This window comes from Aphelocoma coerulescens, chromosome 9 (assembly GCF_041296385.1).
Source record: "Aphelocoma coerulescens isolate FSJ_1873_10779 chromosome 9, UR_Acoe_1.0, whole genome shotgun sequence".
In the NCBI taxonomy this organism is placed as follows: Eukaryota; Metazoa; Chordata; class Aves; order Passeriformes; family Corvidae; genus Aphelocoma; species Aphelocoma coerulescens.
The window spans coordinates 24,012,650-24,084,738 of record NC_091023.1 but is presented as its reverse complement, the minus strand read 5'-3'; the positions used below and the strand labels follow the sequence as shown (position 1 = coordinate 24,084,738).

The 72,089-nt window shown below is 42.4% G+C and overlaps 1 protein-coding gene across 2 annotated transcripts; it reads right to left on the bottom strand.

Moving 5' to 3' along the window:
* Positions 1-12,419: 12,419 nt before the first annotated feature.
* Positions 12,420-64,863, bottom strand: BCHE (butyrylcholinesterase). 2 transcript variants are annotated; one of them, XM_069024130.1, is made up of 4 exons: positions 59,700-64,863; positions 36,283-37,804; positions 19,350-19,516; positions 12,420-12,665 (listed from the first exon to the last, which is right to left on the bottom strand). In XM_069024130.1, the coding sequence occupies exons 1-4, from the start codon at positions 59,719-59,721 to the stop codon at positions 12,544-12,546; spliced, it is 1,833 nt and encodes a 610-aa protein (XP_068880231.1). In that variant the 5' UTR covers positions 59,722-64,863; the 3' UTR covers positions 12,420-12,543. The 2 variants fall into 2 exon arrangements, with proteins under 2 accessions (XP_068880231.1, XP_068880232.1); XM_069024131.1 differs by lacking the exon at positions 59,700-64,863 and adding an exon at positions 40,879-41,058.
* Positions 64,864-72,089: the final 7,226 nt, after the last annotated feature.

The window sequence follows — 72,089 nt, the reverse complement described above, 5'->3', positions numbered from 1 at the left end:
CTCAAGAGTGCTAAATCCAGATTATCCACGCCAGGTGAGGACTGGAGGCAGCTGATGGCAAAAGATTTTGGTCTCTAACTTCTCAGCTGGAATACCCTGGCTGAATTGGTGGCTGTATTAGAACACCATTTACAGACACTGTATGCAACCACAGGCATAACAAATCCAGGGAAAGAGCTCCCGAGATCGAGAGGGAAATTCGCACTTCATTGAATTCGGTGTCAGCTTCCATTAAATTCAAAGGGACAGGAGAGTCTTCGCAGGGTTACTGAGCATCTGTAAACACTTCCAAGCATGCCCCAAGTTACAGGTTTATTTTTCAGCTCAAAAAAATTGGCCAGGCAAAGAAATGTTTATTTCCTATTACAGAAATCGGAGAGCAAAGAAGAACGAGGCAAGAGGCTTCATAAGTGAGCAAAGACATGCAAAAAATTGACCTAAATATTATGATATTTGGGGTGCTACACAGATTAAGAACCTTACTGGATGTGGGGAACCCAATCTAATATGGCTTCTGCCTCTTTTTTACTGCTCTTGGCAGCACATTTGCATTCCAGGGTAGCCTCAGAGGCACTTGACATCCTCAGATTTAAGGTTTGATGTGCTTCACATTCTGGGCTAATGGACATGTTCACAGAATCTCAAGATGGTTCAGGGTGGAAGGAAACTCCAGAGATCACTTGGTCCAACCTTTCTGCTCAAGCAGGACCACCCAGAGCCTGTTGCCAAGGTCAGCTTGGATGGGACTTTAGGAAACTGGCTCGAGTGAGTGACACACCTGCCCATGGCAGTGGGGTTGGCCAGATGATCTTTAAGGTCCCTTCCAACCCAAAATATTCCATAATTCTATGACTACGTCCAAACAGCTTTTGAATAACTTCAAGAACGACGACTCCACAACCTCCCTGGGCAGCTGGTTCCAGGGTTTGGTCACCCTCACAGTAAATGTGTGTTCCCACCCTCACAGTAAATGTGTGTTCCCTGATGTTCCTGTGTTTCAGGTTTCACTCTCCTCCTGTCCTGGAGCACTGCTGGATCGAGCCTGGCTCTGTCACCTTTGCACCCTCCCTTCAGTGATTTACGAACATGAATAACATCACACCTCAGTCTTCCCTTCTCCAGGATGAGCAGCCCCAGCTCTGTTGGGAGACTGCTTCCTCCTCATCAAAAGGCAAACTGTCAGCTCCTCTGCAGGCAGGGGCAGCAGGATCACTGGGGTTTGTATTAATTAACCACAACTTTGAAATGAGGAAAAAAACCCTCACTATGATGAGGTTAAAGAGCTCTTTTTCTAATAAAGCTTCTAGCTTATATAGCACAGGGAGAAAAGAGGAGAGGAAAGGTAGGTAAATTCTTCAGTGATAAACCAGGCTTAAAGGCTGTGCCTCTCCCAGCAGAAATAGGAGAGGCAACTGCTGCAAATGTGAAGTTGGCACCTCACTCCTTTCTAAATCTTCCTGGGGAAGGTTATGGTCAACGAAGCATTGCAATCCCCGAGCGTGGGTGACTTACTCATACATTCAGCTTCAGTTATAAATAAATGTTTAATTGTTCTGGAGTCTGTGTGTGCCTCGGTCCAAGAACAACCCGTGGATCCACTGTTGAAAGGTTTGGGGCTGGCTCAGCTGGTAAATTAGGGTTCACTTTAAAGCCCACAAACCCCAGCTGAAAGGCTTTCAGACTTCAATTACCTTTAGATGAGGTTTTTAGTGCAAAATATTGAAGCAACTGGCAGCAAAAAAAAAAAAAAAAATCTTAGTGAATGAAATCAGAAGATGACTGGAAATAAAACCATAAAGTTTTCTTAAATGTTGAGGTTTAATTGCTATTGAGAGCTTAAAGGGAAAATGCAAGACCTGGGGAAAGGGAAAGCTCTTCTAGGCTGAAGCTTTAATAGTTTTAAACTACTTAGAGTGGTAGGAAAGGCAGAATGAAGAAAGAATGAAGAAATTAATTGCAGCTGAATCCTGTGTATGGGAACACCCTGGCTGGCAACCTGTACAGAAAATCGCCTTGTCTTTTTTTCATCATAAAGCAAAACAAAAAAGAATTGATTTTTCAAAATTCCGTAACACTGAATGAGAGTCCAGGCAACGTGGAGAGGAAAAGCAAGAAACAGAAAGGAAAGGGTAAAAACCACCTGAGTAACTGAAGCCTACCTGATGTAATTTGCTGTAGAGATTCAAAAGGAAAATAGAGAGATTACTTAGTTGTTAGTGAGAGATATTAATTAATGGCAAAGGAATATTACGTGTTTTTCCTATGTTAATTTGGATTGAAACTGGAGATTAAAAGGCATTACAGTCAGCTGAACTCTGGATTCTGATGCTGAAAAAATTGTATGTGTTCATATTGTGTGGCTTGCTGGATAATAATCTAAATATTGATCAGGATAACTATTACACACACACACACACACTAAAGAGAGGCTCCTTGATTCGAGGGAATGGTCCTGCTCTCTGAAGATTTTCTCTATAAATGAGTCTTTTCCTATTGCACATTTCAGGTTAGTCACAAATGCAGGTCTGGAGTTCAGGAGGTGTTCAATGTGGTTGTGGGAGATGGGGCAGCTCAGGCTGGAATATTTGACGGAACCACTGAAGGAAGCAGCAAAAAGTTTTCCTCCATAAAGGAGGTGGAAGAGAAGGAAAACTGCGGTGTCAGCAGCTCTGCACCTCTGTGGTTGTGTCTGGCAGGTCTGAGCTCTGCCATCAATCAGGTCTGAGCTTCTCCTGTGGCTTTGAATCACTCCAGGTCCCAGAAGCAGCTGAGATACCTGGCTGGGGGGCTATAAAGTGTAGCCAAGCAGACCAGTCCTGATTCCCAAACAGCACCTGAGAAGTTCCATAACTCAAAGAGAAACACCCTTGGAGCAGCACATGTATTTACTGCCAACCACAATTCATTTCTCTGTGTTTTATTTTACAAATTCTCCATTACTTGCTTCAGTTACACTGAAATGGCCTCCTGTATTTCAAAGTATTTCAGGCTGATCCTGTACTTCGCTTTTCTGTGTCGAGAAATCTTCAGACAATTGAACAATCAGATTACTGAGAAGCTGTTAAGTGCCTCGTGATGCAAGGAAGTGTGAGCTATTTAAGAACTAATGTGAAAAATGGCAAATTATATGCTACCAGCTAGGTCTGAAAGGGAAAAAAGGAGGAATAAGTCAATATGATTAGACAGGACTATATTCAATAAGCACAATTTTGGTTTGAAATTGAGCAAGAAGAATTTTATTCCTTAGCAGATTTTTCCTTTGGATTATAGAAGATACCTCTGCTCTGCAAGACATATTTTGCTTTTGCAATCCTCATATTTATAAGAATAATCTGATTGAAAAGAATTGGATGCACAGAAAGGAGAATTTCTTGGTTTTTACAATGTAGATATTAAAATGGATTCTCTATATTAAAAACTGCAAAGATTATTTATGCAAGAAGTGCCCAATCAATCATTTTCCAAGCAGAAAAGCTGTCAAAAAGAAAAATGTTGCATTAATGATCCTTCTTTGGCAGCCCTGCACAGGTTTCTTTGGAATGAGAAGTTGTTTGAGTTCATTTGAGTGGACACAGCACCAAGCCATTCCTTTAAGCATCTGGTAACTTTGGCCAAGGACTAAGGCAGCATTACAGAAAAACTGAATAAAATTAACTGCAATGCCTGTGTTTTGCTGGGTTTTATTGATGGAGATTTACCAAGCCCTCAGTTCTGAACTAAATCTGAGGTTAAAAAGGTAAATATTAACAGAAGAATTCCCACAGCACCAGCTGAGACACAGGAGGTTTAAATGAGAGTGTCCTTCTTTTGCACGAACTCTGCAGAAACCTGACAGTGTCAGAGACCTCCTGGTAGAACAAGAGACTGTTTGGAATTCATATGGGATATCCTGGCCACAATAAATTCATTAAATCCAGCTTTCAAACACCGAGGTTCTGTTCCAGCTGCCAGACTTTCGCTCCCCAGACCCAAAAGTGCTCCCCTTCCACAGCACCATCATTTCTGGATTGTACAACTAAAGAGCTTGAGTTTATCTTCCTAAAATTCTTCCTCTCTAGAACATATTTAGTTCTGAAAGTCTGAGTCTGGCTTAGAAGGGAGTGGAAAACTGGCAATGCAGAGTATTCAGTAATTCATGGGTCACGTGCTCATAAAGTGAGAAAAGCTTTACATAAGAAAATGTTTTTATAATACTTACAAAAATTATAGCAGAAACTGTGTTTTTCATGGAGTGTCCAGGATGGAAGCACAATCAATGTTTATTAATATTAGGAAAAAATCTAAGTGTTTATGGTGTTAAAGATGGAGTCAAAAGAATTTACCAGACTGCCCATTTCCATCGAAGTTTAAGTCAATGACAAACTATTAAGACATTTTTCATGAAGCCCAAAGGATTGCAAGGAAAATGTAAAAATACTTTTAATTACAGCATTTTGTACCATTATCTATATATTTACAGAAGTAGCTATACTCTAGAGAAAGATGGCAAGTGTTTGTATGAAGGAAGGTGAAAAAGGTCACAAAAATTGCACATTCTGTGGAAAATGGGGAATATGGGCACTGTAATTAACAGATCAAATTGCCAGGGAGTTGTAGAGAGGATCAGAGGGTAAAAAGATAATTAGCAGATCAAAGGGTAAGAAGGCAAGTGTTGAAATAAAGTGGTGGTAATAGAGACAGCTAAAGAGGAATTATTGACCAATAATTGTATTGCTTTGGGCAATGTCTGCTTTGATGGAGCCCTTACCAAAGAGGCTTTTAATGCACTAATCTGTTTTTATAAAAGTGGAGTTATGAGTGTCAAATGCCATGAATTCACTGGAGAGCTCTGCCTGCCACCTGGTTTTTAGGGGTTTGTAACCAGTGCCAATGGGAAAGAAAAGGAATTCAGGCTGCAGGGGTTGGACCCGTGGTAAAAGAGATCTTCTCTTAAGTGGAAAAATAACACTGAGTGGGATTTTCGGGGATTTTGGCATTTTGTTCTTGAATCAACAGAAATTGCAGAGGTTATTCTGCAGTGGGGGAAATCCTGGGCTAAAGCCTCCACTGCTCTGAATTTTATTCCCTTTCCTGCAGGCTGAGTTTTGTCTGAGATCCCTCTTTGGACTAACAAGTCCCAGGCTTGGGACCTCCTGGAGAGGTTTGTTGTCAAGACCCCTCTCTAGAAAGGAATTTTTGGATATGCTGGTCTATAATATTTGAAATAATACCTACTCTGAGTGTGGATAAGGGTGGGAAATGCCACAGCGGATCAGATTTTTGGGACAGTGACACAAATCTGCTGAGAGCCTTGGTGAGGGAGCAGGCGATCCTCAGGTGGGCTGAAGACACTGCCAGTTTTACCAGGGATTGGCAGAGGATAATTTTAGTTTCTGCTTCCATTTTTTCAGAGTCCATTTACTCACAAATAACAGAAATGTGGAATATGTAAAGGAAATGGCATTTGTAGCTCGCACCTAATGGATTTTCTTCTGCAAAGAGGAGCAGATAAATACGATTTGTTCCCATCTTTGTTCTCCCATTTAGCTCATCATTAAGAGAAATCTGTGGGAAAAAAGTGGGTTCTGAGGTGTGGAATTTTTATTCTTAAATAGTAAATACCTCCCTGATTCTTAAGTGATAGGGAAGATTGAAAATGTCACTCAGAGGAGCTCTTGTGCTTCTGCTGAAGGCAATGACAAAATTTTAATTAACTGAAAGTCACCCAATGATCCAAAAGTGGGAGTGCTGTGTCATTCCCAGAGACAGACGGACATAGAGGTTTTATGGAATGGAGGCAATGGTGAGTGCTTGTATATAAAATTGTGATTTTGGTTTGCAGTAATCGTTTTTGCAACCAGAATTCTAACTGCAGTGAGAACTCCAGCGTCAAACTCTTTCTAAGAGCAGAGAGGGGAAAATTCTAACTGTGCTCATCTCTGTAGCACTGAAAATGAGACATGAAATGGGATGAAAGTCGAGATAAAAAATATGCTGAAGGATTAAAAAGAAGCATTTTTTCCCCCGCAGTTATTACTCTTAATTAAAAAAATAAAATAATTTAAATATATTTGCTTTAGGTCATGAAAAATGAGGCATGGTTAAGGTTATTTAATGACTGATGTAACTTCTGCTAGCAGTACCTATAAAATTTATATCTCTGCAATTAGTGAGTGAAAAAAGTTTAATATTTCAGAAGTGTCACTTTGGATGTGTAATTTGAGCTGGTTCTCACAGTCCTGAATAAGATCCTTTGAATTACTTTCTAAACAATTCTTGATAAATGATCAGTCACATCTTTTGTTGCATTTTCTGGGTTAAAGCCTCAATTTTCTCACATGTGAGATGATAAAATCAGATCAGTGTTAAAATGCAGTTGAAATGTAACTATTTTGTAAGAAATGGTGCTGCACAGGCTGTGCAGGAGAGAGGTTGATGAGGTGATTAAACATCCTGCAAGGAGGAATTTCATTTGGGAGATTGAGAGGTGTGGTGAGAACTCCTCTCTGCCTACACACTTTTACCACTTCTCACTCGAACTGAGGACTTATAAATACTTTATAAATTAAAGAAATTAACCCCAGCACTCCCAGACTGTGGACCACTTACACCTTTAATACATAGTTCTATTAATAGTGGATAAAACGTTAACTCCTGCAACCAGGGCAGATGTTAAAATGGAACAGAGTTGGAAAGATCAAAAGCTGGTGCTCTTTTCTAGGCAAACATATGGATTTGGAAGGAATAGATGGATAATTTGCAATACAACAATGATTTAGGACAATGATAATTTTCTGGCTAGCTCCAGATGCCTGAAAGGAATGCCAGGGTTTTTATAAAAGTGATACATGTGGTGACCAAATTCAGTAAATCCCAAAAGACAGAGCTCACAGCCTCTGGAAGTGTCCTCAAGCTGTCAGAGCGGGAATATTTTCATTGTTCAGTTTTGTGTAGCAGACCCTGTGCAGGAATTAAACTTCATTTTTTCTCCTGCTTCTCCCCGAACCACCCAAAACCATCACGTGGCTAAACCCTCCCTCGCCCAGCACTGCTTAGAGCGTGCCTGGGAGCCTCAGTTAATCTCACCTGCAATCCAATTAAAAGCCTCTCAAAACTTTGCACCTGCACTAATTGTAGATTCACATCAGTGCTTTGCAGTCATTAAGTCCACGAGTTAAAGTTTTGATGAGTGCAGCTAATCTGGTTTATCAACAAAGTGCTGCAAGGTTCCCGTGCTGAACCAGGATCATCAGCGCTCACGCTTCAGCGTTTCAGCAGGGGTCAGGCAGGAATTATCTTGTCTCACCAAGCATTTCAAAAGGGCTAATTATGTTTGTTCATAAAACTTGGGCCTAAACCAACCGAAATCTGGGGGAAAAGCTTTGGAACTTTTAATGGTGAATAACTCGTTTGGCTGAAGTGTCGATTTATATCAGAAAGTTCTGTGAGCGTTTTATTCTTCAGCTGAAAGCAAGGTACTGGGGCTGTGTTCTCCAAGTGCAGCAGATAAAATTCTGTCCCCACGCTGCTGACAAAGGCTGGGAGGCAGCTGCTGCTGGACCTACATCTCTATGGATATCTGTGTGCATGGATGCATATTCCCTAAGAGACACACGATGTGGTCTCCCACCTCACAGAGTCAAAGTTGTGAAATATCAACCCTGTGCACAGTTGCCAGATTCCTGTTGTAGACCCCAAAGCTGCAGTATCCAGCCTAAAATTGTATATTTTACTAGAAATTTTATCTTTAAGTTCCTTTATGCTCATCCAGCAGCAATGGAAAACCCACCTAGAGCTGCAGATGAGGATAAATAAAAACAGAGCATGGAGAAAGAGAGAAATACTTTTAATTCTGCCAGGAACTGTTTTTTCCTAATGGATTCTTGCTCCCAATCCACCTGGAGTAAATCAGCACACCTGTGGCATGTAGAACAGATGGAGCAGGCATGGCAAACACCTCCAGCTGCACAGATCTGTTACACAGGTGTTGGGTTTAGGCTCTGTCTGGCCAAGGGCACTGGGGCTTTGGCAAATGCCCAGAATTCCAGGGGCTGGAAGAGAAAAGACAGGGAGAAAGGAGTCAGCTGGCAGCAGCACCTTCCAGAGCAGCCCCCAAGCCTGAGCCAAACCTGCCCATCTCATTCCTCACCCCGTGCTCTGAATCACTGTCAAATTCCTAAACTTATTTGGCAGTTCAGGGGGAGGAATTTTTGGCTGGAGTTATTGGAACTGAGACCTTGGGATGTTTAGTGCCTCTGTGGATGGTGTCAAACCCTTCCACTGCTGATCATTCTGGGGCAGATGTGCTTGTGTGGGGTCTTTTTAAAATTCCTTGCACCCTTGTTTGGGGTTTTTTGCACTTTATTTTTTACCACTCCCTCACTTTTCCCCCCACATCGGTCCTTCCTTCCTTCCTTCCTTCCTTCCTTCCTTCCTTCCTTCCTTCCTTCCTTCCTTCCTTCCTTCCTTCCTTCCTTCCTTCCTTCCTTCCTTCCTTCCTTCCTTCCTTCCTTCCTTCCTTCCTTCCTTCCTTCCTTCCTTCCTTCCTTCCCTCCCTCCCTCCCTCCCTCCCTTTTGTTTTTTTTGTGCATGTATTCATGTATTTTTTCTTTCCCCCTTGTTTGTTTCTTGCTTTTTTTAATTTGTTTTTCTTTTTTTGATTCCCCTCCTTGGTGCTTTTGCCTTTTTTAGGGGGGGTGTTTGTGTTCATTTTGTTGGTTTTTTGAGGGGCTTCTTTTTTGGTTGATTTGGTGTGGTTCTTGTTCGGTTTTCTAATTTTTATTTTTCCTTTCTTCTTTTTTTTTTCCTTTTCCCCCTCCATATTTATTTTCTCTCCTTGTTTTTTGGGGGGTGCTTATTTCCTCACTTGTGAAATTTTCCCCCCTTTAGCTGAGGAGGACAGTGACAGTGTCAGGGGGCAGTGACAGCCCAGGCTGCTCCCCACTCTCTGGACACACTGCAGGTGTAACTCAAGCACGGTGACATTTGTTATGTCCCTCTAAATAGCTCTGCTGATGGTGCAGAACTGGTGCTGAGCCAGGAGAAATGATAAAACATAATCAACCCCAGAAGACGACGTTATGATGTTGATAGAGACAAATTTCCATCCCTCCTCCCTCCGTGTTACGTTCAGATAAACCTAAGTGGAATCTCTGGGTGATAGAAGCCAAACCACTCGGTGATGATCTGGGACAGGAACATCAGAAGGGCCTATTCTATTTTATAAACTAATTTTCTCTCCAAAACTCTAATTCAAATAACAATTTTTCTGTTTTAAAAGCCACTTAGATTCCTTCTGTTGAAAAAAAACCACCTTTCCAGCTCTGAGCGGGTGGGGATGAGCTGTCTCTTCCTGAAGATTTAACTGGGTATGTATATCCATGTGTTTATAGAGCAGAAATATCTGCTGTATAAATAGCCTGAGCTTCCAGTGACCAAAGAAGGCCAAAACCCAGGCTTCCACTTCTGAAATTTGCCTTTTTTAGTGTGATAACATTGGAGTGATGGCCAGGGCTTGGGACAGCAAGGCCTGAGCACTCATTCCAAAAATCCAAGCTAACAGCAGGAAAAAGCTACAAGGGGGGTACAAGTTAGGAGGGTAAAATCTGCAGTTGGGAGCAAGCCTGGAAATTCTGGGAGGGTCTAAGTCATAACAGAGACAATTTTGGCTGCCACTGAAAGCCAGAAATCTTCAGCATTGGTTGGGCCATCTTTGCAGACCAGCCCTGGATCAGGTACCACGAACATCCCAACTCCTTCTGAGTTTTATACTCCAGCAGGAGAACAGATTGGACTTCACACAAATAATGCTTAACTTTACTGAAAGCTTATCTAACAGAAATTTCTTCAGGCAAAACATTTAAAATGCAAAAAAAATGGCGAGTTTAATTGCTGGGAAATATCTGACTTCAGTCCTCCTATGCCAATATCTAAAATAAGTGTGAAATAGCTGTCATTAAACCTGGGAGATTATAAACCCAGTGACAACTGGTTTAATGCCAACATTTTTGTTGGCACTGCAGATCATTTTGTTCTAATCTTTCATGAACTCTGTGACTAAATTCAGAATTCTTGCTTTGGGTGTCAAGAATGTTAAGAAAGAATCAACACATTTTCTTAGGTTTCACAGAGAAACCTGTGTTTCTTGGCTCTCAGGAGTGAAAATAAAACATCAATTAACAACATTCCGTCTTCAGGAAGGTCTGGGTGAGATATCCCTCTAATATATAATCATCATTTTCAGCAATCACAGTCTTTTTTTCACTCTCCATTACTGTAACCATTTACACCCAAGTACTTCAGGCTTTCCTTTTTTTTATTTTTTTTGCAGACATGAGCCATGAATGACTACATGATTTATTGATTTCATTTGAATGATAAATGGAGATATTATTTCCCAGCAGGTGACTAAATGCAAAGCTAGCAAGTCACACCAAGAAAATTAGTAAAACCACACTTCAAAAGATGGTTTAACCTTTGTTTTATTCAAACAAAAACCACCTTTGCAGCCAAATATTTTATAAACTCCTTCACCACCTCTCCTTTCCAAAGGTTATTTTACATTCTAATTGGCTCAGATATTTTTCCCCCCATTGATTGGGCTGATCAGACAGATGGAAAGGGAAATATTGCTGGGAAGAGGATGGCTAAAGGAACAAGTGCTGCTTGGATGGTGCTGTCAAGGCTCACTGTGGCAGAGCAGCACTCAACACACCTGTGAAGAACAGCACAGAAATAAAATGGGGAGAGAACTGCTCAGGGATGGGCAGAAAGTTCATCCTTCTGCGTTTATTTTCAGTATCCTATCGTTAGCATGGAGAATATTTGATAAATACTATGCTAATGTATGTAGTGAATTAATTGGCTGTGGTATAAACAAGCAGTGGTACCTAAAGAGGGATTCTGTATCCCAGATACTTTCAAGTTTTGATCAGCATGTTCAAAAATGATCAGATTTTTTTTACTCTGGGCAGGTTTGACTGCAGCCTTTAAAAATCCTGTGCTAAAAGGTGATTTTCCATAATGTAGTCAGGGAAATAACTGTGTTCTCTTAGAAATAACCGAAGAGATGATAAGCCATCCTCTCTTGCAGAATTTGGCCTTCCTGTATAAATAAATCCTTTCAGAGCAGGGATCCTGTGTGGTCAAACTGATTGCCAGGAAGTGAACACTCTCAGTTCATTATCTGGAGTTCTTCAGCTCAATCCAAGGAGGCATTTTGCAATCACTAGCACAGAAAATAGATGCACTGAAATGCTCTTGCATTTACAGAAAGCTACAGGATAATTTATTTATGAGATGGCTTGTTGCTCTTACATACTACTTACATTCATCAAATTCTTGGCGTTTATTCTTCCCAGTTGGGCCAGTGAAAAGCAACCAATTAAGGTGGTGTTCAGGCAGAAAAATTCCAGCTCCATCCAGAAGCAGGGAAGTGGGAAGAATTATCCATGGGTTTCTTTAGAAGCTTTTAATAGCTTCAGCTCAAGCAGGTGGAAAGGAGTGTGGGAGGTGCCAGCTCACAGGGCAGAGAGCTCACCTGGCCATGGCAGAGTCCTTTGGGTCCTTCCCACCAAGGTCACAACGTCCCTCTGCAGGGATCCCCTTCCCAGCCTTGCTCCCAGGAGATTTCTGGCCAGGCCCCATTCTCCTGGCAGTTTTTGGGGGCTGAGAAGCTGCTGACACAGAGATTGAGGCTCTTCTGCAGGTGTAAAAACCTGCCCCTCGTGTTCCAGTAAATGTGGGGGGGTCCCTCAACCAGGGGGCAACTCAGTGGGCAAAAAAAAATCATAATTGGAGCTTGTCTCCATAGGAGGGACATTTCCCAGGGTGCCTGAGCTGGAAAGCTGTGAATTCATTATTTGTGAATCTATAATGCTTTACTCCCTGAAAAATGAGGATTGTGGAAAAGGCATCGGGTTTTCCAGCTTGTTTCACTCTAGCACTTGATTTAGGCATTCAAGGCAAAGCCCAAATCCTCTCCTACCATGGCTTAGTCCTACAGATTTGGCCAGAAAGAAGCAGTGATTCACACTTTTATAGCAGTTCTTAGAACTTTTTGGTCTAACAAGCAAATATTGCCTGGTGTGCCCAGCAAAGTTATTGTATCTTTGTGTTTATGTCGATGAAATTATGTCTGAAACAAGGTTTGAGTGCGGTGGCGTTGCAGTTAAAGATTAAATCTGATTGTGTTCTGCATGGCAGTGCTGTAAAACTGCCATTTCTGCTTTAAAAAGTTCCATTTTCCTCCAACAGTTTGCATTGTTCCTTTGAAGGGTGAATTTCAGCATCAGTATTTATAACAATATGTACATCATTAATCTCCAGCCTTTAATCTCTGTGGTCCTACTTAACCCAGGGAAGCTTCAAAGGGTGTGGGTGCCTTATGTTTTTTTATTGGGAGAGGAGGTGAAATAGAAATGAAAGATCTGGAATCAGAGTTGTATCTCTAACAGTTCTTTTTAATCTGCATAACATATTTAATGCTCGACATGTTGGGAAGCTACCTGGATATTTGCCTGATGAACAGTTCTAGGGACAAACTGGAAAGAGTAAACATATTAATTAGAGACTGCACAGCTCCTTCTTGCTGGTATAATCATTAAATTGATTTTTCCAGTCTGACATGTAATTGTTCCAGCGATGGAATCCTGCTTTCCACTCTCGTTCTGCTTCATCAATATTTCCTGTAAAACATGAAATGGGTTACATTAATCTAAATTTGAATCTCTTTGTATGCTAATTGAAAAATAATTTTGATTATCAGTGTCATCTGCTCCAAATACGTTATGGGGTGGTTTTTGCTTCTTTTCTTAAACCTGGGATGACTGAAAATTCAGTGATTAGCATTTTGTCTTTCCATCAGAAAGGAAGGAGTGCAAAGATAGCATTCTGGCAGGGTAATAAATTTACTTTGGATTTTTAAAAATATATATGTATATATTTAATAATTTTGGATAATTCTTCTGTCCATCAAATCCATCATTTTAAAGCCACTTTTTTTTTTATCCTCAAAATATTCCTTTGGTTCAATATACCCTGAAGTGAAACCTACATACCCTGAAGACTAAATAACACAAAATGGGAGAGATGCTTGCAAAGATAAGGTGAAATCACAGCTTTGTTCGAGACAACAACAGGATTGCCATTGCTTTAATGGATTTCAATGGATGTCCAGATTTCATCCTCCCATGGAATAAATCCCCAAGTTTAAAGCATAAAGGGCACAGGTTTGGAGCAGGATGCTGCCAAATGTGCACTATGTCAACATGAAGCTGTTTTTTCTTTTTCATCCCCACCTTTAAATCATTTTCTAAGTAATCCTGTGTCCCAAGAAAATATTTATTGCCAAACTTGTTATAAGCATGGGAGCAGAGGGTGAGGATGAGAAGAGTCATAAAAATACAGCATTTCACAGGGCTCCCAGAGGATTTTATGGACAGGGATCCCCTCCTGCAGCCCCAAAAGGTGGTTAGCACCATGGAGAAAGGCAGGGGCCTTGCCAGAACATCCCATGCACCACCAGAAAGGGGGATAATGCCTGCAGGCTCTATCAGTCACTGAGGTTCAGTTTTGTATCAGCTGTAGACTTCAGGATAAAGTTCAGAAGCCACTGATGGTCTATGATCTTTATTCATTCTGGTCCTAACTCTCATGGTGTCCCACCCTGGCACAGCTCACTTCCAGAAAAACTTGGTAATTGTGTTCCTGAGGTAACAGTGCCGTGGTTTCTTTATGCTCCTTTGGCTTTATGTTCTCCTGCTGCAGCAGAGCCTCGGCCCTTTCCCTCCATAAATACACCCCTTCCCCCTTTTTTATGATCTGCCAGCACTGCAAGTATAACTGGTGATGTGAAAATGAAGTACTTCTGTGTTTTACACATCACTAGAGAAAATATTTGGGAGAGAGAGTTCACTGATTCCGAGATTTAGCTTGGAGAAGCATCCAGTAATTTGGTCGCTTATCTGCAGTTTAGCTCAACATTTCCAAACCTTTTTGGTCTGGAAATCCAGATGGCAATTTAATGAGACTTTGAAATGAGATTTACTTCTTGGTTCCAGTGAGACCAGAAATAAAACCAAGATACTTTTTCTCCGGGAAGTCCTGTACTTTTACATGCAGTCAAAAGGGAAAGTGTGAAGAACAAATATGAGAAAAAATGTCAATAAATTAACCACATCCTTCTCCCTCAGCTCAAAGTTGTAAATAAGCTTGGTTACAACAGAGATCAAAGGAAAGTTCAGATATTTTGAAATTTCTTTTTTCTGCAGGCCACAACCACCGTTAACTCGGAGATGATTTGGAAATGCTGGTAACAATAAAACCTCATTTTCACTGCTAAGCTATGCAGATAGAACTCATAACTAAAGGGACAAAACACGCACAACATTCTGCTTTCCTGACTCTAAGAACTCTCCTTTGCACATATTTAATTTAAAGATGTAGTCAGGGTCTCAGGCAAAGCCAAATTTTCCACATTAAGTCAAACAGATTGGTAATTCAGTGTATGAAGCAGCAGCAGCATTATTTGGAGAAAACTGCCTGAACTGTGTTTCTTGTTTTATTCTTGATTTTGGGTATCCAGTTTTATTTATTCAGGCAAAACCTCCACTAATGAATTAAAAAGGAAACCTAAAAACATCCCTTCTTTAATTATTCAGGTGTAGAGGTGTTTGAAGTCTGCCCAAAGATGCTGGAATATCTCTATCATAGACACATCCTGAATTAAAAGTCACTGTTTTGGAGTATGAATTATGGGGCTTTTCAGTGCTTCTTAAAGATTATGGTAAAGAAGTGCACCAGCTAGAGAAAGGAGACATCAAAAAGTTCAGAGGAGCCACCACTATGAATCAAAAAGACAAAAGGGGGACGGAAAACACTGAAATAAGAACCTGAATTCCCATTTGTTTGCTTTTTTCCCCCCAGTGATAAGATCCAAATTGAAGTCACAAGTCAATGCATCCCATTATCACCAACATCATCAATCTCTGGGAAGCAACCACCCATGACTTAGATGAGCTGACAGCTGGGAGGCAGAAAAGAAAAAGATGAGAGAGTCCAAGCTGACCAATAATTACAGCTGAGAGCAGGGGGTGCCTGCAGAGCCACGGAGGCAGCCAACAGGGCACACAGGGAATTTGCTGTATGCCACTGGGGCAATCCCAAACTTTACCTTAATTCCCATTAGCCCCGTGCAAAGTCCAGTGAGGCGGACAAGGAGAAAAGGGGAGATTCTGTAGGCAGTGAATCAGCGCTCTGAAAGGTTTAACAGACCAAAAAAACAAAACAAAACAAAAAAAAGGGGGTTTTTTAATTCTTCAGCAGAGCCAGTGCAATCAGCTGGAATTTCTTATCATTCCATCCATCCCTTTACTTTAATGGTGTTGCAGCAAAGTTAAATTTATCACCATCCCATCCTTTGAACTGCTGGATGTGCCAATAAAGTGCTAATCTTAATGTTCACACACAAAAATACATTTAGGATTGGGATAAAGACCGTATAGCTGTTAATTAATAAGGGATGACACGTTAGAATTAATTTTTCTGTCCTCAACAGCTGATGTTTGGAAGTACCTGCAAGTTTCTGGGTTCATTAGTATGATAAAGGCCACAGGTTTATGCTGTAGATTGTCGTGGTGAGAGTTTCTTCACAAAGGTGCAGAAAGGAGAAACAAATAATATCTATATTCAATATTCTTTAATCACACTCTGTGGATATCAGAACTTTGCTAGGCACAGCAGTATATGCATTTTCACATGTTTTCAAGGACTTCAGATTCCTTTATTTTTTTGGTTCTCCCAGAAGCCAGCAGAGCTCTCTGGGAGATGAATTATTCTAAGGGCTGTTCTCCTTCCAATGACATGTTGGAAATTTTGGAAAGAAATCAGATTGTTTAGGTACAGAAACTTATTGTTCATAGGTGCAATGAATGAAGTCTCTGTTGGTAGGTGTAGTAGTACTGGTGAGGATACTTGTGGTTAATTCACATTTCTTCACATATCCAGCTCTGTGGAAGTTTAATTTAATTCTGATGGTGAATTTTCTATTTAGTCAAATTTTTAATATTCCTACCACCCTGAGTATTTAGCTCTGTAGAATCCAGACACTGGCTGGAGGATCACAGCAAACACAACAATCACTGTTACTCATTGGTCAAGAGGTTGAACTTTTCTCTGCCTCCACATAAAAAAATCTTTTTAGGGTTGGTTTTAAAAAGTAATGCATTTGTATTACCTAGTTTGATTTCTTCATAGATGATACATGACGCAGTAATATCAAATAAAATAGGAAAATATGTATTAGGCACACTAAAATAGGAATGGAAGAGTAAATGGAAAGTTTGGCTGCCTGCAGCGTTCTACAATCAAGAGGAAACGGGCACATATAAATAGGAAAGGCTTTAGATGCATTAAAGGCTGTGTTGAGGAGGTAAAGTCTAACATTGATGCTTTTATAATTAACATATGATTGCTCTAAAAGCTACTTAAAAGTCACTTACTGTTTACTGCCCCTCCTGTGTGATTCTTTTAGCTGCAGCCAGCAGAAACCCTTCTGGTTTCAAAGTGAAATCAAAAATGCTGAGTGCTCCCAGCTTGCTTTGGGGTGAGTGAGGTGCAGGGTGTGCTCAGGGCCTTGGAAATTGGGTTAAAATATGGGTAGGAATTGTGTCTGGTTGGAGTTGAGAGCCCGTGTCTATATCCAAGTTATTTGTTCAGTGATTATTATCAAGCTGGTTCAGAACTGCAGGTTCTGACTCATGTCTTCAATTATGGATTTATGTATTGAAATTGGAGGACAAGACACTGAGAAATCTTCCAAAATCATACCAAAATCATTCCAAAATAGTCTAGAGATAACAAGGCTGTATTTTACATATGGCTGTTACTCTTGTGTTACTGTGAAAGCCTTATTTTTCCTTATTATTTTCCCACCCCACAACCATAAGAATTAAAAAAAAAAAAAAATCTGATAGGATTGCTTGAGGAAAATGTGAATTATCTAACAATAAAGATATATATTTCTCATCTATTTAACTGCCTCAGGGAACTTGTCTTTCCCAGCCTGTGATGGGAACAGGCTGGTTCAGATCCAGGACACATTTGGAGCTGGACTTTAAAGGCTTTAAAATCCCTCAGTAGGTGGCAAGGCTTGGGCTAGGAGTGGGTCAGGAATTGAGCAAGGGGTTACCAAGCACATCCATGGCAAATCCTGATCACTTGAGGCTGAAAAATCATAATCTCTGCAAAATAAGTTGTTTTGATTATCCTCTTTGTGTTCTACCTGATAGAATTCTACTTTGCCTATCTGAACCCTTTTTGAACTTGTAATAATGAGAACATAAAAATTCCTTACTTTTTCCCTGTCATCTTATATCACCTCACGTTAAGGCAACCTTCTTTTTCTAACAATATTTCAATGAAAGGAGTCATAGAAATGAGAGGCCCCTAGAACATGAAGAGATCTCTCTATTAATGGTGTGCACTGTCCTTTGGGCATAAAAGGAGTGAGGAAGTGCAAAATAATATTTCAGTGAAGAGAATTATTGCAATATAAGCTATTATATCATGTTTGTACATAGGATTTTAAAGGGTTTTCTGTCAGAATTGTATAATATTGTATAGGGAACATAATGGAAATACCCTGCTTTTATATTTGCAATGTTTCAGGGACTGACAGATGATACATGACAAGGCAGTGCCACTTGTTGACAACATTCTTGCCTCAGTTCTATATTAGGATCCAGACACGACGATTCTTCTCTTTTTGCTAAGAATACGCTCGTGAATTTCTTTTAATTAAATTATGTAAATTTATGTTGTGAATTACTGAGTGTGGCACAGTGATGCATTTATGTCTGCTGGCAGATCCTGAGTGTTGCTTCATCATCCCTCACCCCACAGGACCAGGCAGAGCAGCTCTGATCTCCTCCACGACGTGTTGAACTCTGGTGATCTGCTCCCTCCTGCTCCACATGGACTTCGTTAAGCTCAGCCCATTTGTAGGATCCACGTTTTTCCCTAGGGTTTCCCAGCCAGGTTAAAGGAATATGTAAAAGAGTTCAGTTCTTCTGGCTCAGCACAAACTTGTCGGAATCTTTGAAACCTCCCCGAAATCCATCAGTAACTGGGAACGCTGTGATTTTAAAATCACAGAGTAGGCCTCATAAATTATTCATTTTACCTACTGATTTCGCGTCTCTTGATTTAATTGAAAAACATCTGTTGAATTGAGAGGGGATAAAAGTTGAGCCATAATACAGTCACAGACTCAAATGAGGAAGGAATAAATTATTTCAGAAGGAATCATCTGTGCACCATGACAGTTTACATATTTTTAATGCTTACGTGGTTTTTAAGACGAGCATTCAAACTCCAGTCTTAGAGAAAGATTTTAAATTACTAATTAACATCTTTAAAGTGTATCTCGTTTTTGAAATGAGAATTTCCCCCAGTCAATCTGCAGAATGTGATTCAGAGCTGCAAAACCACTTTATAAAATCAATTCCTTTTGAAATCCAAAGCACAGAGGCTTCATCTGTTCCTGGGCTTTGGGAAAACAGTGCCATCGGTCTTCGAAAAATTTGAGTCTTCTGTGTTTAACTGACCTTAAAGTTCCAAACAATTATACTTTTCTTGGCAGTGAGTCTCATAAATCCATTGTATACATGGCACAAATCAGTTTGGTTCCATCAGCAAGTCCTGCAGCCTCGGGGTTGTCAGCAGTGACACTCCAGAAATAAAACACAGGGCTCTCACGTGAGCTGGAAACCACAATCCCCTCTTGGCAGTGGCAGTGTACTTCATATCCTCAGGGGATTAGTTACATAAAATAGAATCCCATAAATAATAGATAATATAATCCAAATAAAACATCCCATAAGGTCCCACAGTTTATACAGAACATCTAAAGCCTCCGGAATTCCCAGTGCAAGCACTCCTTTAGCACTGATTTTCCTGCTCTCTCCAGCATCTGGGAATCCAGAGCCTGGTGGCACCAAGACTCTTGCAGGGGGTACCAAAGAACAGAGGTTTCAGCACTCAGTGTCTCACTTTGTGGCTGCATCTGCATTTTGGGAGAGAGAAAATCCATATTGCAAAGTCCTGGCCCTGGGTGTGTGTCCAGGTTTTGTCCTGGTACAAAACAGGGTGGTGCCCCCACAGCCAGAAGCACAGGGCACGTTCTGGGGTCCACCCTCACCACCCCACAGACACTTTTCTCCAACACCAATTCAGTTTTGTCCAACTGAACATCTCAGTCACAAACAGGAACACAAAGATCTGAACTCAAGTATCACATTAACGCCCAGCAAATGATCCTTGCACAAAAATTTTGTATTACAGCATCTTATATTAAAGAGAAGAATTGTTACCTGTCATTTCCACGACTTTGGGGAAAAAGTATTTCCAGAATCGGCACTGCTGAGCTCGTAATTTTGTCAGTACCTCGGAAGTGTTGGTGTTCAGTGTCAAATATTTCTGGTCAGTACTAGTGAAGACTGGCCATTTTATTCCATTAGTCAGAGTCCCATTTGGAGCTCTAAATGAGAAAAGAAACAATTCATTTAGAATGAGAAGTCACCTCAGCACACAATAAAGCATGATTTGGGGTTATTTAACAGTTGTTCAGCCTAAATGTGCTAGTTTGGAATGACTGATGTGTCCTTTTGTAAGTAACGGGAAAAAAGGCAGATAAATTTCATTTACCCTCATTTGAAGAAAAAAAGAAATCCCCTTTTGAGGTGTTCTGGTTTCATCAAAGGGAAAAACTTAATAAATAATCATATTCAAACAACTTTCTGAATCTGGAGGTTCTCACAGACGTTGTGAATTATTAGGGATGACTTAAGAACAAACCAGCCTGCCTGTCTGAGAGGTTGAGTGGGTTGTGTTTTAGTTTTAATGCCTCTGATCCCTTTAGATGGACAAATAGATTGGGATAAACAACAGGGATAATCATGCAAGTAAAGGTAGAAACAATGCCTAAACTTGGATAAGATCTGTCCTGGGAGAGAGAACAATTACTCCTCATGACGAAGGAACCGCCATCCTTGAGGCATGTTGAGTCCTGTTAGTGGAGGGCCAGATGGGAACAGTCTGAAATCTTGTGGAAACTGGGAAGAGGTACAGAGTGCTTGACCCTTTATAAAACCAGCTCTGCATGGGAAATGAGCACAGCTGCTGGTACTACAAGAGTTGGGATAAATATTTATAATACAACAGAATTCATACGGCTCTAAGGACAGGCATCCAGCTATTCACCTCCAAAAATGTCAGTATCTGTATGAGGGGGAAAAATGGTTTAAATGTGTAGGAGAACAACAAAATGGGCAGCACCACATTAGACAACAAACAAAACAGAATATGATTTACAGGAATAGAAGTAGATTTGTATTTCAGACAGTCAAAGATCACCATTAACTCAGAAGAGGTTAAGAATAGAAATGAAATATTTTATTTCAGGGCAAGCACAGGAGCCATTTTCTTTCCTAGAAGCTGATATCAAGTAATCTGGGATTTAAGGCAGAGCAACAGTAATTGATGATTCTTGGTGGGATAAATTAACTCTGAGCTGAGTAAATTTGGTTCTCTCTACTTTTCACCAGGACACTTCCCAGAAGGCAGAAGGCAAAGAGGAGTCCAGGGAGTGGAGCCCATTTGGGTTCTGCTTCCCAAAAGTGGGAACAAGGCATGAGGTGTGGGAGCAGTCAGAGCACAAGATGCTGAAGCAATATCAGTATCTCTCAGTTAATTCCGAATTAATCAAGTTTTCAGCCCATGTTTTTTCCATTCTGGGATCTTTGGCATTGGCTGCTGCAAGAACCAGCGTTGCAATAAGAGCTTCAGGCTGTCATTTCCTGAACTGCACCCTTCCTCATGGATTTTTCTTGACTAATTCAGCTCTGATTAACCTATGGCACCTTTCTAAAGTGCACATTTATTTGTGGCTCCTGAGAATGATGACTTAAGCAGAGCTGACTTGCACTTGAGTTCAAGATCAGGACGCTAATGGTGCTGTCAGTATTCATTTAACAGCTTTTATGCTATGAAATAAATCATGACATCCCACATTATAATTTACAGGTGTGTGGGGGGATTACACAATGCCTCGATGGCTACAGATGTATTTTACTAAAAAATGATTGAAAGAACTGTCAGGTGAACAGAGCACTTTGAAGCCCATGAACCTGCTGATTACGACAATCTCTGCATTTCTAGGAAGTTTACTGCTCAAAGAAATGCCCAGTAATTTCCTTCTTAGCTTCATTAGTGAAAATTTCCCAAGTTAAAAAGCAGCTCCCGGTCGGAGCAAAAGGGAGATCACAGGAGTATAATTTGGAACAAGTTATGATTATAACCTTGTTGTTCCCTCACAATTACTGTTCGTTCTTTCTTGCTAATAACTTCATGATGAGAATTGCAGTGCCCAGAATAGGCTCTAAAATTCCCTGTTCTTTGCACCAAATTCAAAGTCGAATAATATTAGAAAAGAACAGTGGAAGTATGGTGGGAATACCTTCAGTGAGCAGACAGGAATCCAATACCCTGCACAAACTTGTCTCTGCCCATTTAGGTTTGGATGGACAATCTTTGCTGACAGATTACAGAAACTTGTTTTTACCAAAAAAAAAAAAGTTCAGTTTGCATGGAAACCTCCATTCTATCATCTTTTATCAAGTCCTCAAACCTCTGCTCTTTCATCTTCTGGTACTGCTTAATCACCTCTGCTTCAGTAATTACAGTTTTGCCACTTCAGTGCTGTTGCTGGGGTCTGATGGTGTGTCCTGAAAGGCTTTGGGCTGTGCATCTTCAGGCCAGGCCTGAATTTTGTGGTTTTATCTTGTCAAATCGCCTTCCTTGGACAAGCTTTATTCAGGGAAGACCTTAATTTTGTTTGAACAAAGTCATCAAATGATATGGCTTGGAAGGGACCTTGGAAGATCCAACTCCCTGCAATGACCAGGGACATCTTCAAAGAGAGCAGCAGTATGAGCTTCAGTGAATATCTTAGAAAGAATCTGGTTCCTTTTCTACCCCTTTTATTGTTTGCAGGAGCACCTCTTAAGTCAGTGAAGAAATACAATTCTTTGAATGGCTCCCAGAAAAGAAACGCAAGAGAGAAAAACAAAACAAAACAAAATAAACTCAAACCACCTGTGTTTAAACTTTGGTGTAAACAGAATTTGTCTCATTCCTTCAGCTACATTTTTTCTTTGCATATGCCCTGAAATTACAGGCTGGATTCTCTCTACTCTGGTAGTGGCACAGCAGCTCATTTATAGCGAATTATTTTGTTAAGATATGTCCTTATGTGGAAGTTTCTTTGTTGCACTTGTTGTTACTCAGATCAGGTTCTTTCCCTCATGGGTTTTTCCATCCACAATTGCCAATAACTTTTAGTTTTCAAGATTAATTTATAGCAAGTGTACGAGATTTGATATGGGCGTGAAGAGGGTTTTGGAAGAGCTTATTCACCAATCATTTCTCTGTATTTAATATTCATCTTCAGCAACTTTAGAAAAAGTTAATTTCATTCAAATGGAAAATGCAACATGAACAGAGTTCTGTTAATCATAATAAACATACATACATTACCGTTCTCATTAATATGATCAATATAGCCTGAGATACAACACCAGCTCACTGCATTTTTATTAATATTCACACAGCATTACCTTTACAAATGCTTTATCATACACAAAAAAATGTCATTCATCATCTGACTGGTTTTGGTAAACATTCAGGATATAAAGTACCAGGAAAATATTCCCTTTATTTTTGTGAGTGAGCTCTGAACAGCAGAGTGAAGACTCATAAAGTGAATTCCATCATTTAGCACATTCTTTTGTACTGCTCAGTTGTATTTTGAAGAAGGCCAGAATGGAAAATATTCTCTGCTAACTCTCCTGCAAACATTTTTAGGCTGCTTTAGGATTTACCTTTGTAAAACCACTGTCCCACACTCCAGCTTAGACTGTCCCAAGCTTTCTCCACATTCCTATTTAGCTGCTCCATTTTTGACTTTTGTTGTGTGTTTCTCCAGAGGACAAGAAAAACAATCCCACATCTCAGTGCCCACTAAGATGAATGAAAATTAATGATAATTCCTGCACCCTGTGCAGGAAGAACTGAAATCCAACAGAGACCTGTCCCTCCCAGAGTGACTGCATTGGCTTCACCCTGGTTGGACCTGCTGATGCTCATTTCCAATTTGGCCCCTTTTCTTTTTAAAAGCTGGTTTAAAGGCAGGAGAGAGGGAATGTGAACCCTTTTTATTGGCTTTTGTGATTCCTGGTGGCTGTTGGGCAGCACTGGCAATCAGCTGGTTCCCATGGGATGACGTTTTATGGAATCTTACCATGAGCACAAGACAACCGGCAGGGGGAATGGCCTTGGAGGGAATGCAACAGCAAAAACAACCCCAACTCTTGCAGATTTCCTGCAGCTGCAGTGCAAAACCTCGGAGAATCACACAACAGTCAGCTCAGCATCAAATAAGAAGCACAGTGTAGAAGTTTCTCCCCAAGGGCAGCTCTGGGAGTAAGGGGTGGTTCTGCACATGTCTGAGGTTGGATGACTTTAAGGTCTAAACCACACAGATGATATTTATTTCCCACATACACATTCTGGAAGAAAACATTTTGTTGTTTTGCCTCTTTCCCACTCGGCCAGGAGGACACTCCTAATTAGCAGGAATGCTAATGAGGAGCACCAGGCCCCCCTGTGCTGCTCCAGGCCCCCGCCCTGGAGGGACGGGAAGTGTTTGTGGCATTAGTCAGGCCAAGCAGCCAGATGTCTCACATGATTTCCAAAGGCCAGGACGTGTGATATTTATACCTATGCTCATTTTCCCATTGCAGCACACTGGCTGCCAGGCTAATCTCAGTTTGGGGTGGTGGTGTGGTCCCCGGGGGGTGATTGGGTAGGGACAGCAGAAGGTTGTGTAAGGTGCTTGGATGGCACCACTGGGAGCTTAACAGACACTTCCCAGCCCAGTGCCATTAAAAAGCAAAGCAGATTTTACTGTTAACTCCTGGCTGAGTCTTCTCAAACCCTCAAACAATTTGGCTCGATCCCAGTTTTTCATACCAGGCCATTCGTTTCAGATGACTCACTGCTAAGTAGGCACCAGAGAGGTCCATGAGTTTGAAAACCCTAAGTCCTTAACCTGAGGAGCAGTTCCAGCTCTTGGAACAAAGAAAATGAACCTGCTCTGGAAAGTTGCCTTAGAAAAGTTAGAAAGGGAAAGGATGAAGAAATATCTGTGACTGGTAAAAAAAAAAAGGTAACTATAAAATATCCCCTGAAGCTGTAACTAATGCACAAAATTTTCATTCAGAGACTGAAGCCCCTACAAATCAGAAATTCTCTGCATGAATGGGTAGATTGAATCTGATGCAATATCACCACTAATTGGGTCACTATTTCTGTGATTCAGTACAATGAACTTATCCTTAGATTTTTTTTTAAATTCGGGCAGTTACCCAGGATGTTTTCCCAAATCAGCTACTCTTCTACCACCTACAGAAGTGGCTGGATGGGTAAAATCCTTACATTATGCCAAAATATTTTGCACTAAAGTGTAGACTCTGAGGCTGTTTGCTATGAGAAATTGCAAAAGCAAAAATGGGAGGGGCACTTTTGTGTCCATTATTCAAAGTTTATGAGTTGGCCTATCTGGAATAACAAGCAAGGGGAAGTTACATTCCTTATCCTCCTAGACTAATGGGACAGACAGCAGCTATACAATCTATAGCTGAAATTAAAAAAAAAAAAAATATTATTATTGTTGTTGTTATTATTATTATTATTATTATTATTATCATCCAAGCTTTAAAAACTATCACAATGAAAGATAACAGCTCAGGCAGGGGGATTGTCAGCATGTGGAATACTGGGTGATTGGAAACCATGATTTTCAGTTTCATGAGCTTCCTTGGAGTTTTGCTCTTCCCAAAATATCACTACCTGTAGTACTATGAAGAACTGGGGAACCTGGGGAAAAAAAATCATATTTAAAATCACTTTATTTATTAGAATTTAATTATTGTGAGAAAATAGCGACCGGTTTCTGAAATTATAAGTAATTAAACATTTATCATAGAATTGATTTAAATTCTCATGGAATTGAAACAAAAAAAATCTCACGTAATTCTCCTTAATGAGGCACAAAAATCCTGATTTTGTGGCATTTGAGCCTTACTGAGATTCCCACAGCAAGGAATGAAAGGGCTCCTCTGGTGAGCACTACGAGTCTGAGGGATGCGCAGACTTGAATCCTTCAAACTCCCTTTTTAATCAGCTGGGTGGGGGAAGTTCATTATGCCCTGCTGTGCTCAGTTCTCACTCCCAGATCACACACGAGTCCATAATCCAGTGACTACAGAGTGTGCCTGAGCCAGAGCGAAGGGAAACTGCTTTGCAAGTTCTAGCCTGGGTAAATATTATTCCTTCTGCTGATCCCTGAAGAAAGCAGCAGGATCCAGCTGGCAAAGCCTTTAACCGACAGAAACTGGAGAAGAACCTTTGCAGCTAGGCTTTCTTACACCTTCACAGGCTAAATAAAGCTCAGGATATTCCTTCCAGATTCCAGCCTGCTGACAGCAGCTGCCTGTTTAAATGCCTTAAACTATAAATTATCATGGTATGTGCTATTATGACCAATATCAGTTTCAGGAAATGAACCAACAAGCTGTTACTCCTGGTTTTTTGGGGTGTTATTTGTGTTGTTTTGTGCTATTTGTTATGTTTTTTTGTCTCGTGTTGTGCTCCAAAGAGCCTCATGGAGCACCCATCGAGCTGAAACAATTCTTGCTCATGCAGGTCATGAATTCCTGCTATATATAAGGTAGGCCTCAAGACATGGGTCATAAATGATGGAGTATTTGAGACATTTAGATGCAGGAGGTTCTGCCTGAGCTGTTTGCTGTGCATTTAGGAGCTGGGTGCTTCCAACCCCTGGCTCCTGGATGGGAGCCTGCTCTGGTGTCAGGAGAAACAAAGAGCTTGAGCCAGAGCTAACGAGCCCTTCAACCCCTGCCTGCATTTCTGACCCCCTGGGCCATGCTGCACATGAGTCTCCTTCACTCTGAAATGTTCCAGCCAAGTTTGGGGCTGTTTCAGGAACCCCCAAACTCCACGCAGAGCATGGATGAGACGGGATTTTATCATACGAGGTCTGGAACTGTCCCGCTGTTCTGTGTAAGGGCCACAGAGATGATTTCACACCTTCTCCAGGACTCAGGTCCTGGTGGTGAAATTCACATGTCATATTTACATCACTTTTGGATAGACATGAGAGAGGCAGCACTGCACCTTAGTCCTTTTTCGTGCTGGAGGAACAGTTTTGCCTTTTTTTTTCCAATATTCCTGTAAAGCATTTTGTAAGACCCTTCGGCCCTTTTGTGTGGTATCAATTTCCACTTTCAAGGGCCGCTTTTCAAAGCTGCTATTTCTTAACACTCCTGGCTGCAGCAAGAAATCAAATGGAACTTTAGTTAGTCTTATCTTGTAGAGGTTGAAGAGGGATATTTGGAAATGGAAGAAGGTCCTGAACCCCACTGAGACCTTGGAGGAAGTACCTTCCATAATAGGTAAGTAAAAGAAAAAGTAGGTAGGCAGGCACCTGGCACTTGCCCTTTTAGTCATTCTCTCAGGCTGTTTTATCTCCTCTGCAACCTCTCTTCCTCTTCATGACCTGGAAAAACACAAACCTACGCAATATCTGAACCAGAATTGCTCCCTGGAACAAACCAGGGCTTCATCAGAAACAACAAAGAGGGCGTGAAGAGAGAGAAGAATGTTTTTATAGCCATAAAGCCATTAATACCGGGTTTTAAATTCCCAGTGCCTTTGGTAAAATTTGTCAGCCCAGCTGGTTCTGAGAAAGACTAAATACTGTGCTCATGGATATTATTGCTTGTTCCCTTCCTTCCTTTCCTTCCCATTAATAAAGTTCATCCCAGGCACTCAGAAATTGTTGGATAAATGTGTTCAATGCTTTTCTTATCGCTAGAGACTAAATTTGCAATTGAGAGTGTGTAGTTGATACTACACCAGGATATGATAGTTCAAATTTGTTTTCAATAGAAATTGCCCTAATCATGATTTATTTTCAGGATGGATGCTCCACAGAGCCCTGCACCAACCAAAATCCTCTGGATTCGTTGTGTCCTGATGGATTTCATCACAGTGGCATTTTTCTTTATATTTTCTACTACTGCTGTATTTCTGTGAGTGGGAGGAAGTGCATGAGTCACAAACTTTCACGACCATGTAATCTAGGCCAAATTGAGCAGTCCTAAAAATGAAACTATTGGGTAGCTGTCAGCAGGGCGAATTTGTGTTACTGCTTCATCAGAAACAGAACCACTGCAGCTTCATGCTGGGAAATGTAGACGAGAAGACTGAGTGCTCTCTACACCCCAAAAACTGTTTTAAAATATTAATAATATCAATATTAATATTAATTAATAATAATAATGATAATCTAATATTTTCTTATGGCATAAATTCATTGTAGGCCTGACATTTACAGGTGGAAGTTAGATGTGACACTTCCTTCGGTAAACAAATTCAAATTATGTCCCATTCTTGTAACATCTTCTAAGTCTGTTTTGAACTGCAGCAAGAGGGAGACCTCCAAATACCAACACATGGACCAGGAGCCATGGAAGGGGTGCTCTCAAGTAGAAACAATATGAAAAGAGAGAAAGAACCTGTTTAAAGTTCTTCACTTTCAAAATCGAGGGGGGTTTTGTGGAAATCATGGTATGCAGATTACTTTGTAACTAGGAAAAAACCAGCTGTTAAACCTCTGAGCATTTCCAGTTGTACAGAAAACTCACTTGGGGGTTTCACCATGAATAAGATGCATGAGAGGCAGATATTTAAAACTTCATTAAAACAAAAAAACTTTGCTAGAATTAAAAAAATCACAGTATTTGAACAGCTGTTCCATCAGGAAAAGGATCTGTCAGGTGTAAATTACAGGTAATGCTCTTCAGGGTTTGTATGTTACGAAGAAGTTCTCTTATGTTCCTGCAAGGAAAGGTAGAGGACACAGATGGTGGCCAGAGGCGTTTGGGAAAGCAGAGAATGGCAGCTTTTAATTTTATGTTCTTACAGAATTGTGCAACATCCCCAACTGTGAGCACAAAATGCCCAATTTCTACCAACACGGCTTCAGATTTCTGGGGACAGACTCTCCCAAATCCCAGCACCGAATTTCTGACTACATTTCCCCACCACTGCCTTCCCCTGCAGCTGATTGAAAACAGAATTAAACACCATATTGAGCTCCCTTAAAAGACGTGGTGCTAGGTAACCTCTGCTGCTCCTCATTTCCTCTCCTCTCCCCTTTGCCACTTCCCTGGAACAGCCAATCTCTGGCACTTCCCTGGAACAGCCAATCTCTGGCTCCTCATTTCCTCTCCTCTCCCCTTTGCCACTTCCCTGGAACAGCCAATCTCTGGCATTGGGGAGTAAATTAAAATGTGCGCTGAAAGGTTTCCATTCCTCCCGTGAAACTTCTCAGCATCACCTCAGATTAGTGTTCCAGAACCACCTGGAAAAATGGGGTTTGCAGACCTTTCAAACTTCCATTTCTGCCTTCTGATGATGGAACAAGGGCTAAGCTGCAGGAAAGCAGCACGGAAGAAGAGTGGCCCTTCAAAAGGGGATTAACCGTGGGTGAACGTTAATTAGAATTTCACGGTGCCTTTTGAAGCCATGTGTTTACGTGCCTGTAAAATACTCTCTGAAGTGTCTGGCTTTATGTGTGAATCTGCCTTAGACTTACCCCATAAGTTCATGTGTGCCCTTCCTTCGTCTCTCTGTTCACAGACTTGTTCTGCCCCCAAAATGGTTTGAGAGTCTTTCAGACATTTTCTGCTTTCATATTTCCATCTCTTTTTTGTTCTGTCTCCTTTGTGCATTTCTTGGTCACCCGATGTCTTGCAGCAGTTGCATTTCCCTCTCTTGCTTTTCCATTTTCCTTACTTCCCTTCAAACACTAAATTATTTCCACCCAGGTTTGTTACTCTCACTCCCAAATTTGAGGTGGCAATCACACCATGCTTTTATTTCACTCTTGAAACACTTGTTTCCCTTCATCCCTCTCCTTTGCCCGGAATGTGTCTGTGCAGACTCCGCCAGGCCCTTGGGACAGCAGGGAACGCTGTCCAGTGCAGGCTGTTCAACCTATCTCAGTTATGAGGCCTTATCCAAGATTTGGATCCAGAGAATCACTGAATCAGTTAGGCTGGAAAGGACCTCCAGGATGTTTAAGTTGAGCTGCTGACCCAGCACTGCCAAGGCCACCACTGTGCCATGTCCCCAAGTGCCACATCCACACGGATTTTCAATCCTTCAAGGGACAGGGATTCCACCATGGTCCTGGGCAGGTTTCACCAGGGCAGAACAACCCTTTCCATGAGGAATTTTTCCTAATATCCAACTTAAACCTCCCTTGGTGCCACTTGAGGCCGTTCCCTCTCCTCCTGTCCCTGTTCCCTGGCAGCAGAGCCCGACCCCCCCGGCTGCCCCCTCCTGTCAGGGACTTGTGCAGAGCCACAAGGTCCCCCCTGAGCCTCCTTTGCTCCAGGCTCAGCCCCTTTCCCAGCTCCCTCAGCCGCTCCTGGGGCTCCAGCCCCTTCCCCAGCTCCATTTCTTTCTCCAGACACCCTCCAGCTCCTCAGATCTCCCTCTCTTCCAGGGCTAGGAGCTCACCTTGCTCAGCCCCAGGTCTGTGAATCACCATTGATGGTTTTGATCCCACAGCCTTTGACAATTGAATTTGGGCTTACCCTGCTCCATAAAGCATTGTCGCTGTTCTCTTCCAGGCAAACCTCTGCATTTTAGCTCTAGGTTTAATTTTATTCTCACTCAATGACTCCTACAATATTTGGACAATATTTCCTTAATAGATGTTCTCATCTCCTGTTTGAAAATAATGGTTTGACTCATCTGTTGGAGGGAGGAAAATCCGCGTGGACAGAATTGTGTTTGCTGCACATATGGAAAGGAACGAGACAGCTTCTTGTAATTTGCAATATTTGTAATAAAATTAAACCAGTCTCAACAATTTGTATCCCAGACTTATTTTCAAAAGATATCTGAATCAAATACTCCTGTTTTCAGTTTTGAAATTCAATGACAGCTTGTCAGCTTGCAAGCCAGAGAGAGAGAGAGATGCCTGCCAAGGTGAGTCTCTGGTTACTGATATTTTCCATGATCCACTGTTTCCTAATAGTTTGCTAAAAAGGTGTTTCCATTACTGTTTCTGAATATAACAATGGATGTAAACTCTGGTAAAAATGATGAGTCACTTTTAAGAACTCAAAACTGAAGGTGGAACAATAGGAGGAAATTTTCTTAAAAATTAAACTTTTTTTTTCCCCTTTTTGTTCAAGGCTATAATATCTGCAATTTTTTTTCATGGCTCAGAAATTACTCACAAGAAAGACAGCAAATGTGAGAATAAATGTGTCCTTTTGGGTCAAAATGAAAGCTGTGATTTTCCCTAACATGGGGAAGAAAGACTTTCCATACACATTTTTGTAATTTTGGGAACCTCTCTCTTGCTTTGTTCATATTCCTTTTTTTTTTTTTTTTAAACCAGAAATCTTTTCTTCTGGATTCTTGACCTGATCAAGAAAAATCACTTGTTAAGATGAAAAATTCATTTTTCTGGATGAGTGTGAGATCTCAGGAGCAGCAGCCTCAGGGAAAGGCTCCTCTTGGTCCCCCCGAGCTGTGGCTTTGCAATGTTTGAAGACCCTGTGAGGATCAGAACGCCTGCAACCCAAAAACTTTCCTCTATCCCTGTGAAGACGAGCGAATCTCTGGCAGAAATACAGCCCACAGTAAATTTCTTCCCTTGAAATGGCTCAGTGGGACATAAAACTTCCAACTTCCTGAAGTATGGGGAAATTAAAAGTGCTTGGAGTTTTTTATTTTTATTTTTTCCCAGTATATTCAGTCCTTCCCACAGCCAGAGTATATAGGTCCCCAGTTCAAGTGCTGCCTGGACTCTATATGAGGCTGTTGGTTTTGTTCTCACTGCTCTGAAACTGCTCTCTATAAACAGGGTGGGAGAAGTTGGTAACAAAAGCTCTGAAATTTATTATGTGCCTACCAGTGGAACATCAGGGAAAGGCAATAATAACCAGACAAAGTGCTTCAAAGCTTTAGTGGGACAATCAAAGCCTCACAAATTCCCCTAAAACATAGGAGGAAATATTTCAAAGGCTTCACTTTATAGAAAAAGCTGCAAAGATTTGTTTCAGCAGTTGTAAAACTGGCAGGGAGACAAGTTTTGCCCGTTTCCTTTTATCCGAAACATTTTTCACAAAGCCTTAAAAAATATTATCTTTGTGAGCTCTGTTATATTCTTGCTTGAGTTTTCAGCTCATCTGATTTGTCTGGCTCTTGTCACTTTGCATCTCTCACGACTAAAGAGTTACCAAATCTAATGGATAAAGGAACAGAAAAGGCACCCATGGGTTTGGGATGTCCTCCAGTTTTTCAGGATAAATAGAATTTCCTCTTCCCAGAGCTGGCAGAGCATCCTGCTGCTTGGGATTGGTAGGACCTGGTAGTGTCCTCTGCCTGCTTTCAAAAGCTTCCTGAAGAATAACAAAGGCATGGCAGAAAAATGAACTTTAAAAATGTTTAAAAAGAGAAATTTAAATTCTTTCACCGTGGGTGTAGCTTAAAATCAAGTGTGCTGGAAAGAATTCAGGAGAAGGCCACTGAAAATTAACAGTGTTGTTAAAATAAAGGTTATTTCCACACAAACAGAATTGTACTTGGGCCTGATCCATCACTTTTCATATGACACCACACTATGGTTTCCTGCTGGATCCAATCTGCCCAATCCAGTTTGTCTAGCTGTGATGATATCTGGTGTTCTAGCAAATGATTTTGGGGCTATGGATTGATATTCAACAGCCAATACTCTTAAATGCAGGAACAAGCTGAGGAGACCCCAGGTCAAGGTGAAGGGAAGAATTTAACCTCAAAGTGTAAACCAAGAACTTCCATTTTGGAATCTGTTCTTTCTTGTAACCCAAATATTTCCTTAGGCTTGATTTATTCAGGCAGCAGGAGTAATAAGTCTCTTTCTTCTCTTGCAGATAAAGAGGCATTTTTCAGGGTATGATGAAAATGTTGCTCTTTCAAGGCTCAAATGTATGAAAAATAGGTTTTATCAAATACCTTAAGAGCACTAGGAATGGCTGGGATACTTGGTCGGACTTATTTGATACCCAAACTCAGCCATGAAAAAGACTTTTTAAGCAGGATCTTCACAGCTCCATATATGTAAACACATGGCAGATTCCTGAAAATGACACTATTCCCTGGGATCCAGAAGAGAGAGATTGGAGTCCAGCACCAGCTCCAAGGCTCACGGGAGAAATATCTGTTCCTGTCTCCTGCTGAATCCTCTACATCTCCATTCCCTGCTTAAATTCAAAGATAGAAATTCTTTGTGCCTGTAATTTTCCAGGAAAAAATGGTCAGTAATCACTGATGGTTATTCTTAGCCAGGATGTGAAATAGGAAGTACCCAGAGATCTGGAAAATTGCATCCAGTACTGCTGGGGGTGGTGGTGGACTGGGAAACCCCTGGGCTGGCTGACAGTGTCCTTTTAGTTACTGAGAAATGCAGAAATTGAGGATTGCACCCTCTTGGGATGCTTTGAAGGAGTCACTTTCTGTCCCTAGCATCTTTTCTTTTGTCCTTACATGACATTAGGGATTTCTCACAAGTTTTCTTGCTTTGACCCTTCTGATTCTCTCTCCCACCCCACAGAGGGGGGAGAGGGCAGCAGTTTTGTGGGGTTTAGCTGCTGGCTGGGGTTAAACCATGACAGAAACAGAAAATGCTCCTAAGTGCACATTTTAAACTTTCCCTATCAGCATTTTTATTCCTCACATGAGAATAAAACCCAGAAATCATTAAGGTCAAAGTCTGGGCTTGAAGACCCCTCATGAGAAGCAGCTCTGGCACCTTTCAGTCCCTCCCAGCCAGAAAACACCAGGAAAAACATGATTTCTTCCAGTTTTGTTGACTCTCCTTCATCTCCTTTCCTCTGCAGGCTGCTCTCCCCTCCCTTGTGCTTTTGTACTCCAGCACATTAGAATATTAGGTCAAACACCCTCACTAAAAATTGTGCTGTTCAATACTCCTCATTTTTGCTTGATTTTCTCTTCCTCTGCTGGAGACACCAGTGGTAATTTTCCCCTCAGAGGTTTGCCCTTTGATCATGCCAGAGTTTCCTATAAACATTATGTCAAAACAGGGCTTCCCCAGTTCCTTATAAATGTTTGCTGTGCTCAAATGTGCCAGGAAAAAAAGGATGGCCTATTAATCTTGGAATTATCAGGAATTTTTGTTACTTCCCCACTCCTTGCACACTCTGAGTAGTGGGATACAGAGCTTTAGGGGTCTGTGTTCTGGATAATGAGTAAAGGGTCACACCGAGGGTTAATCCTGACCAGATCTTTTACTAATACACAAATTGCAGGACTGTACTGTTTTTCCCAATAGTGATGGTTTGGATCCTCGTGGTGGAAGCAGAGGGAAGGATTATTTGCTGTTTGCTGTGGAAACCACTTGCAATTCAATCTGTGGGGTAATCTAATTATAGTGTGAATGATGATCAGAGTAGGTGACAGGACTGTCTTCCACAAACTTAAAGCTGAATGTACCTTATGTTGTCTAATTTTAGGAGCTGCAGTGACAGGAACAGTGTTTTGCAGAGCAGGTTACTGAGATTTATCTAAATATATACATAAAAGTTATATAGATGAAAATTAAATCTATACACAATCCAGCAGAAACCAGTAGTTCAAAGAAATGTAAATATCACCCTGCAAAATCAGATGTAGAGCTGAATTTCTCTTTTTCCACTAAGAACTAGTTCTGTTTAATGGCAGGATGTGCTGTGTCTGGTGGAAGATCCTGCCTGCAAGCTCCTGTAGGGCGGGATGGGAAGCTGCAGGGTGGGATAAGGAACTTTCACTCAGTTTGCTCTCCACCAAGGCCCTAATGCCACCAGCACCAAAGGAATGGTGTCACTGCACATCTTCACGATGCAGGAAGTGCTCCCAAGCCTTTCCCAGCCTCAGACTTCATCTTGGGAATCTATCAGATGCATGTTTGGCATTGATAGAGCAGCCTCACAGCTCAGTTCCAGAGCGTGCACCTCACTGAAAGCTTTGCTCTGCACCACAGCCTTCCCTGCCAAACTCACATGGAGGGGTGTGCTCAGGCTCTGAGAGGAGAGGGAGGCAGGAAGAGCTCGTGGATTACATTTTAGATTAAATTTTACCATAATTAAACCTGGATTAAAGCATTAGTCAGTGATGAGTAAAGCTATTGGTACAGTTGCTTTCTGAGTTTTAATATGCTCATCTCTTCTGGTAAGAGAAATACTACAAGCTCCAGAACATACAGGGGACAGGAGTTGTTAAGGTAATTAATCCTCCTGAAAATCAATCAATAAATCAATCAATCAAACCTACTGATAAGTAAATCTGTTAAAAAAGGGATGCACATAAAAATAAACTGTGAGCTCACTGTGGAGGGTGAGGTGAAGGGAGAACACAGGGCTGGGGGTTGGCAGCCACCAAGTTTGGGGTGTCCTGGAGCTGGGGAGAACCCAAGCAGTGGAGGAACATGGATTTGGGGTGGATGGTGGAGCCCTTGGCACCTGGCAGCTCCCTGGATAACACCACAAAGCACAAACAGCACTTTCCTTGGATGGACAAACAGGGAATATCAGCTTGAACAGGAAGGGAGAGATGACACCTGGAATTACAAATCCGTGGGGATGACAGTGTTTAATTCTGGCAGGGAAAGTTCCAACAAGGTGTGGATGAATCACAGGTTTAAAGGTGGAGAGTTGTTATTTGAGAAACAACATGTTAGTGAAAGTCTGAAGGGTATGACCTGGCTTGTTTAATGAAGAATTAGAAAAAAAAAAAAGGAACCAAAAGTCATAAAATAAATCTTACAAATTGTCAAACAAAATAGAATGCCTGGAAAATGTAGAGGTACAATAGGCAAATTCAGTCTAGAAACAACACTTTTATAATTGTAACCATTTTAAGTGGAATTAACATTTAAACAACCTAACCATGTTTGTTCTGGAATTTTAATCAATGGAAGCATTTTTAATCAGTGGAAACATTTCAGTCCTACCTGTGTTTTGTGTTATGTACGAGGTTGGGTGGACTAAATGAGCACAGTGGTCTCCTCTGGTTTCTAATCTATTAAAAAAATTAATTAGATCCTGTTCCAATGTTGATTTCAGCCTTTACAAATCTATATATCCTTGACAACTCAAAGAAAGGGTCCACCTTAGAAAGAGAATTAATGCAGGATTTAAACATTTCAGGTAAAGAAATGTTTTTAGAGTGTGAATTAACTGTTTGGTTGTGTGTTCTCAGAGGCACAGACTTTTGTATATATAATTTTCTCAGGAGAGACCACAAACCAAACTTCTGGATAAAGATACCTCCCCTTCCCACCAGGCTAACCCCACAGGACTGGGGTGGGGGCTGGCTTTGTTACTGCTCTGAAACGTTTTCATTTCAAACTGAGCATCACATGGAGAGCCCCCAGCCCTGCCCAGAGGAGCAAGGGCTGCCTCACTTCTCCTGGACTCCAGCTGGAGAGGGGATTTAACCCATTCCAAACACCCACATGAAATATTCTTATTTGCTCCTTGTGCAGGCTGGGCCATATTTCACTTCAAGATGAGTGACCTGGAACTGCAGGATGATTTGTCATGGGCTTGCACTCACAGCACACAGGGGAGGAGAGGCTTTCTGAAATCCCAATCTCTTCATCATGTGAACATAACACACCTCCCTGTTAAACACCTGAATGTTCTGAGTAAATTACATCCTCAAGGGAATCGGGCTTTTTGCCACTACTTGTACTGCTGGAAGTATTTTCCAGCATTTGAAATATTTTGTTTCTAACACTCAAAGCCATTACCTGCCTTTGCAACAACCGCTGCCACGGCAAAGAAATGTTTTGCATTTGCTTTTATGGGTGGATAAACATTGTTTCCTTAAGCTTGTCCAATACAGGCAGCAACACGTCCACAGCTTATTTTTTTATAACAGTGCTTTTGTCAGAACTAAAATAGGAATTCTGGATAACTGAACCATTAATCTGCTCCCATCGTTCCAGTCAGGCTCCAAAGCAGCACTGAAACCATCAAGCTTTTTCCCCTGGTGAAACAACAAACATCTGACCAACCAACCGAACTTCCAGAGTAAACTTACCCAGTTTTGGCAAAAGTTGCCCAGTATCTCATCATGGAGCGGCTCAGGAGCTCCTCAGCTTTGGTGTAATTCACTCTCCTCTCCAGGGGCAGCCCGAACACAAACTCGATCTCGTAGCCGTGCATGACCCCCATCCACTCTGGCCAGGGCAGCTTGGAGGAGCGATGCTCAAAGAAATAAAAGAACACATGGTGCCCCAGCTGGGCGAAGCTGGTGGTGAATTCCACCACGGGACAGATGATGTTGTAGTCCCCGATCACGTCATCGATGGCATCCCGGTAGTGCTCCGGCTGCTCCACGTTTTCCCAGTCCGTGTAGTGAAAGATGATCGATTCTATCGCAAGTTTGCTCACTCCTGGGAAGGCCAGATTTAAAGCTGCTTCAAACTGGGTTTTGTTGATCAAGCCATCGCTACCCTTGTCGAGGCCAGGGACTCCATATGCCAGAAATGATGACCCTTCATCCTTATTAACACCCACCAAGATCTGGGTCTGTTTGAAAAGACCATTCTTGATCAACATTTCTGGCATGTCCGCCAGAAAATCCCCATCCACACTTGGGCAGAAATATACTTGTAAAAGAGAGCCATATGGAACCACAAAAATTTCATTTTCCAGTATTTCCTTTGGGTCCTTGTCTTGGAGGCAGAGGATGAGCTCGGACTCGTTGCTGGTGGGACATTGGAGCTGTTTGGCCAAAGCCACTGTTCTGTTCCTGGCCTCAGAAGCTGTGATTGCAGCCCAGGGGGCGTTTGCAGACCCACTCTGCAGGATGGCCCTGGTGAATAAAGGGTGGCTTTTAGGAGAGAGGAGGTGATAGGTGACAGAGGCCGAGCCAGCGCTCTCTCCAAACAGAGTCACGCTTTTGGGATTGCCTCCAAAGGCTGCTATGTTCTCCTGGACCCACTGAAGTGCCAACCTTTGATCAAATAAACCTGCATTTCCAGGAGCTTTCTGGTTCCCTGGCAAGGACAGAAATCCCAAAGCAGCAGTCCTGTAGTTCATGGAAACCACGACCACTCTTTCCACCCTGGCCAGAAACTTCCCATCGTAGACAGGCAGGGAAGTGGACCCAGACTCAAAGCCACCACCATAAATCCACACCATGACAGTGGCATTCTTGGGCTTGGGAGAAGGAATCCATACATTCAGGTATAAGCAGTCCTCACTCAGGTTGGTTTTTGGGTTCCACATCTCTGACCCAGCAAACCCTGGGTAAGTTGTGTCTATGGGCTGGTAACAGGAGTTTGCGTGCTTGGTGGCATCCCAAACATCTGCCCACTTCTCCCGAGGTTCTGGCTTTTGGAATCGCAGCCTCCCGATGGGGGGCTGCCCATAAGGGATCCCAAGGAAAGCTGTCACGGTTCCCCCCAGCACCTGCAGGCTGGTACCTCTGACTTTGCCCTTCTGGGTTGCAATGATGTTCTCCTCAGGTGCCACCTTCCTGACGAACACGGACAGGAGAAGGAACCCCATCAGAAATCTGGTAGAGAGACTTAAACCATTTGTCCAAATCATGATGCCTGAAAAACAGGACAAAAAATAAATTCAGAATTAGTGTTGCAATACATCAGTACCACAATGGTTTGTTAAATAAGGGTGTGGGTCATCCCAGGGGCGGTGAAAATGAGACGGTGCTGCTGCACACAGCACAGCAGTGTTTAACTGTAAGTTCTTGTTGGTTATTTGTGTTGCAAAGACTTTGCCCATTTGTTTAGTATTTGGCCAGTACTTCAGAAAAATTCTCTTGCTAAAAGCTACAGAACTGAGGAAGACAAACCAGGAGAGATGAAGTCATACAAGCAGGCTCTGACCCTTGCAGATGATCTACCCACCAACCAAAACCTACATGAATAATTTCTTCTAAGACCTTGTTTTTCTAAAGCACCTTAACCAAGCTTACAACCAGCAGAGTCATATGAAGCACGAATGTCATATTTGGAATGAATACTAAAATGCTAAAACATCAAGGATTTTTGAATATATGACAATGGTGCCTAATAATTTGGGTATGGTTTGCTCTTTCCTTCCTGAGAACTTTTCCAAGTGCTAATCAGTATTACCTTAAAGCTAAGGCTATAAACATTGATTATATATCAAATTTAAGCACACTAATAATCTTATTTACCCCACCTTTCCAAATAACACCTCAGCACCATCCCCTTGAATCTAAAAATTCAGGAAAATCCTATTTGCATAAATCCATTTCTGTGGTTTACATATGTGAAAATGCTCAACAAAGCTCCTTTCTTTTTTTTTTTGCTCGTTGCCCTGTCACATATCACGTGCTCTGTCCTGTCCCTTTAAACAGGCCACTCTTTGTTAATGAGGAGCACTCATGTCCTTAAAAGGAATGAGGATAATTTCTCTGGAAAATACAGCTGTGGCCTAATTTGAGCTGCTCCTGCTTGTATGCCTGTTCTTGGAAAGAAAATGCAGTGGAGGGGGGAACTGGAAGGTTTTGTGCAAAGGGGTTCCTAGCTTTGAGACAGCATCAAAGGAGCAGGGAGGAATCCTCAGGAACAACATTCTTAGCATTCATCTAGACAGAAAATAGATAAATTTTAGAAAACATAAACATTTATGCTCTGGTTGTTTTGTTAAAGTAAAATAGATGAGGTGGTGAATGGGGGTGATAGACTTGGGAGGTGGTCTCACACTCCACCCCGTCTTCAGCTTGACTGACAGAAACCTGCAACTGCCCCCCTTTTTTGTTAAATATTCGAGATGTGAGTTGTCAGCTCACGGGGTCCAGCAGCTCCCAAGGAGTTTGGGTCAGCACAGGCAGGAGGCTCGCTCACAGCATTCAGTGGCTTTTGTCTCCCCCTCCCTATGTGCCAGGCATAGAAAAATGGAATATCCTGAGTTGGAAGGGATCCACAGGGATCATCCAGTCCAAGCCCTGGCCCTGCCCAGACACCCCAACAATCCCACCCTGGGCATCCCTGGGAGCGGTGCCCAAACACTCCTGCAGCTCTGGCAGCCTCGGGGCCGTGCCCATTCCCTGGGGAGCCTGGGCAGTGCCCAGCACCCTCTGGGGGAAAAACCTTTTCTGGTACTCAACCCAAATCTCCCCAGAGACCAAAACAAGAGCCTGTACTTGCAGTTACCCCAGTTTGCTAAAACACTGAAGCCTAAATCCCACTGTCTTTGAGAGAATTGGCCATCTCTCACCCAGTTTGCTGAATATTTCCATCCTGCTAAACCAACACAGACTTGGGATTATGTTTTTAACTCAGAACGTTTCATTGTAAAACTTTCTCGAGAAGATTTAAGAGCGGCCATGGAAGCAGAGGTGAGAAGAGTAATTTGCTTTGCTCTGTAAATCTGCACTTAAAAATTCATTAGTGTTGAACATCCCAGGGCTTCTCTCAGCCCCTCTGCAAAGCCAAACCCAAAATCCTGAACAGCCACCTGAGCTGGGAGAAGGATGACAATGGAGGTGGGATGGAGGAAGGATCCAGTTGGGTTTTGGAGCAGCCAGTACCATGAGATGGGAGAAGTAATTTCTCTAAGTCTGTTGTTGTGACACTGTTACTTCACTGAATTTGTGAAGAAAGATCATGACCAAACCACAACAAGCTGGAAATAATAAGATATTTCAAATATTGTCATTATGAAGATAAAATGGTGCTAAGAAAAGCAAGAGACTTTAAAGTTCTTCAAGATTAATCTATCTAAATAGTAATGAAAATTAATTCTCCCCCTGCTCTTTCCTGTTAATTAAAAAGGGATGGGAGGAAAACAATGTAACCTTGCAAAACATAGAGGCAGAAGTTTTAGACAATAATATTAGTGAGAAAAGAATTTAAAAAATTCAGTTCTGTACCTTTTAAATTAGCTGTCATTTCAAAGAAAAAGTTGGATCAAGCTTGAAAAACACAGAAGTTTTGTGCTGCTGAATGAGAGGACTCATCTACTCTCAGGTCACTCTGCTAATATTAAAAAAAAGTAGCAAGTGACAGGGGATTATTATTACACCTTGAATGCCTGGCAAATATTACATTTAATAAGGATTTTAATGCTGCTTTAAACCAAACTCAGCAACGTGAAGCACACCGAGCAAAACAAACATTACCTGATTATTACAATGAGAGTAAAAGGGTCAGAAGATTGCTTTAGCTCATCAGCACCAACCCAGCAGAGCTCTACCGTGCAATGAATCTGCATATTTTAGAAAGCTGCTGCTGTAGTAGTTTCCCCCAGCAAAAGTTAAACAGACTCCACTGTTGCATTCTTATTCAGCGGGGGAACACTATTTATTTCAATGCCTATTTCCTCCCCCTTGCAAATCTTTTACCCAGCCAAAAAATCTATACACCCGACTACATAATCGCTATTTAAATAGGAGAGATGGTTGAATTAATGAGTGATTTCTAGCTCAGCTTAATTTACTTAGCCCAGGATCCCTTGAATAATGCCAAGGTCTGCTACACACGCTGCTCACTCGTTCCATGTGCAGAGCAGAGGCAGCTTCCCCCGGAGAGCAACAAATGGGCAGAGCAGAGCCTTTTCAAAGATCCCAATCCCCGTGCAAATCAAGCTGAACCGTAAATTATCCTGGCAGGCAGAGACGTGCAAACAGAGAATCACTTACCCCACTCCTGTTACAAGAAGCACAAAGTTTTTAAGAGTCGGGATCTTGGGATCCCTCGGGGGAGATGCAGCGGTGCAGCTGCTGCTCTAAGCCCGTAAATTGGCCAGTGCTGACATTATAATCAACTCTTTCTGACATGGAGCTCGCGAGAGTTGGCAGCAGCCACTCGGTCTGCAGGCAGCCTCTGCCTCCCATCCCACATCTGCTCCAGGGACAAAACCAGGCTGGGCAAAAACCAGGCACAGGGCTGGGGGAACACATGGATTTGTTCCTTGCGTGGGGCATCTGTTTTATAAGAATAAATAGAAATGCCAGTGTAATAAATCTAGCCTCTCTGTCATCTTCCTTAGAGCGCTCTCTCACCTGTATTATTTTTTTTTTGGTTTTTTGCTGTATTCAAACCTCAGATTTTCACTGTAAATAAGTATTTGTTTTGGGTTTTAGCAACTGTGGCAGATAAAGCAGGAATGTGCCCTGCCTGGACATGTCAGCAACTGGCAAGCACCAGCTGCATCACTTGGCTCCTGCCCACCCAGGCCACGGCACAGATCTGCGTTGTCCCCTTCTGATGGTAGGGTTAAAAATGGGACCCATGTGCTGTCACATGCTGGCTGCTCTCTTTTCTTAGGCTGCAAGCAGGAAATCACCCATGGTGCTGAGCACACCTGATATCCTCCTTTTTCCTGAGCCTCCTGAGCATTGCTCCCACCAGAATTCCTCCACACTGCAGGTGCAAAGCCAGCCTGAACCCCTGCTCAGGGCTGCAGCACGGCTGGGGACATGTCCTGCAACACGACATTGAAATGCAAATATTCTGCAAGGTGCAGATGAAAACAGAGGGGTGGAGAAGAGAAAAAAATTCCATACAGCACCCTTACAAACTTTCTTGTCAAACCCCCTTCCCTGAGCCACCCCACGGAACCAGAAGGCCACCCCTTGGTGCTGGGGCTGCTGTCCTCCAGCAGCATCTGCTCTCTAGCTCTGCCCTGAAGAAAAAGCAATTTTTCCACAATTTAAGTTTTTTTCCTGCTGTCCATATTTGCTTCCCCCTTTAGAGCTGAACACAATTACTTTGCCTGTTTAATAATCAAATTACAGCTCTGTTTCAATTACACAAAAGCAATATTTGGCAATGCGTAGAACAGGAATAAAGCCGAAATAAAAAGTTAAGGATGAAGTTTATAGACCTTAATATGGAGATTACAAGTGGAGTTTTTTAAAGCCAGCATGGGAGTTAGGGTTTTAACAGAGGAAAGTTCAAGAAAGCAGGGTCATTTCATTCCTCCTGGTAATTTTACAGCATCCTTTAGGAAACTCCACAGGTATTTTGTGTGGATACATTCACTGGAGAGAATATGTCCCACTCTAAACCTAAACCACCATGGCAGGGGGTTCAACTGGCTGATTTTCAAGCTCCCTTCAACCCAGACCCTTCAAGGATTCCATGATTCTATGATAAATCCCTAAACTTTCAGCACAGAACTGTCCAATCCAGCGGGATTTCGGAATCCTTAGCCAAGATTGTTAACTCAGCAGCGTAATGGAAATACTTAATAATAAAACAGGGTTCGTTCAGAATTATTTCTGGTGACAACTCTTGCTGATCAAAACCTTTCAAGTGCAGGAAGCACTAAATGGTGCTATTCAAACTGAGGCAGTTCTCAATGTTTCAGCATTTGCTGCCTTTCTCTGCTGCCTCCTCACCCCGTTTGGGGACGTGGCCAGGTGACACACACTTCCTTCATTCCTGTGACATCAGAGGGATGAATCATAAACCCCAAATCTTGTTAGAGGCCACTTTAAAGCAAATTTCAGATGCTTATGGTGATGCTTGTGTTCTCAAACCTCTTTGCCTTGAGCAGTAGAGAAGCAGGAGACTCAAACACTAAAAATGCTGCTTCTGGCTTCATCTATTTTCAAACATTGTCCGTTTTTTCCTTCATTTGCTGTCAGGGCTGTACCTTCCCCTCTTGCTCCCCTTCACAGAGCCCAAGGCACCCAGAGCAGCCTCCTGCTCCAAGGCACTGCTTTACTGAGTGCAAAATGTGGAACCTTTCTGACAAGGTGACCGTGGGATGAGTGAATCCTCTGTCTCAGGCTGTTTCCAAGGCACCAGGAAACTGAGAGTTCAGCCTTGGGGTTACCTGGATGTCTTCAGGGAAGAGTGGTTACACCTTCAGACCTCTCCATTATTATCCTGCAGCCTAATGTTAGACCATTTTGCTGTAGTTTTAAAGAAAACTAAGCCCATTTCTATAATTTTTCCCCTTTAATTAAAAAAATTAACATATAAATTAAAGTCCCACAACTGTGTGCTGTGAGAGGAAACACTTCTTTTAGCTTGCTAAAAATACCTGTGCGAAAATTGGAGATTAAATACATTTAATGCTCTCAGTGATTGTGTGGGGAGTGGTCATTTTCTCAGTGATCCTTTGGGACAGTGGCAGAAAAGGAGGTGCAAACCAGTGGGTGAAATATTATATATATATATATATATATATATATGCATGTAGATATATATAAGTGCTGTACACCTACATACATTTATATATTTCTACTGTTATTTTTACATTTTGTTGTTTTGTTGTTTTTTTTTTTTTTTTTTTTTTTTTTAATAACTCTATCCATCTGTCTAAGGAGGTTTTATGAGGTTATGTCATTTTTGAAATTTAGGGCAATGTTTTTAAAAATCACCACAAAATATGAAAGTGTCTTTTTGTTACTTCACGTGTGCATGTGAAATTATTGTCACATTGACATAGGAACTTTGATCAAAGAAACGTCCAAGAGCCTTAAGAAATGAAAGTCAAGTTCAGCTCTAGGGATGGCTGATATTTAGTAGTCAGTCTAAGAAGCTTAGAGAACAATAGGTATCGTATATAAATATATAAATATGTATGGAAATGCATTAAGAAATGTGCTACAAACATATAGTATTTTGTTAGGATTTAATTCATTAACTTCCCTTCAGGATGGTACCCAAGTATTATTAACATCCTAAGTCACACACATTCCTTGTTGTCATAGAATCATGGAATCCCAGGATGGTTTGGGATGGAAGGGACCTCAAAGCCCATCAAGTTCCACCCCCTGCCATGGGCAGGGACACCTCCCACTGTCCCAGGCTGCTCCAAGCCCCGTCCAACCTGGCCTTGGACATTGCCAGGGATCCAGGGGCAGCCACAGCTGCTCTGGGAATTCTATTCCAGGGCCTCCCCACCCTCACAAGGAGGAATTCCTTCCCAATATCCCATCTAAACCTCCTCTCTCTCAATTTGATGCCATCTCCCCTTGTCCTGTCACTCCATGCTCTTGTAAATTCTCTCTTCACATTCATCTTCAGGACTTAGTAGAGCTGAGAAATCTTTGAGAGAGAAAATGTTTGGAAAAATACATATCTCAGATGTTTCTAGTGGAAAGCATGAGCCTCTCTCCCAAGGTGTTCCCTGAGCCTGCACATAAAGAGTCCCATCCACCAGATTTGATCCTGCCCTTCCAAGCCATCCACAGCTCAAAAAGAGTACCTGGGCTCCTGCCAGGATAACTGGGCTGAAAGTCTTGGCAAGCATCACCTCAAAGTAAAGGATGTCACTCACCAAGCGTGGCCATGTCTGAGGAAATATTTACATGCTCACAGTATGTAAAAGTAGGAAACATCCTTAGTTTTTTAATGGCTGGGAGGGAAATCAAAAGGCAGATTGTAGCTAAACTCTATTTGCTGTCATTTCTCTGAAGATGTGGGGAGACTGTTTTAAACTTCAGCCTTGGTAAACTCCCCTGGGAGGGCTCAGCTCTGGCTCTGATCCCTGGCTGGATTTTCACGCCGAGCATCTGCGTGACCTTGGCTGGAACCTCTGAGCAAACCACCAGGTTGTGGGAAAAAGCTGCGAGGGAAACAAGTAAACTCGGGCTGCACAAGCTCCGAAAGGGCAAGCTGCAGACAGGGGGAAGATTGCTGAGAAGGGGACAGCTAGCAGCTCAAGGACTCGCAGGCAAACACATCAAAGCTGCAAGCTGTGAAATTTTCAGGTAAAAAACCCAACGAAGGTGGGAGCTCAGCAGCAGCAGCAGCAAGGAATTACTGATGCTCAGCTCTGGGGCTTGCAGCCACGTTATTCTACTGTGAATATTAGGAAATAAATCATTGCCTTGTCCTTCGAGCATATCCTGCTTGCAGAGCATATTTGGATGCCCAAACACAGTGACCCCGAATGTTTACACCTCACAAGCATTTCCGTGTTTCTTTTTCCAAATCTCACCCTGGTTATGAGACTCCCCACCTGTTTATCCATGGATTTAAATCAGGGACACCCCAAATAAACCTGGACAGAGCTGAAGGTGATTGTAGCTAATGGTCAAACCATCCAAAATTCTGCTCTTTTTCTACTTATTCCAAGAGGTCTTGCCCCAGAGAGGCTTCCAGGACCAGCAGAAGTTCCCAACAATAGATCTGAAGGGTAATTTGATAATATCAGAAAGGTGTCTCAGATGCACACCATGAAAATGGGTGCCAATTTATTAAGTATACAGAAGATGCTAACACTCATGTAAGCCATTAAACACAATTATATTTTCCCCTTATTGGCTCAATTATGATCTACTGTACCTTTCTCCTTATTACTCTAATTATAGATTGGCATAATTTCCTCTTTATTAGCACAGTTATGGTCTGTACTTGTATAAATGTCTCGGAGAAATCAGAGCCACTGAGAAAATACAGCCACTGAAAACAGAAAGGTATTATTATTATTATTATTATTATTATTATTATTATTATTATTATTATTAATGTCTTTTGAATCTTCACATATTCTAAATTCCTAGTAGTATTACATAATTCTGAATTTTGCCTCATATAGGGATCAGGTTCAAGGAAGAAAATAAAAAATGATTGATGTGTACTCAAGATGACTTGCACACCATTATTACAGCCTGGTGTTTAGCTTGTAAGAAAAAAACTAATTAAATTATAAGTTAGGTTTCACAGATTTCTGCAGACAATTAATTCATTGACTGTGTAATGTTTTCCATTTCTGCTTTCTGTTTCTTTCCTGTGGGTAGTAAAGCTCTAATTGTTTAAAATAAAGATATTTGAATTCCCATGATCACCTAACAACAGCAGCTTGAAATTCACCATTTTATGTCCTCCCATACCCAAACTCTGCAAATAACTAAGAAGTTTGGTGGATCAATGAACTCATTTGAACCTCTTAAGCAGATTTTGTATCTGAAAAGTGGGAATTCTTCCCAGTCCCCCTAATTCTCACTATTTTAGGCTTTTTCTACTATGATCCTCTGCCTTTGAGTTTCTACACCCCCAAAAGAGATGATGTCTCTGATGGAAATGCCATAAGGATGTTCAAAGGTTCAGCCTGAGCCACTGCAGTTTTCAGACTCCAATTTCATCCAGCATGGTGAAAATAGGAGTTAAAAAATTCAGCCTGACCTCAGGACCAGCTGGGACCTGCGGGTGGGAAGTTACAGAGGGAACAAGTTCAGTGTGTCCCAGTCCACGATCCCATTAAAGGGTCACAGCTCCTGAATATGTCACAACCATGGATTTGAGTGGGAATAATTGGGTGTTTGTCATGAGATAAAACCTCAGGTCCACTGGTGCCCTGTTGTAGGTCTGAGGTTTGTGGAGAGGAGGTTTGAGAGTCAGTGCAGGCCCCGTGCAGCTGGGCTGCACCTTCCCAAATGCTGTGCTCCAGCAGGAGGAAAATAGTGGGGATGGAGGGATTTAAAAAACATGTGGATGTGGCATTTAGGGATGGTTTAGTGGTGGGCTTTGCAATGCAATGAGTGGTTGGACTCAATGATCTTAAAGGGCTTTTCCAACCTAAATGATTCTGTGATGTGTTGGTCAACATCAGGACACTTTTTCCTTATTATTCCTTATTATTACTGCATCATGGCAAAACTAAAAAATATTCCAGAGCCGTTTTTCCTTTATGTTCTCTAATTCCTAGCAGATTTGATCTCTTTGGCTTTTTTGTTTCACCAAAAAAATATAACTTTGTGTATAACAGATGACCCTGGACGAGGTTGTGCTTATTTTGTTACCCCTGGGGCACCACACGCCGACCTCTTCCGAAGGGTCATGACCAGATCCCGTTGGGAAACAGGCTCAGGAAAGCTCCTTCCCAGCAGAGAAACAAACTTCTCAGGCTGGGTGACTTCTCAACAGAAGGCCCCCTCGTCCTGTGGGTGTGCAAGTGTTGTATGAGAACCAAAATCTCATCATGGACACCTGTGCAAATTCTTTGGGAAGACGCCGCGATGGGTGAGGAGAGGATAATCCATCATGGGGCCATCTGCTTGGACAACAGCCCTGCCAGAACAGGTGGCCTCCTGCTGAAATACAGGACACTCCCTCAGCTCTTGCTATGTGTTTATATATTAAGTAGATAACATTAAGTGAAAGGTAAGATGATGCACAAAATGGGATGCTCAGGACGGATTTTGAGGGTACAAGTAAAAATGATGAGGCCATATTGATTCCAAACCTGGTCCATGCAGAACTGTTAGGAAATATTTTATTATAGAGGAGTTAGAATTCTCTTTCATTAGTTTAATAACAGTACTTTCTGCTCATGATCACCCTGCCCTATGCAGATCCCTGATGGTTCATGCACCCCATAAACTTCTCTTTCTTTCCTCCCGCTTTTGTTTGCATGATGAAAACCATACAAGCCTAAAAAACCAACTTTTCCAATCCCTTGCCCTCCATCATGTCGGAGCATTTTAACTCCAAAAGTGATCCTTAAGTGTATTTTCCCTTAGCAGGAGTTGCAAGAGGTTAAAACAGGAAAGGAAGTCTTCAGTGCAGTGCTGGAGAGCCCGGCAGAGCTCGCAGACCTCGGCGAGGGAGAGGAGTTTTAGTGGCTGCAGGAATGTTCTGATTCTCTGCTCATTTTCTCCCTTCTGCCTGGAGGCAGGTTCAGGACAAAATGCATGAAGAGAGTCCAGGGCCTGAAAGACTTTCTCTTTGAGTTGTCAGACCATGGAGCCTGGGGAATTGAAAGATGCATCCAAGATCATAAGAAAGACCGACTGCATTCAGACACGCAGCATTTCAGGACACCACCATCCTTTTTGGTTTGTTTTCAATAGCCCACTTTTATAGCTGAAGTTTTATATGTTTTCTCTCAATATATCACTAAAAAATAAGGACCTGTTGATGGTAATCTTGAATAAAAGCAGCATTTCCACCCATTTTCCACAGCAAGCAGAAGCCAGCCCTTGGGATTCAGAGGTTGCATTTTCCAGGAGTCACCAAAGGCAGCAACCAAAAGATGTCAGGCAGAATATTCCTGGGCTCCTGAGCTGGCAGCCAGCCCCTGGGGAAGGAAAACTACTTGGGATCAGCCCACCCAGGAACTGCCAGTGCTTCTAGTTGGAGCCACCAGCACAGCTGTGAATCTTGTGTGCACAATAATCAATCCCAATGAAGGCTGTAGTGATGATTCGGTCTGGAAATGGATTCAGGAGGCACAGATGGAACCTCATGGCACAAACTGCATTTTTGCTTTCATTTTTGCCAAAGCAACAACCTGCTCACGCTGGAGAAAGCCCACAGGTGGGCGGGTGGGTGCTGCTGAGTTGCACAGGGATTGCCTTCCCTCGCCTCTCCCACGGGAGCACAGCTTCCATGAAACAGAATCACAGCATCATTAAGGTTGGCAAAGACTGTCAGTCTATTTCCCAGTGCCCCTGGAGGATCAAAGCTCCATGGTGAGGACTTGTTTGGTGAAAGCCTTCAAGTGATTTTAATTCTCGTGTTCACGCAAAAGAAAAAAGAGTAAATCCCATCACCAGCTGCTGAAAACATTGGAAGTTTTGAATGTCACATGAAGAAATGGAAGTGCCCGTGGGGTTGCCTTTCTGATTGTACCCATCACAGCTGCCCTCCCCACTGAAAGGGCACTTACCAGTGGTTAGGATTTAACCACTGAAAAAGGAAAAGCAATTTGCTCACCCTCCTATGCTGCTTTTCCTCTCCTCCTCCTTTTATTCCACACCCTCTCATCCCAAATTTTAGTTGCTATTCATGTTGCCAAAAAATCTGCAGTGATATCCTTACATAGAATAATTCCTCCAGCAAATGTTAGCAGCAGCCGTAAAACAGCAAAAAAAAAAAAAAAAATTAACACAAGAAAAGCAATCAGTAAAAACCTGTACAAAAATTAAGTATTGGTGCATGAAATAGGAAAAGGGCCTGAATCTGAGGGTTTTATAGAGAAACCTGGAAGCTATTCCAGAGAAGATGGGCAAGGAGTAAAATTTATCTAATGTTGCTGGGATAATTATACCAGAACAGACAGGAAGCAAGATGTTTGACCCAAGGGAATGTAAGTGAATGGATCCAGCTCTTTCCATGCTTCCCAAATCATTGTCCTTCTGGGCTTAGGTGATCCCAGTGTGTCACCACATAAGTGATTTTCAGCTACTGCTGATCCAGGTGTTGCTGTGATGGATGCCTGGGGATGGGGAATTTGGTTTGTGCTGGTGCATGGGCAATGGGAATTCAGTCTTTGGGATCAGCACAGAAGTTCTCCAGAGTGGGAGAAAACATACAAATAGAAACAATATAAATAAATAAAGAGAAAGCAGAAGGCCTGCAGTGCTTCCACCAGCAGAACCTTTTGCTTGGAAAGCGGTACTGGGTCACTCCATGGCTGGATTCATGCAAAGAAGATCAGCTACGAGCAGCCTCAGTGGAAAAAAAACCTTCCCATTTATGGTACGTGGCATCTGGTGGGAGCAGAAAGATGGAACCCACCCAGAGAAACCCACAAAGCAACGTCTGACAGCATATCCAGGGCACACCCCCAGGAATGTCAGGCAATAGGAGCTGAGACTGCTGTGTGGAAATGTTTATGGGAAGCACTGAGGGGCAGAGAGGTGTTTGCCTGGGACAGAGCCAGCCAGAAATGGGGTCTGGAGTTTTTGGCAGGAGCTGGAATCTCACCAGCAATGAAAACAAGGGGTAGGATGAGGGCAGGCCCTGAGGATGAGTCTTTCCGAAGGCACAGGAAGGGCTCTGGCACCATCAGGGTGCCATAAACCCATCCTAACTCAGTTATTAGCATTGTGTCCCTTTGACACGATGCCTGGAGAGTTTCTGCACGGGGCAGCTGCTGGATTGCATCACGTCAGAGCACAGGATGCAGCTATTAATGGCTTTTAATGTGATCCCCTGGATCCTGACAATACCTGCCCTCAGGCAGGCCTTAATCACAGGATCACAGATATTGATATGCTTAAACCATTAAGCAAAGACTCAAAATGCTCTTAATTCACAGGAAAATGATGAAACTTCAAACCAGAGCATCCACAGATCCAGTGCATGCTGAAAGAAATCTGAATTTTCATTCTCCACTTATTCTTGGGTCAATGACTGAGAGTTACAACCAGCTTTTCAAAAATATAACCAAAAATATTGCCGCTCATTTCCCTGGCAGACTGCTTGCATCACTTTAATTTAGGAAGCAAACTGTGTTACAACAACCACAGACATGTAAATGAGGCAAAAAAATGGTGCTTGTTTTGTTGCTTTCCAAATTTAAGCTGACCTAAATAATTTAATACAAAATTTACAGCAACGAGAACACAATTTGGTGGACAAATATGGGAACACAGTGAATTTTTACTACAGAATTTGTCCTCCTCTGGGTAGAAGATGATTCACCATCTGTGTGTACTGCAAGTGCTGGTGCAGCTTTCACTTTGGGGGCAAACACAGTGCAGACCCTCTCCATGATCCCTCAATTTAGCATGGAAAAAAGGTGAATTTTCTTCTATCCTAGCATGAAACCTGGGATTATTGTCTGAGTGGCTGTTTGACACCCATTTGTCAAGATTTTGTTCTCTACAAGTCCCTGAAAGGGGCTCACACCGAGGTGGGTCTCTTCTCCCAGGTGAGAAGTGACAGGAGCAGAGGAAAGGCCTCAAGTGACCCCAGGGCAGGTTTGATCAGATAGTAGGGAAGATTTCTCCACTGAAAGGGTGAAAGGCAATGGAAGCATCCCTGGAAATGTGTGGATGAGGCCCCTGGGACATGGTTTAGTGGTGGCCTTGGCAGCGCTGGGGGAATGGTTGGACTCGAGGATCTTGGAGGGCTTTTCCAACCTAATAATTCCATGATAGGAAGATGTCCCCAGTAGTGCATTAAATGATTGCTGACAAATCCTTCCTGCTAGCATGAAAATATGGAATAACTTTGGGAAGCCAGGGGAAACAGAGTAGAGAATTAACCCTGTCAGTGCTGCCCCAGACATCACCCAGCACCCATGGCAGGAGGGGCAGGTGGCACTGTCAGCTCAACCCAGCTGATCTGAGCTTCTCCATCCAGGCACCAACACTGCCTGCTGCTCCTGAGCAAAGCACAGATCAGTGTCTGAACTGATGGGTGATAATTACAGAGTGATCAAAGCACGCCAGCCAGGGAGACCTGACATCCCTGTGCTCACCAAAGGTTTTTAGAGAGCTGAAAAATACTCCCGTTCCTCCAGCCCGAAGCAGGATGTGTGGGAAGCTGGCACAGCTTTCATTCAGGGCTTTGGTTGCTGTCCGTGGTTATGGTTAGCTGTGGCACAGCTCAACACCCTTCCCACGCCTGCTCCAGAGGGAATCAGGAACTGCATCGCCTCCCTGTGCTTCAGTGGGATCCAGGGAAAGGTTGTGAATGGCAGCATTTGGTCTTTGATCATTTTGTCCTCCAATTCAGCACTCAAGGAAAGGAAGACAATTCTTTCTCTTTTTTTTTTTTTTTCTCCTTTTCTCCCTTTCTACACTTTTACAAAGCTCTTTGTACAATTTTTCAGAAATATCCTCACTGATCCTCAGAGTATTTTGTCCTATTTATGTAACAATGTGTTTCCTCTCTAATAAACCAAAGCAGAATAATGAGTATTTTCACAAATTTCGGCAGAATTCATACACATTGGATCACAATAACACAACTGAAACTTAAGAGAAAGCTTAATCAGTTTAAATGCATGGGTCACACCTCCACACGGACTCCAGTGCTTTCTTGGGAATGACTGTGAGTCATTCCTCAGCCATGGACCGGGCTAAAGGACAAAGAGGAAGCAATGAGACACCTCAGCATTTCCATGTGGAGACAATCCTATAGGAATAGTCACTGCATAAAAATAATGAGCCTTTTGCCCCAAAGCACTGGAGTCCTTCTATGCCTTGAGAAGAACCTTTGAAGATCCCTTTGTTCATGGCTCCAAAGCCACACAGGTGAAATCAAAGGTTCTTTGTATCAAGTCAAGCAGGACTGAGCAGTCTCTGGTTTAGGTGAATCACCCACACAGGTTGCAGACTCCCCGTCCCTGGAAGTGTCCAAGGCCAGGCTGGATGGGGTTTGGAGCAATCTGGGATGGTGGAAGGTGTCCCTGCCCATGGCAGGCACAAAATTAAAGGTGCCTTCAAACCCAAACCATTTTATAATTTGAATATTCCATGAAAAAGCCTTGCTCAGTGTCAGGAGCAGCGCCAGCACTGCGCTGGAAACACTCTCTAGTCACAGTCAGTGGCTGTTGTCCCATCCTATGTGACCAGAAAATGAACTGAATATGGAGTTTGAAGCTATTTTGTTCAGCACCCACATCTGCCTTGCTGGCAATCGCACAGCCCCTGCTTCACAAGCAAGCAAAACAGCAAATGTAATTAATTAGATTTGAAAATTCAGTCTGAGCACATTTGCTGCCTGTTTCATTTCACTGCCACCTCAGAAGTCAAACTCTGACCAATGTCACTTACCCTGAAGATACACAAGAAAGAGAATAAATATTATTGGTGTCTGAATATTCAGTCTATGTAAATGCATTATAGACTTTTCTTGGCTTTGGCATAATAGAAAAAGCAAAGCAAAATTCCATTTTTTTTCTATTCACACTTTCCTTTTGTCCTTTTTCTTTTTTCCCTCAGAATTTTGCATAGTATGTATTGCAAGATTTTTTTTTTTCTCAGTTATATCCCTCTAGTTATTATCTCGAAAGCAAAATTCAGACATATCCAGCATCTTGAGCTTTCAGAATCAGGGATGTTGGGAAGGACCTGTTACTTTATCTTTTTTGCCTATGCCCTTGCAGTCTGCTCTTTTCCACTTATTGTGAAAACCTCGGGTAAAATGGAATCTTACAAATGAATTAATGAGCACAGGCTTCAGTTCTGTGCAGGCAACGAGCCGGGTTCTGGGGAAGGGAAATTCCTGAGCAGATCCTGATGCATTGGAATAACCATAAACCACCAGGTTGTGCTGTTGCCCTTAAGCAATGCACATCACCACGGAGCTGTGCTCAGCTCCTGGCTGCAGTTTGTCTGGGAAGACCCTGAAATCCTTGAAAACCAGTTGCCTCTGACTCATTTTTAGCTTGTGATTCTACAGGCCAATATTTTTCCCTGGCTTCTGGCTCACTTTGAAAGCCACCAGCTGTGTTTGCTGGCCGTGAAATTCAGGTAGGAAAAAGAATAAAAATAAACGGTAAAAATTAAATGTATTTAAAAAATAAAACTAAAATAAATAAAGATAAAATAATTAAAAATAAATCAGCCATCAGCACAGCCTGAGGATGTAAACGCTGCACAGCTCACCCAAAAATTGGTGGGTTTTTTGATAGTTTGTACCCAACCTATTTATTTTTCTTGCAAACTTCTAAACAAATTCAATCTTTTCAGGTTTCCCATTGCACATTTTCTAAGGAAATCACAGCTAAACTGAGCTGATTTGTTTCTACAGGACCGAGCACCTCAGACAGTGGAGTGACCCAAAATTACTTTCCCACGACGTCTGACTAAAGAGATGTGTTAGTTGCAGAGGAGTAATAACAGTTTTCATTAAATAAAGAATGTTCAAGAATGGCCATGCAGAGCCTGAGCAAAGATAAATCAACAAATCATAGAATCATGGAATGTCAGGATGGTTTGGGATGGAAGGGAACTTAAAGCCCATCAAGTTCCACCCCCTGCCATGGGCAGGGACACCTTCCACTGTCCCAGGCTGCTCCCAGCCCCAGTGTCCAGCCTGGCCTTGGGCACTGCCAGGGATCCAGGGGCAGCCACAGCTGCTCTGGGCACCCTGTGCCAGGGCCTGCCCACCCTCCCAGGGAACAATTCCTTCCCAATATCCCATCTAAACCTCCCCTCTCTTGGTTTAAAGCCATTCCCCCTTGGCCTGTCACTCCACGTCCTTACAAAAATTCCCTCTCCACCCTTATTTTAGGCCCTCCTTCAGATACTGAAAGGCCACACAAAGCCTCCCCAGAGCTTTCTCTTCCCCAGGCTGAACAATCCCAACTCTCCCAGCAGAGCTGCTCCACCCCTCTGATCATCCTGGTGCCTCCTCTGGGCTCGCTCCAAATGTTGGGGATGTTTGCAGAAGTAAAGTAGAAGAGCAGGCCAAGCACAGAATTATACAAGGCAAACTTCCCAGCCAACAAAAACCTGCATCCCAGTAAGAGATGATGTTTTTTGTCTCCTATTTCCACCCAGAGGTTTTTCTTCCTTGAATTCACCCGAGCACTTTTTGCAGCCTTGTAAACATTCGGTGTTCCGAACATCTGGCGCCAGATCCATTGCATTAGTGAAAAATTCCATGAGCCGTGAAGAACCGTTCCTTTCGGTTTGCTTTTGAACCCACCACCTGCCAGCCTCCCATGTGATAAAGGAAAAAGCAAATCTGGCAAAGATTCAAGGCTGGATCCTGATCCTTCCCCTCAGAAAAGCAGGTAATTGGATAAAACCCGTTTTATGGGTTTGGGGCATGAGAGACGAGGCCATCCCACCACACAAACCCAAACCAGGGCCCCAAATCTTTAGATTTAGATCAAATCACCCAGAGTCGCATCTGGGGAGGATTGAGTTGAATTTACATCACTAAGCATCTGATTGCTTATTCTCCTCTCAATATTCCCAAGGATTTTAGGGTTCTTCCCCAAATACCCTGGAACTTTTTCCCTGGTGCTGAGTGGCTTCCCCACGTTGTGTGCTCTCCTCCTTGACTGATGCCACACATGCTGTCTCCTACCTTCCCTCAAAGCACTCCAAGGAAAAAAGCTTTTAGCTCAGCTTGAAAAGAAGAAGGGGGAAGAATCCTTTTTTTTCATGCACCTCAGTGGGAATGCACCAGATCAGGAGTTGTTAGAACACGAGGAACACAACTCAGGTTATTCAGCTCCCTGGTGGGAGCTGGGGCTGTCCTGGCTTGTGGAGCACAGTTCGGTGGCAGATTATGTGCTGCACAGTGGTTTTCTCTCCCAAAATAGTCTCCTGAAGGATACAAGCAGATTTTTAGCTACTGGAAATCACAGCAGCACTTCAGAGCCTGCTCCTGGCCATCTATTTCACCGAGATGTGAATCTGTCCTTTCAGAAAGAGGGTAATTATGTGTTGGACGTTCTCAGATTTCCTCCTGTCTAAATTATCGACAAGCAGCTCCTGCTGTGTCGAGTTTAGGGTCTGAGATGAGCTGATGAATGTGAATATTAAACTCCAGAACACTGAGAAAGTGGGGAAAGAGGGGGAAATCCTCACCCTCCCTTTGGAATGGTTCAAAATCTTGCCCCACAGATCCGTTGAGTGCTACCAGGAAGGTCCACAGAATAAAAGCAAACCTAAAGAGATCATCCAGTGGTGGGTTTTAGAAGGTTTTTGACCCAATCCATCCTCAAAGCCTGTTAGGGAAATTTGAAAAGTGCAGGGTAAAAAGGTAAATTTCTGCCAAGGATTAAAACGTACTCGTGAGATAGGGAAAACAAAGGAGAAGAAAAAAGATCTAATTCTTGCCATACAGAGAGGTTAATGTGGAGTGCCCCAAGATTTGCTGCTGAGACAGGTTTTTTGTCCCTTTAAATCCCTGGCATAATGCAAGAAGTCCTGGCTTACTCAGCAAATATCCTGCACTTCCCTACTGCAATAAATCCTTGTGCTTGCTTTAGCTCAGGCTCCCGAGCTGCTGTGCCTCAGCTTGTAACAGCACCCACCAGACAACCAGGGCACACAAGGAGGGAGCTCAGTCTCGATGTGGTTCCACTTCATTAGAGATATCCCAAGGGGGGAATCTGTATCACTTGTGATTTCTCATAAATCAGAACAAAGACTTTTTTTTTTTTCTTTTAAACATCCTGCGAGTCTGAAGCTCTGCAAGGTAGATAAAGCATATTTTTTCCTTGTATATGTATTAAAAAAAAAAATAAAATTGGGAACTATGCTGCTGCTGTGGAAAATGTTGCTGTTATGTCTGAATGAATGGCATCAGCATCAAAAAGATCCTTTAAATCCAAAATGAACTTTGTCGTGAAGGTTTGAGTGATACCACCCATGTGTGCAGATGTTCAGCATGGAAATAAGCCAGCAAATGGAGCCAACTGGAAAAAACAGTGGAGGAACTTTCATCCAGATGAAGATTTATGAGTCTACCAGTAGAGATATTAATGGATTCAGAGGTGGATGTTTGATTGTTCAAAAAAAATTAAACAACGCAGTAAAAGTGTCTGCTTATTCTTCAAAACCACCCCAAAATGGTTAATGTGTTTCATGGCAAAAAGTAATAAACCCCACATAAAAGTCTGGTGTTATTGAACATTCTCTTGATTTTAAATGCAGTCACGAGACAGAAAATACGGAAAACATTCCGAAGGAGAAGACAGGAACGTCTTCAGGGCAGCGAGAGCTCTGAAAAGTGTAAAAGTGGTTTTATACAAGGTTCTGCTCCTTTTTGACCAGGAAAAGCCTTTCAGCTGTGCAGTGTCCCAAAAGCTGCCAGGCTGCCACGGGCACAGTGGTCAGAGAAACCTGACCCAAATATCCTGGGCACATAAAGCAAGATAAAAATCTTGAATACGATGAATGCTCAGCCAAAAAGTTCCCTCGTAGGTGTTATTTCACAGGCACCACGGCAGCAGCAACTGGCAGAAAACAAAGCTGAATGTTTAATTTCCATTGTCAGTTGATGCAGTTGTGATCCCAGAAAATCAGCTGCCTTGAGCCAGCCTGCATTGATATGTGGGACTCTGGAATATTTTCCTTTGCACTAGAAATAATGCTGCCTGGTGGAGGACACCTAAAACACCTCATGGTCCTAAAAATGCGTTTGGGAGCTTTCCCAGCTTGCACAGTACTTTTGCCCTTTTGGGAATAATGGAGAACTGAAGTCAATATTTGTATTTTACTTCAGGTTTTGCATAGCACATGCAAAGAATTCACCTTCTGCTCAAGACTAGCAGCTGGGAAGTTTTGATGATCCCTTATGGAAGAGCATTTGACAGTCACTCATGATTAGAAACTTTATTCCCCTTTCCAGATAAATCTATACAAAATTCTTTTTATTCTAAATTTTACAATTTCTTCCCTTTCTTTATGTTAAACTTATATGAAGAAAACACATTTCTAAGCCATTCCAACCTATTTTCAGCTTTTTGGGGGATAAAAAACATTTACTTTCCTCCCATCATCCAAGTAAACTTTTCCCGCCCTGTCTCCATTTGAAAGCATCACTCTTGATGTGGATGGATCAAAAATATTACATCATTATTTTCATTTTATCTCTTTGATTTCAGGCTGGTAGAGCAGAGGTCATTAAAAATCATGGTGCCACCAAGACATAGAAAAAGAAATAATTTGTGTAAAATACAGACACACTCAGTGGAAACATCTCCAGATATAATTTCTCTTCAAAAAGCTGCTTTATGTAATTCCATATTGACTGAAAGGATTTGCAGGGGAAAATACATCCAAATTAAAATCAGCCACTTTAAAAACATGGAAAGAAAATTGCTGTGTAACAGCCATACTTCTGCCAGAGAAAACCGAGTGTAGGAAAGGGAAGAGGAGCCTTTCTGAGGCTTTTACAGCTGGGAAAGACTGGGAACTTTATTTTTCAGAATTCTTAGAAATACGACGATTTGCTGCTATTTCTCAGTAAAACAAGAGTGCTGCTTATGGAAAAGTGTTCATGCAAAGAGTGAGAAGATGAGGAGCTCTGGAGCAGCCTGGCTTCTCCAGGATCCGAAGACCTAAGCACAAATCCACAAAGTGGGATTAATCCCAGGAGGAAGAATGCAAAGATTTGAGGAAGCAGCACTGCAGGATCACAAGTGTTAATCAGCTGAGTTACCTGGAGCATCGACCCCACAGCTGCAGCAGGTAATGATTAACTAATTGTGCCAGCCCTGCCGGCTGCAGGTGCCCTTGGGGTCATTGGCAGAGAAAAGGGAAAGGAGAAAAGCTGAGTGCAGTTTTTATGCCCTGAGGAAGCTGGAGAAGAAGGAAGAGATGCTCCTTGGGGCTACCAGGCAGGTTACATTAATAACTGGAATTTTTAACTGTGAAAGAAAGCTCTGGGTTATCATCAGGGCCTTGCTGAGCTGTGACCAAGGATTATCTGCAAAGAGCCTCCGAGGAGCTTCCCCAGCCCTGCAATCTCCGAGCGTCCCCAGCAGAAGCAGCGAGCTGGTTGGAAAAGCACCATGGAATGATGGCAAATCTCAGTACCCGGGCTTTGGTGAGCTCGTGGCACGACCGTGGCACAAAGGAAAACACTGTTGAAGAATCAACCCTCTGGCCACCACTCTGTGCCCTGGAGGAGCAGCAGGTGAGCTCAGAAGGGCGAGCTCCGTTTCTGGTGTTTGTAACACACCTTGCACAGACACCTGAGAGGGGGACCAGCAGAGAGCAGGAGCTGCAGACTGCAGCACAGCTGTGAGTGCATTGATTAAGGCTGGATTTGTGGTGATTGGGAAACTCCCAGTGGGATCAAGCAACTGGCATTCAAAATATTCCAATTCCACCTCGATGTCCTGCTAACACTTTAAAGAGAGAAGAATATGTGCAGTTCCATCATCTTGTTAGTTTACACCACCTAATGCTGATTGTCCCTCCAATATTCCTCTGCAGTTTTAAGGCTGGCATTGGAGTTTTTGACCACAATAGATTCAGATGATGCTTTTTCCTCCCCTGCAGCCCTGCTTGTCCCTACTCCAGTCCCCTTTGCACAGCGGTGATCCCACATAAGCCAGGTGCAAACCATCCCCTTGCCTTTCCCTGTGCCTGTACATTTTGTAGAGTCTTTCATTGCCCCCTAATATTTATATGTCCTTTCTGTGTCTAAGGTGAGATTTCTCAGTAGTAAAACAGAACTGGAGAGTATTGCAATACATTTAAGTGCTTATCCATTCTCCAGAGCATTCCCTGAGCAACCTGACCCAGGTGGTGTCACCCCTGCCCACAGCAGAGATGATCTTCAAGGTCCTTTCCAACCCAAACCTTTCTAGGACTCCTTTCTTTATTTTGCATATGGAAAGGACCAACACCACGACATTTTTCCCCATCAGCAATCAGCTAATTGTCCTTTGGGGTTCCCACAGAGGAGGAACTCCCAGCTTCCTGCTTGACACCTTTAATCCCTGCCCTGTGTCAGCCAAACCCAAGGCCAGGCCTGTGCAGCACCTGCTCCAGGCTCTGGGTGCAATTCCATGGTTTTCCCGAGTTCCTGTGGCTGGCTGCAGCTCTGAACACCCTCCAGCTGCTCTGGGCTGGTGCCAGCCACAATCCCTGTGGGACCAACGAGGGGACAGTCCAGAGTTCAGGACTAAAGGACACCACGGAGGCACCGGAGCCCCTCCAGCTGCGCTGCTCTCATCCTGTGCCCACTGAAATGTCAGAGCCGTGGCATCAAATTAACCCAGAAATCTGGGGGGGGACAGTGGGGCTTTGTTTATTTACTGTAACCTGCCTGTCTGATCACATCAGCACTTCCACCTCTCCTGCTTTCAGCACTCTCAGATTTGAAAAGGAAGCAGAAAAAGACCAACCTTGACAGCTGATTTTTCCCATCTGGCTGCTTCTTTCTTTGGATAAAAGAGTTTTCCTGGGCCAAGAGCTGACTACCAAAGTGGCCAAATTATTTATGCCCAGAATTGCTGGTTACCCTGTCAGATAAGTGGGAGGCTAAGGAGCCAGCAGCACCACATGACTGCAAGGATATGCTATTTTTTATCTGTAAATAATGTACTGAAGTAATGACACTTTGGCAAACAAGTGAATGAACCACACACACATTTCTGCTCAGCTGTGTTTACACATCTGTGCTTTTCCCACTTTGCTGAGACCTTTCCCTGTTATTGCAGATTTTTTGTAGTTACTGATAGGACCAGAGTTCTTTATTAGTTTTGAAATCCTTTCCAAGGTCCCAACAAAGTACGTGCATGCTGATTTAATTGTTTTATAAAACTGTTTGGAGTCTTAATTCACGGGGTTGACGTGTCAGTCGAATGGAATTTAGATTCTACATTGCTTTTATTAGAGACAAAGAAGCCTTAACATCTAGGATAACTCAGTTATTCAGTTTTCATGTCTGGTGTTTCTTGGCTGTCCAAGTGTGGGACATCAGCTCAATGAGAAAGGCCTGGTTCTGCTCAGGGAGCTGCAGGAGCATTGAACTACTTTATTTTCTACTTCCCATTTTCTCACTAAAAAGAAAAAAAAAAGAAAGTAGTTGTTTGGGGGTTTTTTTGTAATACTATTTTCTGTGAGCAAAATAATTGAATAAAAAACCTCCAGAAAGGAAATGTCTGAAAAAGAATTCCAGTTGAAGAAACTCCACTGCTCAGTTCTCGGTCTATGGTTTATGTACTGTTTTCCCTGCAGCGTTGTCACTCTCATGTTGTCACTGGACTGTATTCTCAGTCCTGTGTGTATTTACCATCTGCATTACAAAATCTGGAGTCTGAGCCATTTATTTAGTCCTGGATTTTGGCCATCTAGAACAACCCAAGGAAGTTCAGCAGGACATAACCCTTGGCTGGTTCCAGCTGCTTACGTGACCATTCCCAGCCTAAGGAGTGTGCTGTTATTATGCCCTTGATTCCATGAAATGAAACTTTAAATGTCTTAAAAGGTTCAAAGGTGACCGTGGCCAAAGCTGAAGAGAGGGGTTACTCTCAGGAAATGTCCAAGGCCAGGCTGGACACTGGGGCTTGGAGCAGCCTGGGGCAGTGGAAGGTGTCCCTGCCCATGGCAGGGGTGGAATGGGAGACAATTCAAGGTCCTTTCCCACCCAAACCATTCTGGGATTTTGTGATTTGATCAGTGGTGAACCACAAATGGGTGTTTGCAGCAGCAGCAGCAGCAGCAGAGGGCAGAGCCACTCCAACACCATAATTAGCTCGTTAGGTGATTGCTAATGATTAACTGGTAACAGCAGGAGCTGTGCTGATAATGGTGTGGGAGACAGACCATGAGGGGGTGCTGGGACCTCGGTGGGTTTCCCAGTTGCCCCCAGCTGCTTTTCCAGTTTGAAATCTGTGCTGCCAGACCCTCATTGCCACCTGTTGTTCTGGGAGCTCCCACCCCACCCAGTTACAGCAGAAAAGTCTTTCCCCTGTTGCATCTGAGCCAGGTTTCTCTGCTCAGTCTCTGCTGTGTCCCACGTTCCATGCTCTGCTCACAGCACCCTGCTCAGGTGTAAAACACCCAGGCAGGGTTTTTTAGTTAAAGGTGTCTGTTTAAAATGTAAAGTTACAGCTGCACATTCAGTTTTTAGTGGGGTGATGCTGCAAAGAGATAAAGGGACCCCAAAGAAATCTCCCCTGTGGGAATCCTGGGGGAAGGTGATGAGAGCAGTGTCTGAGGAGGCCCTGGCAGGAAAGCTGGACCAGGGAAATGGGTTTTAGCTTGAAAAACTCATCAGGAAACCAGAATGGAGTCTTGCAGTTGGAGTTTCTGTTTGTTTCTACAGCACATAAGAAAGCGTGGCTTGGATTATGTAATTTTTCAGTGAATATTATTGCACCTAATAAATACTTGACTAATGGCAACAGTGCATTATTTTATATAAGTAACTACTGGCATTTTAATTTTGATTATTAGTGTGTGAAAAATGTTCCCTGAGACCACAATATTTCACCTCTGGATATCAGACTTTTTCTGTGCACATTAAGACAGCTCTGGCTTTCAGTATTGTAATTTGGAAATACAATCTACACGCACTTCACAAGAATTTACTGTCTCTCTTGATCCTTGACCTGTTTATATAGTAATAATTAACCAACTTAATTCTGAGAACTCTGCTCGTGTTATGTTTTTACACAAGAAATCTTGGCATGATAAAATGATGCCTAATACAAGTCAAGGTTGTTTTCGCTCAACCAGAACAGCCACATTAATTCTGAATTCAGTGTAAACAAGAAGCAGAATAAATGTTTTCCAAGCAGAGGAACAAACCTGGCAAGGAATAAAACACATTCATGCTTTTAAGTTCATAATACAAGTGTGCAGAAATACAGAATCTCGATTTTCAAGAATGTCAGGGCATTTTACAGTCTATGGTTTATGTATTCTTTTCCCTTTAATTTTGAGTTAATTCTTTATTTAACCAGCCTTAATCCTTAATCAGTTTTTTTCCAGGTATTTATAATTTGTCCATATATCCAAGACTGAATTTAACTTGAGTCTGAATTGGGACTGATCCCGAGTGTCTTTTCAGGCAAGTGCAAATCAGAGCAGGGACTGAATTTAGTGAGGATAAACCACCAGCACAGAACCCCCCACTATGAACTCTGACTCCCAGAACTGTGGGGCTCCATCGATGCCAGTGCTGCTCTCAGAGATTGTGCAAGGATCAGAAGAGTTACTGCTTTTAATAACTTATTATTACATGATCTCTCACATCAGTGCTTCCCTGGCTTCAAGAGAGTCATCCCAAACCGCACTCATATAAACCAAACTCATTCAGCTTCATAACTTTCTCTCCATAAAATATCTTTTCCAGGCATCCCACCTTCCTTTTTCAGAATATTTTCTATTTGCAGTATCAGCCTGGAAATGAGGCTGCAGAATTAACCAGACTGTTGCAGTGAAGGTCTCAGCAATGCTCTGTGGACAGATGCCACCTCTTCCCTGCTTTTGCTCCTTCCTGTCCTGCTTTTGCCTTCAGGTGTTGTGCCCTTGCCTTCCCTGCAGCATTGTACTGACACTGAATATTCAGCTTCTCATCTCTTATTTCTGCAGTGCAGGACATGTTGATTTTCCAGGCATAAATGTATGGCATTGCAGATGTACAAAACGTGTTTTGCTGTGGTAAAATACATTGATTTACACTTCGACATGGAAAACCTTCCCTAGTCTCTCCTTAATCCACAGTTCATTGTGCATTAGTATCAACTCAAGACAGAAATGGCCAAAAAGTATTTTTCAATGTGTTCTACCATAGACTGTAGCAGTGTCTAAAGCCTAACAACTGATTTAATGTTGCCTAAGCTCAGTATTGATCATTAAAACTGGTACTAAAGTGAGTGAAGTCCTGTAATTTAACACACACTGCAAAATCCCGGGGTATGGACCCTCCACCAGTGTAAACAGCCATGCTGGAATCAAAATGAACCAATTTGGGATCATTTACATTTACAAGTAAGAGCTGGCATTTCCCATGTTTACAAATATTTAGCTCTATTTAAAATTGCCCTTTGCACACTGAAAGGGAAGAAAAAGCCTTCTTTATTTCTCATCTGAAATTTGTCTTTCCTTCCTACGTTTGGTGGAGAGCTGGGAACCAAAAGGCAGGGGGTGGAAAAAGGCAGGAATTGCTGGATAGAAATAGCTCTCTCCTCTATCATGGACTGTGTGATGGAATAAAAGTCAGATTTTTATATTTTTCTCTTTGATTCATATTTTTAGTCAAACTCTTTGCTGTGTGAATGAGTGGGCACATGCAAATAGGCAAATTTACTAATGGTCTTTAGTGTTGCCAGTAGTTTTAGGATCGAAAGACCTAAGAAAAAAATGAAGGCCAGAGAAGAAAAACTCCTGAAAAGAAGCCTTACACCACCTCAAGAAAGTATTTCTAGCAGAGGAAAAGAGTAGTCCGGGACAAATTAAGGTAAAAAATATCCTCTCCTAATAAATCTTTGGGTTACTGCTACAAATATCCCCATTTCCCACCCCAGTAAAGGTTTTGGGTTTTTTTTGCCTGAGTAGACCAAAGCAGTTTGAAGATTTGGGTACCACCTTTGAGAAAAGGCTGTGATCTCAGTCAGACAGGGGTGGGAGCAGAGGGGAGATCACACAATCAGAAGGTCTGAGGAGTGTTTATTCCCTATTAAGAACAATTTATCCTCTGATATTTCTGCATCTCCTGGTGTGGGCTTTAAAACATATGGAGTTTGCACAGGGAGAGGCCAGGAGAAGATCCTAATCTTTTTGAGGCAGATGTATTTCCTGGTGTCCTGGGGAATTGAAAAGATTCCTCTCTGCATTTCAATAGCTGGCATTCAGTCGGAGTTTCAGAAATCCCAGACCACAGGACTTCCATCTCCTCTATCCTTCAACAGTTTAACATGCAGCATTTCCTGGTATTTACATCAAATGTCTTTCTTCCCTCATAATATATTCCCTTCACCTGTTAAAATCGTTCTGCCATGTAACAGAGTGAATAATCATTATCCTTTATACAGGCTTATGTCCTCAGACATTTGAAGGCTGTTGTTGTGTTCCTGCTTATTCTGTATTTGGCCAAATTATAACCACTTAATTCTCTTCATTTTTCTTCCCACTTCAGTTCTCACAAAACCCCTTCATTTTTCATTGTCTCCTCTCTAATTTGCTGCCAATTTCACATCTTGCTGGGAGAGCATCTCTTAGAGTTGCATGCAGTGGCCAGAACAAGGTTGCAGATAATCCCTGCTTTGGGAATGCCAGCCATGCCCAAAATCCTTTGAAGTCCATGGCTGAACTTCCATTGGATGCAAAGGACACTGGATCCTGAACTTTCATTTTACTTTTTGTAATTCCTGTAGCATCCTCCAGCCCTTTTATCCATTTCCACTGTTCCATTCCCTAAAAGATAAACCATTGTTCATCTTTTGAGTTGCTCTGGTTTGTGCTGGTTTTGTGTTTGCAGTAAAATGATTTTATTCCCTTGATGAATCTATTTTAGCCATGTTTTATCCATCTTTCCTATCAATCCTTTTTAATCTCCCTCTTCTTATTGACATTCCAAACTTTCTAGGATGAGCATAATCTGTGTATTTAATTAAGATCTTGATTATGTCTTTTTTTTCTAAGCCATTAATGAAGATATAAAGTAAACTCAGATTAACAATCAGTGTGTGTTACCTCACTGGACATTTCCACCCATCTTGTTACCAGCTGTTTATCAGCATTTTTTAAATTTGTGCTTGAGCCTATATTCAACCCACACACCATTGTCTGCAGCCAAGCTGACTTGCATTAATTTTTCAATTAATATTTCATGAGGCAGTGTCAAATAATTTACTAAAATCCAAATATCTGCCAGCTCCCATGCTGAGATTTTTTTCTGATTTTACCTTCTTTTCCTTTTTATTCCCTCACTCCCTCTGTTTAAAGCCAATTCCACACAAAGACATCAACAACTCTTCCATGTCTGGATCACTTTGAAATTGTGCTTGTCAAAGGTAGACTCGAAGTGCCTGTTTGCCCAAAGCCCACCCAGCTCAGGGCTTGCAGACCGTGAAGAGACATCTCTCTCCTTCACTCTGTGGGGACTGGGGTGAGCTGAACCAGGGCTTTCTGATAAATCCACTCTCAGACACCCTATTCTCTCCATTATTTTAATTTACACAGCTTGAGAACACCTCCTGTCTATTCCTTATCATATAAAAAGCAGCAGATGAAGCTGTAATTCCACTCACTGATTTTTATTTCAGTGAGAGAAATCTCTCTCCACCTCCAGCCATCACCTGGTGACCAGGTGTGCCCAAACCACCAAACCCAGGCTTCTGAAATCCAGGGGGCTCTTCCTCAAAGGGTCTGAGGATTTGAATTTTGACCATCTTATTGCTGGACATTAATCCTCTATTTCTGTAGCTTTCAGAGGGACTAATCATTTAATTTAAATAGTGAATTTAAATAGTCCAGCCTGGCTATTTTAGAGCTACTCTGTGTTGTATTTAGATATTATTTAACATTTAGTTAATTCCTTTCATTCACTGAAAACATGAAAATATGAAAACAATTATTCTTGTCTATATTAACTCACTGTATCCTCACTCTTTTTATTTTAACGTGGTTAAACAAACAGCAACTTTCTATGAACTTTCTTTCATATCCAAATTAATTTCCAGCCACCAGGATGAATTTCAAATTAAGTCATAGTAACCAATTAAAAGGTGTTCCTTCATTTCTTCTAGAAGGGTATTACCAGAAAAGCATTTTCTAATACATTCAAACGCCTGCCAACAGAAAGGAACCAATAAGCAAGTTTTGAAGAATTAAAATGCTTTCTCCCTCCATGAGAAAAATACAGAAGGACCATCAATGCCCAATTTTTTAGTATCCAGACACTTAGATTAATTACTGAAGGATTATGTATTTCTTCTTAAAATACTGGATTTGATTCTATGAAAGATTTAAAGAGGCTTTTGAATAATGAAGAAACCCACTGAAATTAAGGAAAGCCAAAGGCTTCTATTTTATTGCAAACATATTTTAAGGCTTGACAACTGTTGCAGTGTTCCCCTAATTTTTGCTGTAAAAGGGAAGTAAAACAACAGTTTATTGTGGCCATACTTCATAGTGCCCTACTTCTGTAAATTGTCTTTAAGCTCCAGGGTAAGGACAGAACATTCATGTTTTTAAATTGGATACAAAACCTGTTCCTATGCAATGGCTGCTGGAGCGTAAATTGCTATACAGAGACTCCCAGATTTATCTAAGCACACTGATGCTCGGCGAGTTGGGAAGGTTTTCCTGCCTTGCTTTACCTGCCATTCTTGTAGTGTGTGCTCCTTTTAGACCCTGAAAACGTTGTAGGCAACTCTCCTCGAAAAACAGCCCCAAAACTCTCAGAGCCGTCCCAAAGTTTTGCAGTGTTTTAGCAGGGCTAATTTATAAAATAAATTGGCTGACCAGCCTGAACCGGGGTGTCGCGCTGCGATTCTTTAGTAGCACATAAAGCACATCATAATGTCCCACGCACAGGAAGGAAAGAGCCATAATTGATCCTTCATGGGAGAGCAGCAGCGGGGCAGGGGCGGTGACACGGAGGTGCCACCCAGGAGGGACCGAGGGTGGCTCTTCCTCATGGACAGGTGACAACAGGTGACAACAGGTGACAACAGGTGACAAAAGGTGACAAAAGGTGAGGTATTTGCCTTGTGGGTTTGGGGCTGTGGGGCTGGGAAAGGTGCCGGGATTGCTGGGGAAGCAGCTGAACGCTCTGCAGGTGGCAGGAGGCTGCTCCTGTCTGCTCCGTGCTCCAGGTGGCACCTGGAATAGGTACAGGGATGCTGCGGGGGGGGAAGGGAGCTGTGCCAGTGAGGGGCCCCGTCTGAAGTGAGGTGGCAGGCAGGGACAGAACGGGATGCTGAGCAATTAGCCACTGAATTAGCGATTAGCCACTGAATTAGCGATTAGCCACTGAATCGAGGAGATCGCTGCTGCAGATACCGAGCGGCTCTGGAAACTCCTGCCTTGCTCGCACTTCCATTACACTTCCTTTGTTATTCAGTAGAGACTTTTAACGTTCCGTCGGAAGGGAAACACATTTTAAGGCTATTAAGTGCTAATGATCAGATTGTAAGGACCTATTGCTTTATTTACTTATTTATTTTAGGGTCCCATCGCTTCATTCATTCATTCATTCATTCATTCATTCATTCATTCATTCATTTATTTATGAGCAGAAGGAGAAGCACAATTCCCACCTTTGCGAAGTTTAGGGCTGCCTGCAAGAAGAATTTTGCATTCCCCGAAAGGAGGGAGGCCGCTTGTCAGCTGCAAGATTAGCAATGCAGCCACCCGGTATTTTAAATAATAGGAGAGATTCTGGAACATGAAAGCAAATTAAGCCTTGCCATGGATGAGCAAACGTTACCTGAAAATGTGTTGTGTGTTTAGAGCTTAGCAACAGATGCTGAGCCCGGAAAAAAAAGGGTATTTACAGAGATGTACAGAGCTGCCTCTGCACCCTCCCCCCCAAAACTGCTCCAAAACACAATAATTGCAAATTAACTTCTAACAGAAGGAATGTGTACAAGCACCAATAGCAGTGGGGAATAACTTTTCCTTGTTTCTGAAATTAACACACATAGTGAGGTTTAAGTGGCATTGAATTGTAATGAGAACAGTTTTGAAAATAGCAGAGCACTTTCTTCGTTGGGTTTAGTGCTTGGGTACGAGATTTTTTTATTTATTTATTTCAAACTGATGTCTTGAAACCTTGAATTTGTTACAATAGGAAAAGTAGCAGTTTTCTTTATTGCTGCTTTCTGCTTGAAGAAATAAAACTGGAAGACATTTCTATCAACCTGTTTACACCAGAAGAGACAGCAAAATCTCCTTTTTTTTTTTTTTTTTGGACAGTTTTAAAATCCTATTTTTTTTTTTTAATCCAATTCTTCTTCATAGGAAACTTGGTTGTCCCTGCTGTTAGCACCATTCAAAAAGTATTTCCAACAAAACTGGAAGCCTTCAGATATTAGTATACAGCCATATACTGTTGATAATTGGATTATCTCTTGGACTCTCTTTTAGCAAAGAGAGAGGTAAAACCCTTTTTATGAACTGGGCCTACAATGTATTAAACCTCAAGGCTGGGCTTAAAGAGGATGGAGCTGTGGCAGGTGCAGCTTTTATCATCCTCACAAAAGATAAGGGCACACAGGGGAGAGAGGTTGAGGAGGTGAGATACCCACAACTCGGGCTCTAAATACACCACCTTTAAAAAAATTGCATTTCTTACAGTAAGGAAGGAAACAGATCTCATCAAGCAATTTTGGTCTATATTTAAAAATCTCATTATGTTTTTTACAAAATAACTTTCCTAAGGCTGACAATGCCATATTTTGCTAAGGCCTAAAACTCTTTGCAGAGCCCATATATTTCTAATGCCATCCAAAAAAAGTGAATTGTGGGCAGCATGCTCAGTTTATTAATCTTTCCCAAAGAAGTCAGAGTAGAACTGCAAACATTGGTACCTGAGGCTTTCTCTGTGTGGTCCAAAATATTTCTAAATGCAGCAGGTTTTGGTGCTGGTTTTTTGGAATTGTGGAATGATTTCCCTTGGATATTGGGTGTATGGCAGAAAGAAGTGCTCACACAGAGCAAACTGCATTTTCCACTCATTTTTCACCATAAGATGAGAACAGCAGGTTGGAATTGCAGCAATCCTTTACCTTTGGTGGGGCTTTCCCCAGATAAATGCCCTCATATCTTTGTGATGATCAGGTATCAAATCTGTGCTGTTGTCTCATCTTGGCTGTTTTGGGTGGATAAAATGGACAGAAAGCAAAGAAGGTTCCATTTGCAGTGAAAAACCTGGCCAGGCAATGTTCTATTAACCTACACTCAGCACAAGACAGGCATTTTTTGCAAAGCTCCTTGTGCACAGGTATTTATTTATTTATTTATACGTTTTATTCAGCTAAAATTTCCATGAGAGATTAGGTGAATATTACAAATGTAGGAATTTCTATTCATAAAATCATGGTTCTTATCTATTCGTCCCTATCACAGTAAGAATTCCCAGAGATTCAGACAATTTATGAAAGTTCACATTCAAGCTATCAAGTGCTGGTTTCCAAGTTCTTCCTTGTGAGGTGTGCCAGGAAACCACAGCAAAGTCAGAGTTGTCCCTCTTTCCAGACTTCAGCTGCTGCCTCTGCAGAGTGGGAAGCGAATTCTGAAGCAGGTTTGTCCTCTGTTGTCCAAGGAAGAGGAATTCTGCATTTCCCTGACAGCAGCAGGCACACAGGTGATGCTCAGACATGGTTGTTCACCAAAGGTGAGTGCAGAGATTCCATCTCTGAAATCTGTCTCCTCCAGTCCTGCATTTTAAGCAGCCCCAAAACAGCTCTGCTATTTTATGATGTGCTTTCTAAATAACATCTAAGAAGCAGATAGGCCATAAAGAGGTAATTTTATGTTTTGCTTTAAGTGTGCATCATTTTCCCTTTCTGTTGTGACACTGATTTATGTATTATGCCAGAAATAGAAGATGTGCATGGAAAGAGCAGCAGCATCCCACACAAAACCACTCAACTCAGGCATTCCTTAGCCTGGAAAGTCACTCACAGGATTTTAAATTGCATCACAGGGGTTTTTGCTCTTAGTCACCACCTTTCATTACAATAGAAGGTTCTGTTTTTCCCACTGTATCCTGCCACCTTCGATTGATCCAGTTCTCACTGCTCTGTAACACACTCATTAAATATTGCCTCTAACTCTTGATTTTTAGTGTATTAATTGCCATTGATTGCAGATTTTTTAAAACCAGGTGGTTATTGCTAAGAAGATGAGGAAAAGGAAACCTTTTATGACTTGAGCTAATTCTGGGTGCTGCCCTTGAGGTGTCCTGGCTGTGGCACATCTGTTTAACAATCCACAGCACAAGTTTGGGATTGTCCCTCCAGCAAAAAAGAAACAATTTTGAGAGGTTTTTTTGTCAACAAAAAATCCATGTTCTTCTTCCCACACACAGAGAAGAATTTCCTGACCTGGGGCTCCTTAGGCAGAGCTGCCCAAACACAGCCAGCTTGGGGTGGTTGGACACACAAGGAACAACAAATTGGATGTTTCTGTCTCTCAGCAAAATCTGCTGATGAGCAGCCACCAGGCTGCACTGGAAAAGGCTCTGAGCACAACATGGGCGTGGAATGAGGGACTCCAATCTCTCCTTTACAAGTTAAAGGAGCACCAGGATATTGGAAAAAAAATTTAATCCCTCCCTTTATCTTGTTTATAACCAGATCCCTCCTCCCCATTTAATGCTGCAGCTCCCAGCCTTGAAGAAGGAACAGGGAAGAACAAAGTGTGCCTTGACAGGAGGCTGGGAAGAGGGAAGGATGTGGTTTTGCTGACAATTTAGCATCAGGAAGCCTAAGTGGGAAGCTGCTAGCTCATCTGGGAAGCTGCCGTGAGGGGTGATGTGGATTGGCAGCCAGATCACAGCTATTTGCTAAACAAACACTAAAACTCGGGAAGGAGTTGCCTGGTTCTTGTAGGTGCTGCAGGGGGTAAAATCTGTTACTTCTCCAGTTGCCTCTAATTAGCCTTTTCTGTAGTTTTGGGAAGGTTTGTTTTACAGATAGCTGTCTCTACAGATATTTTTCCTGGTTTTTTTGAAGGTATCTTTGTTTGCAGTTGTAGCCCTGCAGAGCACAGCGTGGCTCCCTCCCTTCTCCCTCTCTCCTTTCTCTCTGCACTTCCTTTCACCAGCCCCAAATTTCCACTTCTCCTGCTCTTCTCAGCTTTTGTCACTCTTTGCTCCTGATCACTGTTGTGGTTCTTGATGCCTCCCAGGTTCACCAGTCCTGCGTCTCCCTTTTGTTACCATCAGAAATTTCCACGCTTTTCAGAGGAGCAGGAGGGCCAGGACGAGCCCCTTGTTTTCTTTTTGCCTCTTATTGCAGTGGGTCTGGTTGGCAAAATCTCTTTAGGGACTTGGGACAAGGGCATGGAGTGACAGGAAAAGGGGGGATGGGTTAACACTGCCAGAGGGCAGGGTTAGATGGGATTTGGGGAAGGAATTGTTCCCTGGGAGGGTGGGCAGGCCCTGGAATAGAATTCCCAGAGCAGCTGGGGCTGCCCCTGGATCCCTGGCAGTGCCCAAGGCCAGGCTGGACATTGGGGCTTGGAGCAGCCTGGGACAGTGGGAGGTGTCCCTGCCCATGGCAAGGGTGGCACTGGAGGATCCTTAACGTCCCTTCCATCCCAAACCATTCAGTGACTCTGACCATGAGTAATTAGTAAATAAGAGATGAGAGAGGGGGCAGCACAGAAGTGGCAATGAGCTCTCAGGTGTGTTGTCCCCCTGTCTGGATTTCTAACGAGCGTCTCTGTGCACGCTGGGGGTTGAAAAGTTACAGAGCCAAATTTGTATTTGGGAGCTATTTTGTGAGGGTTTCCCTGCATTAAAAAGAGCTGTGTTACATTAAAGGATCCCACGTTATGCTCAGAAATGCTGAACTTGAAAGGTCCTGGATGTAGCAATTAGCACCATTCCTGACTAATGTTGTGGTAATGCAACATGAATAATTCCATTCCCCGGGCCGTGGTGCCGCTCAGCTCCTGGTCAGGGACAGTTCAGCACAGCAGTTCAGGAGTAGTTCAGCAGAAATTGGTTTTAGGAAATATTGACTCATGCAGTGCAAGTATTTTTTTATCTCTGTATTTATATCTGTACCTTTATCTCTGTTTACAACTCGTTCCAACACATAGGCATAGTG

What these genes read in the sequence shown, in the direction of transcription:
- BCHE (XM_069024130.1), bottom strand. Translation starts at nt 59,721, where the DNA reads ATGGGAAAAATCAGCTGTCAAG. An exon ending in GGGAAAAATCAGCTGTCAAG is followed by an intron (nt 37,805 to 59,699) that starts GTTGGTCTTTTT and finishes CCTGTTTTTCAG; the next exon opens with GCATCATGATTTGGACAAAT. An exon ending in GCAACTTTTGCCAAAACTGG is followed by an intron (nt 19,517 to 36,282) that starts GTAAGTTTACTC and finishes TTTCTCATTTAG; the next exon opens with AGCTCCAAATGGGACTCTGA.